This window comes from Sciurus carolinensis, chromosome 17 (assembly GCF_902686445.1).
Source record: "Sciurus carolinensis chromosome 17, mSciCar1.2, whole genome shotgun sequence".
Classification (NCBI taxonomy): Eukaryota; Metazoa; Chordata; class Mammalia; order Rodentia; family Sciuridae; genus Sciurus; species Sciurus carolinensis.
In genome coordinates this window covers 10,086,217-10,158,305 of record NC_062229.1, presented here as the reverse complement: position 1 = coordinate 10,158,305, position 72,089 = coordinate 10,086,217, and the positions used below count along the sequence as shown (strand labels likewise).

At 39.9% G+C, this 72,089-nt stretch overlaps 4 protein-coding genes across 4 annotated transcripts; 1 reads left to right on the top strand and 3 right to left on the bottom strand.

Annotated features, from left to right (window-relative positions):
- The first annotated feature begins 7,915 nt into the window (after window positions 1–7,915).
- LOC124969103 (olfactory receptor 7E24-like) lies at window positions 7,916–8,845 on the top strand. Its single transcript, XM_047531931.1, has one exon. It carries the CDS (start codon window positions 7,916–7,918, stop codon window positions 8,843–8,845), a length of 930 nt encoding a protein of 309 aa, XP_047387887.1.
- A 20,303-nt stretch (window positions 8,846–29,148) lies between these two features.
- Window positions 29,149–30,069, bottom strand: LOC124969469 (olfactory receptor 7E24-like). The gene has a single exon (XM_047532429.1). It carries the CDS (start codon window positions 30,034–30,036, stop codon window positions 29,149–29,151), a length of 888 nt encoding a protein of 295 aa, XP_047388385.1. The 5' UTR covers window positions 30,037–30,069.
- A 4,701-nt stretch (window positions 30,070–34,770) lies between these two features.
- LOC124968007 (putative gustatory receptor clone PTE01) lies at window positions 34,771–35,727 on the bottom strand. The gene has a single exon (XM_047530415.1). It carries the CDS (start codon window positions 35,719–35,721, stop codon window positions 34,771–34,773), a length of 951 nt encoding a protein of 316 aa, XP_047386371.1. The 5' UTR covers window positions 35,722–35,727.
- Window positions 35,728–47,668: 11,941 nt separating this feature from the next.
- LOC124968006 (olfactory receptor 7E24-like) lies at window positions 47,669–61,940 on the bottom strand. Its single transcript, XM_047530414.1, has 4 exons — window positions 61,877–61,940; window positions 60,886–60,954; window positions 49,707–49,785; window positions 47,669–48,653 (listed from the first exon to the last, which is right to left on the bottom strand). The coding sequence occupies exons 1-4, from the start codon at window positions 61,938–61,940 to the stop codon at window positions 47,669–47,671; spliced, it is 1,197 nt and encodes a 398-aa protein (XP_047386370.1).
- Window positions 61,941–72,089: the final 10,149 nt, after the last annotated feature.

The following is a 72,089-nucleotide window of genomic DNA, read 5'->3' as shown; positions in this document are numbered from 1 at the left end:
CCAAGGACTAAGAATAAACACCAGTCCCTCCACCCAGTGCCTAAAGAAAGCTCAGGCTGTGTCCTTAGGACTGAGATGAATACAGTGAAGGTTATGAGATGGAGTCAATCATAGGAGAGGAGACAGATGCATGGTCCTGTGGACTTGAACCACCAGACTGGGCACTGACTATTGTAAGAGCTTGGATGTTCCCTGCACAGAGCTCATAATTAGCCCAAATGTTCCCTGTTATCTCAATTAATGGAGGACAAAGAAAAGACAAGATGACCACAGAGCATTTTGGCTCTTCTAGTAGGAAGCAAGAATCATGTGTACTCTTTACTTCTTTCTTGGTTTATTGGTACACGTGATTTGTATAGAACAGTGGATTTCATACCTTAATGCGTAAAACTTAATTGCCTCAATACTGCTCCCCATCATCTCCCTTTATCCTCATTTGACACACCTCCCCTGATCCTGTTCAACTACCCTAATGCTTTTCCTTCTTCTTTCATGACATCCTTACTTAATCTTTTGCCCTCTTGCTTCCACATATGAGAGAAATCCTACAATGCTGGTCTTTCTGTGTCTGACTGACATTTTTGCTTAACATGATACTATCTAGTTCCATCAATTTTCCTGCAAATGACATAATTTTGTTCTTCTTTATGACTGAATTATACTTCATTGTGTGTGCATATGTATCACTATTTATGTGTACATGAGTTAGTATATCATGTTGTCCATATCCATTCATGCATTGAGGGATATCTAGGCTTCATCCACAACTTGGATATTATGAATTGTGTTACAAATATTCACTTCTGTCATATATTCAATTTTTAAATATCACTTTCATTTGATTTTCATTCCTAATTTTGTTAAAAAAATAATGAATGAAAAAACCTTACCACTTTTACTATTTTTAAGTGCACCTTTCTGTGACAATACATTTGTGTTGTTTTGGAATCATTACCCTCATGCATTTGCATTAAATTTTCCTCTTCCGTATCTGAAATTTTGTGCACATTTAAAAATGTCTTCATTTTTCCATCTCTCATCAGTTTCCAAGCCCACTCTAATACAATGAAGAATGAAAGCACAGAAAATGCAAAAAAACAGGTGGACACAACTCTGTAAGTTTGGTGTGACAGAGTTCTCCAAGGTACCTTTCAAATGGACACTATGGGTACTGAGAACAGGCAGTTCTGCTGTGCAGCCTCCTCAGGGCACATCTCCTGTCCCTGTTCCTCAGGCTATAGATGAAGGGGTTCAGCACAGGGCTGACCACAGTGACCATCACTGAAGCTACTGCACTGTCTCTGGGAGAATGTGACATGGCTGAACCAAAGTACCCTCCAAGGCCTGTTCCTTAAAATAGACAGACACCTGCCAGGTGAGACCCATAGGTGGAGGAGGCTTTGTAATTCCCACTTAAGGATGGGACTTTCAGAATAAGGGAAACAATCTTACAGTAAGAGAAAAGAATCCCTGAGATGGGAAGAATACCAAATATGGCACCAAGAATAAATAACTATGATATTGGTGAAGGTATGAGAAGAGGCAAGGTTAATAAATTGAGAAAGGTAACAAAAGAAATTCAAAACGTCCACATCTTTAAAGTTGGTAAATTGTAACAGAATCAAGTTGTGCATCTGGGAGTTCAAATGCTAAATAAAAAAGACACCAATTCTAAGAAGCCACAGAGATGAGGGCTTGTGATGACTGAGTGATATGGTGGGTGACAGGTGACCATAAACCTTTCATAAGCCATCACAGTCAGAAGCATGCAATCCATACAGACAAAAATGATCAAAAGAGACATCTGAGTCAGGCAGCCCATGTAGGAGATGACTCTGCTGATAGTTTAGATGTTCAGAAGCATCCTTGGGACTGTGGTGGAAATGAAACCCACGTCAGCCAAGGACAGGTTGGAGAGGAAGAAGTACATGGGGCTGTGGAGGTGGGAGTCAGAGCTGACAGCCAGCATGATGAGCAGGTTCCCAAGCTCTGTGACCAGGTACATGGACAGGAACAGTCCAAAGAGGATGGGTTGCAGGTCTGGATCCTCTGAGTGGCCCCTGAGTTGGAATTCTGTGACACCTGTTTGATTGTGTTGTTCAGTATTGCTTGTACACATTTTAGGGAATAAAAGGCTTAGAATAAGGTAACTCAAAATCAGGTACGCAGCACAGTTGAAGGGTTCACACCTGAATTCAATACATTTGCAGCACTTTTTCTTAGTGTGACAAACCCAATCCTAGATCTCTTGAATGATTGGCTTCTGTGTTACTCTCTTCCTTGGAAACACACGTCCTTTAGAGTCACTGAAATGAGCAGTGTTAGACCAAGAACATCACACTAACAAGGCCATGCTCTCGGCAAAGTACAGCACTGTCTTCAAAGGCAGCAGAGAATAAGAAACATCCTTACCATTTAAAAAATACAATATCATTAATGGAAATTAAGGAGTTGTTAAATATACTCAATTTTATTCTCAGACATTGGCACAAACGTTCTTCATTAAAATATTTATAAGTACTGTGCTAGAGCCAGCAATCCATTATTTTGAACACTGTTAAATATGACAATTTATAGAGGCAATGAATTTCTCCTAAAGAGTATTGTCTCTTCTTCTACTAAGTTGTAAACTTATATGTAAAATTTTACTTATTTCACATCATTTTTATTCACATTTTTGGAGCACAGCATAGTATTTCCCTCCATGCACACAGTGCACATTGATCCTCATCCAACCATCATCCTGGTCTCCCTGTGCCCAGGCATCCTCCCCAGTGCCTAGCAATCACTACTGCACATGCAGGTTGACTTTGGTCATCTTCCAAATATGAGAGTGATTATGCAGTACTAGTCTTGCTGTGTCTGATTTTGGTTTTTTTTATTTTTTATTTTTTTATTTTTTGAAATACCCATTTTCATTTTGCTTCTGTTGTTCATTGTGGTAAAATATACCCAAAGTGTGCTTTCCACCATTTTCAGTGAGCACAGTTCCATGACGTTCTTACATTGTGGTACAATCTGCCATGCCACCAGTCCCCAGAAATCTTTCATCCTCTTGCACTGAAAAGTTGCACTGCATTCAAAATCTCCCCATTCCTTTCCCCCCTGACCTGGGTATCTCCCTCCTAGTGTGAAACATGATGAAGAAATTAAAGATATCAGGCTACAAAAATATCCTGAATATAGATATATATGTGTAAATGTGAATGCCTCTGTGTGTGTTACTTTCTATCCTTGTGACAAAATACTCCAGAAGAACAATTCAAAAGTTTGAAAGGAGGAAGTATTTCTTTTGGCTCACAGATTGAGAGATTTCAACGCATGATCAGCAGCCCTGTGGTGAGGCAGAACACCAGGCTGAGGAGGCATGATGAGGAAATCTGCTCCCTCATGACATTCTGAAACTGTGTGTGCTGTGCATATGTGTGTGTGTGTGTGTGTGTGTGTGTGTGTGTATGCATGTATGTTATGAGAGAGAGAGAGAGAGAGGCAGTTAGCTATATTAAGATCTTAAATTTGTACATAAATCAAACCATGATAGAGTGTTACATAAGAAGCATATGCTATTTAATGTTTATTTTTCAATTAAATGTTTATTTTTCAAACTGGTATTTTTATCGACAGTGATAGCAAGTAATATTAGTGCACCATTTTAAATGTCTGGAGGTATCAAAGGCAGAAGTTCTCAACTTGGGTCAAGAAAAGACCACCAAAATGGAACTGGAGACTGTCATGCTAAGTGAAATAAGCCAATCCCACAAACCAAAGGCCAAGTGTTTTCTCTGGTATGCAGAAGCTAACACAAAATAAGGGGATGGGGAGGAAAGAAATCCATTGGATTAGATAAAGGGGAATAAAGGGAGGGAAGGTGGATAGGAATAGGAAGGACAGTAGGTTGAATCAGACACAAACTTCCTATGTTCATATAGGAATAAACGACCAGTCTAACTCCACAACATGTACAACCACAAAAATGGGAACTATCCTCCATGTATATATAATATGTCAAAATACATTCTACTCTCAGGTATAAATGAAAACAGCAACAACAAAGACCACCAAGCATTTCAGTTGCAGATATTCTGATTTTTTTATTTTCCTGAGACCAGGGTATATTTTGAAACATCCACAGATGTTAATAAATGGACAAACTATTCTACTAGATTTAACTATTTTAAAAACTTAAAAAGCTATTATATACAGTAAGTAATTATGTCTCCAAATTATAAATGTCCAAACTGCCTGAGTGTTTTAGACACTATCTCTTGTGCATTATTTCTCTGTGCATTGTTTATCAACTAAATCTTTGTGAGAGTTAATGAAATAATGAATGAGTTTCCTTCATGCAGACATAAGACACTCTTATTGAAATGCATGTATCAGAAAGAATTGACAAGAAAGTCTGTTAATGAAGATTACAAAATTTGGAACTGAAACCCAGGCTTTAGAACTCTCCCCCACTGCTAAAGTCCTTAACTCTAAAATGGAAGTTCTGGGATTAGATAAACAATAAAACGGTCTCAACAATCAACATATAATACAGAATAAAAATCAACAAAGCCAAAGATAGATTTCCTTACCAGATATTTTACTGAGATTGCATGGTTTTGATAGAAATAAACTTATTTAAAACTCTACTATGTATTTATACCACATTTTCTTTATCCATGTATCTGTTGACGGGCACATGGGCTACTTCCATAACTTGGCTATTGTGAACTGCAGTGCTTGATGTACCTGTATCACTTCAGCATATCATTTTAGTTTCTTTCGATAAATACCCAGGAGTAGGAATAATTCCTTTCCTAGTCTTTTGAAGAAGCTCCACATTCAATTCCAGAATGGGTATACTGTTTTGAAGTCCCACCAAAAAGTCTCACTTTTCCCCACATCCTTGCCAGCACTTATTATTTGTATTCTTGAGAATTGCCCTCCTGACTGGAGTAAGGTGAAATCTCAGGTAATTTTGATTTGTGTCTTCCTAATTGTTAGAGGTGTTGAAGATTTTTTCATATACCTCTTGGTCATTTGTATTTCTTCCTTTGAAAAGTATCTGTTTCACTCTCTCATCTATTTATTAACTGGGTTATTTGCTTTATGGTGTTAAGTTTTTGAGTTATACACTAAATATCAATCCCTTTTGGAATATTTTTTGGAAAAGGCAGCAAAACCAAACATCCTGACCTGTCAATCCTTCCTTCTTGACCACTTTGCCTTGGTGATTCAGACTTGAATTCTTCACTTGTCATAGTAAAATGGTGGTTGGAGGGACTTGGGGTGCAGCAAGTAGAGGGTTTTTAAATAGGTGCATATTGAAGGTTTGGGAAGAAGAATTTCTGAAGGTAGACGATGATGGCAGTTACACAACAATGTGAAGAAAATGTCACCGAAATGTGTACTTAAAATAGTTGAAATGATAAGTTCCGTCATAAGCCTGTTACTCCCATGATAGTGTTAATAAATAGGGGATGGATCATTCTGCAAATTATATTCCACAAAAGTGCATTATCATAACATTAACATTGTGTCATGCATGTACAAATATTGAAAGGTAGTCAGTGGAGTGATAACTTCCATGAACATCTATATTTGTTCAAGATAAAATTCCTTGAGATCTTTGCTTTTTAGCTGACTAGATGTGCAATGGTAACCCAGTTTGCTTGTTGATCAGTCTTGTGAAGAGACGCAAGTTGTCTGCCATGGTGTTTCAGATCACCATAGTTATCAAGTGGGCTGCACACAATCACCAACTGTAGTGACATACACCTACACTCTTCAGTTTCACCTCATCTTAGCTGTTGTACTTGAGTCACTGTTATTCCTATACCCGGTTCCTCATGCTTGCAAAATGACTTATGGCCTAGTTTATTGTATAAAGTGATTTATAAAGTGTTTTGTCATGTTTTATGTTTTACAATGTTTCTCACATAAATTCCTTTTAAAATATAGACAAATGTCTTTTAAACAATGGCAGAAAAGACAGAAATGAAAAAAGTGAGCAGGATGCACATATTTCCTACCAAGTTGAAGAACATATTCAAAATGAACTGTGGACATTAATCTTCTCTTTGTCTTCTTCTGTCATTAGTGTTAGGAAGTCCTTAGAGATTGGAGATACATGGAGCAATTTGACAAATTACGAGTCCTATGCATTGGGCTTCCACAGTCATTTAATAGTCAAGAGTCAGCCTGTCCCTCTGGTCACAGCTGGATGACTCCAGTATCGAGGGCTCCACACCTGCGCATTTGCATCAGGAAGCTGGGCTGCATCAGGAAGCTCCTATTTGATGCTGTATGCTTGTCAGATGCTGGATACATATATTTATCCTGGGGATAAAGTCTGAGTCTTTGTTGGACATGGAGCTATCTTCAGATCTGCATTCCTTGGTCATGCCCCTACAGAGAAGCACAGCAATCAGGTAAATACAAAAGGAACTCTCAGTTGTGGGAAAGACCCTTGGAAGTGCTGTTTCCTCATAATGAGTACAAACATCCATTTGTAATTCAAACTCCTTAATCTCACCTGGCCAAATATCTTCAGTATCTTGAAATCTTTGATATCGAGTCAGGTGAGATTATCAATATGTAAAGTTTTTGCTATGAAGACTGTGGAGTTTACATTCTTGGTTGTGGCAGGGGTACCAGAAATCTTATTGAAAATTTGCTTTCCACCCAAACTGCTTCTACTTTCCATAGGTATCTCACCTGAAGTAGCAGAAAATGGGTCCCTTAAGTAGTACAGATGGGCTTGTTTCATCACCTGGCTATTGTGAATTGCACTGCTTTAAACACTGTTGTGGCTGTATCATGACAGTAGGCTGATAAGAACCAAGGAGTGGGATAGCTGGGTCATATGGTGATTTCATTCTTAGTTGTTTTGTTTGTGTGTTTGTTTTGAGGTACTTGGTATTGAACGCTGGACTTAGTGCATGCTATGCAAGCACTCTATCACTAAGCCATTTCCAAGCCTCATGTCTAATCTTTTGAGGAAACTTTCTCCCCACTTTTCATAGTGGTTATACTAATTTGCAGTCCCAACAACAATACATGAGGGAACATTTTCCCCACATCCTTGCCAGCATTTATTAATTTTTGTATTATTGATAACTATCCATTCTAACTGCAGTGAGGTGAGATTTCAATGTACCTTTGTTTGGCATTTCCCTGATTGCTATATCAGGGATGCTGAACATGTTTTCAGATATTTTTGGCCATTTTCATTTTCTCTTTTGAGGGGTGTTGTAGTGCTTCTTAATTTTCTTTATTAAAAAAGAATTTTTAAATGGAAATAGTATGATCGCCCACCGCCCGCAAGGACAATCACAATGCGTATGCTCTTCTTGATCACAGGAGCCAAAAAGGACTTTATTCCACAGTCTCAGACTTATATTGAGAACATCAGCCTATCAGAGAGTAGACTACCAGGAAAGTCAGCCTATCAAGGAACAGTCTCCAGGCAGATACCAGGATTGCCTCATGTACAACAGCCAACCAGAGTTACTTCCTAAAACTTGTTTATGAGTGCAGCTATGTCTGGCAAGCTGCCAGGCGCCATCTTAGAGATCAGGCCACGGTGTGGCTCTGGGGCCCTCAGAGTCCACCCCTGACAAAATAGATATTGTTATCTTTTTCTTAAATGAGTAGGTTTTATTTTACCGAGATGTGTATTTGTTATCTCTAATATTGTTTGTCTTTGAAAACTGTTCAGTTGAGCATCTCTAAAGTAGTTCTGTACAGAAGGAGGTGAATAAAACAGAAACCAATAATGAAAGAGTTCTAAAAAGACTGGGTTCATTACAACTGAGAAATATTACTAAGAGTTTATAAATTTCAAAGTTGAATTGAAAATAGGTAGAGTTCTGAGTAACTTTGTTTTCTCTACAATCATTTTTTTGTTCCAAATGTGTACAAAAATATGGAAGAACGAAATCTAACAGGTGTCTTAGAGTTTCATCTCATGGGACACTTAGAGGACTCAGAAATGCAGCCTGTCCTCTTTGGACTGTTCCTGTCCATGTACCTGGTTGTGGTGATTGGGAATCTGCTCATCATCCTGGCTGTCAGTTCTGACTCCCACCTCCACACCCCTATGTACTTCTTTCTCTCCAACCTGTCTTTGGCTGACACTGGCTTTATTTCTACCACAGTTCCAAAGATGCTTATAAACATCCAAACTCACAGCAGAGTCATCTCTTATGTGGGTTGCCTGACACAGATGTCTCTATTTAGCATTTTTGGATGTATGGATGACATGCTTCTGACTGTGATGGCCTATGACTGGTATGTGGCCATCTGTCATCCCTTGCAATATGCAGTCATCATGAACCCTCGCCTCTGTGGCTTCTTAGTTTCTGTGTGTTTTCTGGTCAGCCTTTTGGACTCCCAGCTGCACAATTTGATTGCTTTACAATTCATCTACTTCAGGAATGTGGAAATAGCTAATTTCTTCTGTGATCCATCTCAGTTACTTGATATTTCCTGTACTAATACATTAACCAATAAGATATTCATGTATTTTACTGGTGCCATCTTTGGATTTTTTCCTATCTCAGGGATCCTTTTCTCTTACTATAAAATTGTTTTCTCCATTCTGAAGATCCCATCCTCAGGTGGGATGTACAAAGCCTTCTCCACCTGTGGGTCTCACCTCTCAGTTGTTTGCTTATTTTATGGAACAGGCCTTGCAGTATACCTTGGTTCGGCTGTGTCATCCTCCCCCAAGAAAGCTATGGTGGCCTCAGTGATGTACACTGTGGTCACCCCCATGCTGAACCCCTTCATCTACAGCATGAGGAACAGGGACATTAAAAGTGCCCTGTGGAGGCTGCACAGCAGGATGGTCTAATCTCATTGTTCTCCATCCTTCTCTTACTGTTGATTAGAAAATCAATCATCTAGAACTTCTGATGCTTCATTTTGGAATCATTATTTTTGTTTTGCCTTCGTTTTTAATCCACGTCATGTTTCATGATTGAACACTGTTTTATGGCAGTGTCTTTAATTCAATCTCATGATTTTTCTGAGATCCCTTTTCATTGTAACATCATCACTGGCAACCTCTCACTTCTCAGCAGTACAGTGGACTCCAGGTGAAATGCTAAACTCTATTTTTATGTAGTTAAAAATCAGTGTCCTTTAAAGTTCTTGTGAATTTTCTTTAAGGATTGCACCTATGATATGTATTGAGGCATGCTACATCTCAGGGCCAGATCACTGGGTCTCCAGTTTAGATTTCATTGTAAGCACCTGAGAAGTTAAAAACATTTTTGACTAGGTCTCATGCCTATGGATGCCCTTTTATATGGATCTGAGTAATTAAATGTTTAGAACCTTCTAAGAAGGTTAATTTGTTGGTTCTTAAAGGGATCAGGCTCAAATGGGTAAGTTAGATCTAAGCCTATCAGAGCACCAGGCAAATCTCCTCTTTCAACACACTGCCCATCAACCCCATGTAGCTTCTTATGCACTGGTTTAAAGTGAATGTCTTCCTCCTGCAGTCTCACCCTTCTGTAGTTATATCCTCATGCTGACTGGGAACTCTTGGAATCACTTCTGCATTTTCCATATTGTTTGGTTGCTACACAAGTTTCACCATGGTCACTACTCTCACTCTCTAGAAAACCCAGTATATTTCACTAGTCCCTTTTCCCTCCCTCTCCATTAAAATATTTAAATTTGTTTTTATTTTTATAGTAGCCTGAATGATAAATTGTAACATGGGGAAAAGTTATGTTGTGGATTGTCTGAAATTGCAATATTTTAAAATGTGATAAAGAAATAAATGAAATTCTTGTTCATGGTGTCCAAGTGAGTGAGATTTCAGGGATGGTGTTGTATTACATATTTTCCTTGAAAGATTAAAATTGGTACTTCCCTTCTCTGTGGCTTCCTGCCTTGCCCTGTGTTCTCTTCCTCTCACATGTGTTAACATCATAGTATACCCATTTGCCATGAGTCCTTCATTGGATTTGGCACCATGTTTTTTTGAATGTCTGACTCCAAAATTACAAGCTAAATAAACATTTTTCTTCACTAGTTTCATAACCACAGGTATTTTGTTATAGCAACAGAAAACATACAAATACAACAGGGCAATCTGCATTAATCAATCCATCTATTCAAATGTTAATCTCAACTAATAAATATTAAACGCTTTCAAACACACATACCCAAATATCTGGGTAGTCATGACTCATCAAGATTCCTCTAAATTCCACACTACCTCACAAGAAATGTTGAAGATATGTTTATGGGTATATATCCAATATTTCCATACTTCACCAGAGTACTTGACTTCTACTCCATAAACTCCTGAGAAAAGACATGTGTAAGTTTTTATTTTTATTATCAAATAATGAGGGAATTATTTTCCCCAAATTTAAGAGTTACAGAATAAAAAATAGATTTTGATCTTTTCTATAAAAATGAAGTTTAAAATAATGAAGACACAATTTTTTAATCAAACATTCAAAGAATGCCAGAATTTCTGGGATCACTTTTTTTTCAGGACAGTCATTAAAGGAAGCAGAATAAAATCAAAACAAAATATATATAACATTTTATTATACCAACAAAGTTACCTTTGTTTTTGTTGTTGTTTTTGTTTTTGTTTTATGCCATACCCTGTAAATGCTTTCTTCTTTGGCAATAGCCTCTGTATGTTATCCCTGCCACCCACAATGTCATGTTTTCAACATAAAAATACTTTTGCTATGACCTAATCACTCCAAATGACTCAGCACTGATTCTTCCATCTCTGTTCATTCTCCATACCTGCCATTTGGTCTCCCTCACACACCTGCATAATTTATCCACTCACAGGTTAGCAAGTACTGCTAACCATATTCTTTCCTCTATATGCAACCAATTATGTATATACCATGATATTCTTCATTTAAGTACAGGATAAATAAATCTCACCTCAATAGCATAGCTCCATGGACAGAATACACATGATTGAAACTGAGCACTATTCACATAAATCTTACTTTATACATGAGAAAAATTTCAACCAGGAAACATCTACATTAAAATGTCCAAGAACTGAAAACACAAAGAAATCTAAATATGTGAAAAGAGTATAGGAAATATCTCAGGAAGTTAAATTAGGAGTGCTGTGGCAATCCATGATTGAATGAGCTAATACAGAGAGTAGAAAAGTGTGGGATTTAAATATCTCTAACTATAAAAAATCAGCTCAGTATTTGAGACCTTTGGTAGTTAAGAGTCATACTATGGTCAAAATGGTCCTATGTTCTCACCTGACAGCCTCATCTCCAGTGAGGGCAACTCGTGTGCAAATACCTGCTCAAATTGGTGTATCTCTGTGGAGTTGGTTCCTGGAGGACCTTGGCTGCCATGTTGTTCTGTCTTCCTGACTTTGCTGCAGGTTCCTCTCTAACACTCAGATCCTACAGGAGCAGGTTAAATGCCACAGTGCTTATTACTGAGGCTTTGTCATTGTCTCATTATTGTAGTTAATTTTGTTGAAGACCAGGCAAAGGGTTTCCTATTGAAAGATATTCCTCTTCTCACTTTAAATAAGTCCATTTTGAAAACTCAGCATTCCAGGAATTTAAAAGTGATCTTATGTAAATATAGTAATTTTTTAGTATGATACAAAATTCATTCTGTTAAACTTCCTCAAGTGTTTATTTGTGGGGGAAAAAAGACTTAATGAAGAGGGTGCTTTAGAGAATGTAGTTAAATGTATTGATCAAGACAGTCTTTAGTGTATTAAAACAAACTGATAATTTTAAACTTTTATTCTCATTTTAATAGATTCAACTAATGACTTGGCAGGCAGAAAATTTGATTTAATATTAGCTTCTGAATTTTTCAGCTGTGTGGGCCAGAACTTGATAACTAACTATGAAATTGTCAGCATTTTAATTTTAATGATATTTGCTTGTAGTCCCCTAGGATTAAACAGGAAGTGTGTGAACATGGTAAGAATCCATAAGGAGATATATCCTTATCCTCTATTCCAAGATTGATGCAATTCCAATAAATCATTTGGACTTCAGTGTGCCTTAACCCTGGATGCTTGATAGGTACAGTTTTATGTTTACAATGATATCTTGACCAGGTTAAGCAAATAGAATGAATACCATTCATCTATATATCAAAACATAGCACAATGATGGTAATTATTGGCACATCTGTACTTGCATAGCATTGAGTAAATTACAACTGTCCAAGAAAGCACAAAGAAACTTTTTCTTTCATAAATCCAGTATTTTCAATTTTTGTTAGAGTCCTGCATCTTCTGTACAAGTCCACTTGTCTAAGAAATCCTGAGAGAAGAATCTCCATCTATTTTTTTTTTTATCACATAAGGGAATTTATTAAGCAAACAGAGTGTCTCCCTGCAGGGAAAGAGAGAAAATGAGAGGAAAAGAGGAAGGAAAGAGAAAGGGCACCTGCAGTTAATTTGCTCCTGAGAAATCCGAGGCTCAGGAGCTGAAAGTTGTCCAAATTCTCTGTTTTATAAGCCAATATTTGAGTGAGGAAATGTCTTTAACTCCAACATTAGAAATAGTAGAAACATACCTCAACATTGTAAAGGCTATCTATGTAAGCCCATGGGCAACATCATTCTTAATGGAGAAAAACTGAAAGCATTTCCTCTAAAAACTGGAACAAGGCAGGGATGACCTCTTTCACCACTTCTATTCAACATAGTCCTTGAAACACTAGCCAGAGCAATTAGACAAACCAAAAAAATTAAAGGGATACAAATAGGAAAAGAAGAACTCAAGTTGTCACTATTTGTCAATGACATGATTCTATATTTAGAGGATCCAAAAAGCTCCACTAGAAAACTTCTAGAACTAATAAATGAATTCAGCAAAGTAGCAGGATATAAAATCAATATGCATAAGTCTAATGAATTTCTATAAATAAGTGATGAATCCTCTGAAAGAGAAATTAGGAAAAACCACTCATTCACAATAGCCTCAAAAAAAAGAAATACTTGGGAATCATTCTAACAAAAGAGATGAAAGACCTCTACAATGAAAACTACAGAACACTAAAGAAAGAAATTGAAGAAAATCTTAGAAGATGGAAATATCTCCCATGTTCCTCGATAGGCAGAAATAACATTGTCAAAATAGCTATTCTACCAAAAGTGCTATACAAATTCAATGCAATTCCAAATCCCAATGACATTCATCAGATTATTTTTAGAACGAATTTTTCAAAATCTTTAGCTTGTGTCCATATCACACAAGTAAGATTTGCACACAATATGTGAATGGGGATAGTTCTTTGCATTTCAATGACTGACATATTTCACTTTAATTATTAATAACCTACATTTTTGGCTTACTTTAAAAAATAATAATCCTAAAAACAACATTTCTTTAAGGATGTATTGTCAAATATATTTCTGAAATATATCTAACAACAATCCTTACATGATTATTTCATATTGAATAGGGAATGATATTTTTGTTGGGATGCAGTATAGGAGATAGTACCCTATGATATGAGTCAGGAAATCCAAATTTTAGTTCCACCTCATTGACCTGTTACTGTACAGAGAATGTATATAAATCTGTCCATCTCCACACTCACAATGTTTTATAGAAATCAGGAGAAAAATGCCCATCTCCCCAGCATGGGTAGCACCTAAAAGAAATTAGTACACATTTCGTCATTTGCTCATTTTATCAAATAAAGAATTCTGTCATTATGGAAATAGCATGTTCCTTCCAAAAACAGTTATCAAATGTCAGTGGAGCTTGGAATGATGTGAAACCCCAAAATGGGTCAGCCCAACCCAGAAGTTTCACCCGCCCCCTTCTCTTTGTGCTTCTTTATTCCCAGGAGAACATCTGCCATGATGTTTGAATCAATATATGATTTAAGTGCAATTAAATGAAAGTTTACAGACTATGTGCCCATGATAGATGAAGGAAAAAAGATCCATTGCTTCTTCAATCTCATTTTATTGGGACATTCCTCAAAGAGAGGACACTGCAAACAGAAGGGTGCCTGGAGCGTTGGGCACATGCTAGTGGCAGACAATTTTCGCAAACCAAACAAGATCTACTCAGTGCTTAAAACAGGTTTTCATTATTAATTCTTCTTGTGGAGCAGGCAGGTTATGGGAAATAGGGGTTCCAAGATAAGATAGGGTTGGGCATTTCTTTCCACAAATCTAGCATCTACTTACATGAGGACAAAAATACCATGTCCTGCTATTGAAATTGGATATGGTAACTTTCAGCAATAGTATCTTCTAGTCAAATTATATGAAGATTAATCTTATCTTTAAGAATAATATTACCTAAATTTTATTTCACTCTCATTTGATATGTACATAATGTTAAATATGGAGCATCTATATGTTATCCATTATTCAATTCATGTTTATCAATGATAAGTCAACTAAAATGATGATAATGTTGTATCATAGAAATTAATAATCTGCTCTATGTCACAGATATTCCAAGAGGACAGATAGATTGTCTCTGAAACTGATGCACTAAGTTGCTAATGTCCCATTAAAATATCGCCAGAAGATTTTAAATAGAGGTTGGTCCTTTATACCAGGTAAATCAGGTATATCTGAAGCACACTTTAAACATCTGATCGGTTTCCTGAGGAGGACTGAAGTGAACACCAAGACTGTGTCTCTCCTTTTAAGAGAGAATGCGGGGGCGTCCGGAATTCCATCCAGTGCTTGACAAAGATCCTCTGGAGGATGATTGCAAAGGCTCATCCTAAAAGGAATTGCCGGATGCTTTGCTCCGAAGCATGGTGTTTTCTCTGATAATATATTACTCATTTCAGTCTGAATGGATTGCTTAAGGGGATGAAGGGAATACAACAAAAATTCCAGAAATTATTACCTACAATCTGAAAAACAATGGGTCTTTACCACTAACAAAATTAAAAATAATTTTGCAACCGTACAATGAGTCCCTGAAAGCCTCTGGAGAAAATAGTTGTAGATCTGCCTTTGTCTCCAACAGGCTGGTTAAATTTTAATGATGGTTTTGTTCATGTGTGGTGGTGAGGTAAGAGAATAAGGTTTCATAACATTCCTTCCTTCCTACTAAGAATATGTCACCCCTATAATAAACGTTGGTACACAATTACAATTGGGACCGCTGTCCCTACTGTACCCCTTAACTCAGCAATTCAGATATTAACCAGATGGACCTAGTAGAGATAGTCACATGAGATTACTTGTCTATTGTTTTAACCATGAGAATAATAAGAATAGTCTTAGGTCACATAGAGTTTAGATATTAAGGAAGTAAATATTGTATTAGTTCACTGAGGTAGTTAGATATTCTTAAAACAATTGTGAATAGGTAAGGATAATCTGTAAGGTTACTGTTTTCTCATAATTTTCTGTTCCTTGTTAAAAACAATTTCTGCCTATGCTTTGAAAACTTCTTTAATATTAACCACAAGATTGTCATTATAGCCTGAAGAAAAATGTATATAAACCCAGCCTTCCCCAGAATAAAGTGGGATTGATTGCACCAGAACTAGAGTCTGTGTCTTTCATTCTCCATCCATCGCCAATGCTGTCTCCCCGCGCCCCGTTTACCGGTGTGGAACCCATGGACTCCTGCTAGGGCTGGACCCCGGCAAGTGGGCACCCTACGTGGGGCCCTCTGGTAAACTCCCCATTTATTATTAATTTCTTTCCTTTTCGAGACAGCTAGGATCCTGCCTGGGGTGCCTGCGGACCCCTCGGTAGAGAAGGCCGAGAAAGGATAGGCAGGGATAGACAGAACAGCTACCATGGGAGGTAGTGAAAGCAAAGAAAGAGCATTATTTATTGATATTGCTAAGCACTTATTAACTAAAAGAGGAATGCATGTAAGAACAGCTCAATTAAAAAGATTTTTTCATTTTGTGCAAGAATGTGCCCCTTGGTTTCCTGAACAAGGTACTTTAGATGTTAAAACCTGGAAAAAGGTAGGTGATGCTATGCATGCACATCATAGATTATATGGCAATGAAAGAGTCCCCATGGATGCTTTTGCATTGTGGAATCTTTTTGGGAACTGTTTAGACCCTAGACATGAAAGTGAGCAGCTAAGTAAAAGGGTAAGATCACCAGACGAAATGTCAGAAAAGGAGCCTTTGCTGACAGCCTCGGTTAAAAAATATACAGAGGAAACTCAGAGTGAAAGTGAAAGTGAATCAGACGATGATGAAGATGACAAAAGGGAGAAAGGTCTACCTGATCAGCTCTCCCCGTCTGATGAGGAGGACTTGGAAGAAGCCGCTTTCAGATATCATAATGAGGATCCACCTTTGGTGGCTCCTGTTGTGCCGGCCCTTCCTAAACCCCCAGATAAAATAAAAAGGAAAGTCCAAAAGATAGGATTTCTAGGTGCTGTTCATGAGGCACAAAAACAGGGAGATTTTAGTATTTGTTGCCCCATAGTATGGGCTATAGATGAGGGAGGAGAGCCTCATTGGGAGCCTCTTTCTTTTAAAATATTAAAAGAACAAAAAACAGCTGTAAAAGATTTAGGACCTACTTCCCCTTATACTCTGCAGCTAGTGGAGAATGTGAGCTCACAGTGGCTGATGCCTTTTGATTGGCAACAAACTGCAAAGTCGTGTTTAACACCAGGGCAATATTTACTTTGGAAAACAGAATATGAAGAATTAGCAAAAGCCTCTGTACAATTACAGATGGACAGAAGAAGAAATAGAATAACCTTAGGACAGTTAACAGGAACAGGGGATTGGCTTACTCCTGCAGAACAAATTAAACTTCCTAGAAAGGTTTTAGAGGAAATTTCTAAATTTGCTCAGTTGGCATGGAGGCGATTGCCTTCTGCTGATGCTCCTACAACCTTTCTTAGTAATATTAAACAAGGTAGCATGGAACCCTATGAAGACTTCTTAGCAAAATTAGAAGAAAATATTTCTAAAATCATTACTAATTCAGAAGCAGCTGAAATATTACTGAAGCAATTGGCTTTTGAAAATGCTAATCCTACTTGCCAGGCTCTATTAAGACCAATTAGAAGAACTGGCTCTCTTTCAGACTATATTAAAACCTGTATGGACAGTAGCCCAGCTCATATTCAAGGAATGGCTATGGCTGCTGCCTTACAAGGAAAAACTTATTCACAATATCTTAAAGGTATTAATCAAAATGTTAATGCTTCTAGGCCTGCCGGTTGTTTTGGCAAGCCTCAAGGTAATTGTTTTTCTTGTGGACAACTTGGGCATTTTGCTAAGGATTGTCCTAATCTTAAGAATCCAATTGTGCCAGCTCCAGTGGCCCCTCAGAATACTGCTGGGGGAACTGGAGCTCCTCCTAAAACAATTTGTCCTAAATGTCAAGAAGGATTTCATTGGGCTCGTGAATGTAGATCCAGATTTCATAAAGATGGTCATTTGCTTAATGGACTAGGACAAGGAGGTTCAAACATGCCTCCTATAAAACAGTCAAGGCAAAATTATCCAGGATTTCAAGCCAATGAATCTTATCCAAAAATGGGATCAAGGGCCTTCCTCAGGCCCCTCTAAACAATTTGGGATCCCCCAATCCATTTGTAGGACAACAATTAATGACCTGGCCAGAGGAACCCCAGGAAGTGCAGGATTAGATCTGCCTTCCTCTCAGCATTTAATTATTACTCCAGAATCAGAGGTTACTTTAATCCCAACAGGCATATTTGGCCCTTTGCCTGAGGGACATATGGGCCTAATAATAGGAAGAAGTTCTATAGCAAAAGCAGGGATCCAGGTAATACCTGGTGTAGTAGATTCAGATTATTTAGGAGAAATAAAAATTATGGTCTATCCCCCATATAAGACAATACAGATTTTTCCTCAACAGAGAATTGCTCAGTTATTGTTAATACCCTATCTTAAACTTCCAAATCAAGTACTAGCCCCAGAAAGCAAAGGGGATTTTGGATCAACTAATACTGTGGCCTGGGTACAAAAAATTACAGAACAAAGACCTATGAAAGCTATAGAAATAAATGGCAAAAGATTTAAAGGACTGCTAGACACAGGAGCGGACGTAACTTGTATTGCAGCTCATGATTGGCCTCCTAGCTGGCCAACTACTAAATTCCCTTCTACTTTGGTGGGGCTAGGATTAGCCTCCAATGTGGCAAAAAGCTCTGTTATGTTACATTGGAGAGACAAAGAGAAAACTGGGACTTTTCAACCGTATGTTATTCCTTCTCTCCCCTTTATATTATGGGGAAGAGATTTAATGGAACAACTCAATATTACTTTAACTGATGAACAGGAGGAAAGTACACATTTTTCATAGGGGCCTCTGTTACCAGGCAGGCTGACCCAATTATCTGGAAGGACAACCAACCAGTATGGGTGGAACAGTGGCCCTTATCAAAAGAAAAACTCGAAGCAGCCACAAAATTAGTACAGGAACAATTACAGTTAGGACATATAGAGCCATCTAATAGTCCATGGAATACACCTATATTTGTTATAAAAAAAAATCAGGAAAATGGAGATTACTGCAGGATCTAAGAGCAGTTAATAATACAATGGAGACTATGGGGGCACTTCAGCCTGGCCTCCCTTCTCCTGTGGCTGTCCCTAAAGGCTATCATAATATAGTCATTGATTTACAAGATTGCTTCTTTACTATCCCTTTAGCTAAACTAGATAGACGGCGTTTTGCTTTTAGCTTACCATCGCCTAACTTACAAAGGCCTTATCAAAGATTTCAATGGAAAGTATTACCTCAAGGAATGAAAAATAGTCCTACATTATGTCAAAAATTTGTAGATCAAGCTTTAATTAATTGTAGACAAAAGTATCCAGACTGCTATATGATTCACTATATGGATGATATATTGATTGCACATTCTCAAAGCCATTTGTTACAAATAATATTACAGGATTTGATTAAAGATTTACAGAGGTGGGGTCTGATAGTGGCTCCTGAAAAAATTCAACAAGAACCTCCTTATAATTATCTAGGAAGAACTATAAAAACAGATTGTGTCAGCTCTCAAAAGTTACAAATTCGAAAAGACAAACTATTAACGTTAAATGATTTTCAAAAATTATTGGGAGATATAAATTGGATTAGACCTTATTTAAAACTCTCAACTAATGATTTAAAACCTTTGTTTGAAATACTAAAGGGTGATTCAGATCCTAACTCAAGTAGAATATTAACTAAAAAGGAGAACAAGCCTTACAAGTTGTTGAAACTGCAATTCAAAAACATTACTTCCAACAAGTTAATTATAACTTGCCTTGGGTTTTTATTGTGCTAAAAACAAAACATACTCCAACAGGTTGTTTATGGCAAAATGATCCACTTGAATGGATACACTTACCAGTATCAGGAAAAAAATATTAATGTCTTATCCTACTATGGTAGCTTCTTTGGTATTAAAGGCTAGATTTAGAAGTAAAGAATTTTGTTTGCTTGTGAAATGCATGAAATAATTATTCCTTACACAAGAGAACAATTTGACCAATTATTACAAATTGATGATCAATGGGCTATTGCATTTCTAAATTTTACAGGAAAAATTTCTTTCCACTTGCCCAATAATCCTTTACTACATTTTTTACTTCAAACAGAAATAATATTTCCTAAATGGTGCTCCTCAACTCCAATTAACAATGCTATGTTAATATTTACAGATGGGTCATCAAATGGAAAAGCAGTTACAGTAATTAATTCTCAACCCACAGTTCTATGGACACAAGAAACTTCTGCACAAAGAACTGAATTAGAAGCAGTCATCTATGCTTTCAAGACTGTTGCTCAACCCTTTAACTTGTACACAGACTCACTATACATTGTTAAACTGTTTCCAACCATAGAAACAGCAATGCTCTCCTTTTCATCTAAAATTATACATAGGTTACAAGAACTTCAATATCTAATTCATAACAGAACTTCACATTTCTTTATAGGTCATATTCGGGGACATTCCGGATTACTTGGTCCCCTTGCTCAGGGGAATACCTATGCTGATCACTTAACTAAAATTTTTATTTTAACAGCTATAGAAGAAGCTATTATATCACACAAAAATCATCATCAAAATTCATCTGCCTTACAAAAACAATTTCATATTTCTAGAGAAGAAGCTAGAACTATTGTTAAAAATTGTCATGTTTGTCCTAAATTTATTCCTTCTCCACAGATGGGAGTTAATCCTCGAGGACTTTTACCTAATGTCTTATGGCAAATGGATGTAACTCATATATCAAAATTTGGTAAATTGTCTTATGTTCATGTTACAGTTGATACCTTTTCTCATGTTATTGTGGCCTCAGCCAGAACTGGGGAAGCCTACAAGGATGTGATTCAACATTTATTCCTTTGTTTTTCTGTTTTAGGAATGCCTAAAAAATTAAAAACTGATAATGCTCCTGCTTATACATCAAAACCATTTAAAGATTTCTGTTCCAGGTTTAATATTTCTCATTCTACAGGAATTCCTTATAACCCACAAGGACAAGCAATAGTAGAAAGGAGCCACCAAAGATTAAAAATACAAATAAATAAGCTAAAGGAGGGAGAGCTTAAATACTCTTCCCCACATCATAGTTTACAACATGCTTTATTTGTTTTAAATCATCTAAATACTGATAAGGAGGGAAATACTGCAATGATGAGACATTGGGAAAGTAAAAGGTCAAAACAAAGTTTAGTAAAATGGAAAGATTTATTATCTGGTAAATGGAGAGGACCTGATGTCTTGCTGACATCCGGTCGAGGCTATGCTTGTGTATTTCCACAGGATGCTGAAACACCTTTGTGGATTACAGACAGATTGATACATCACTACAATGAGTCCTATTCAAGGGAGGAAGAACAAAGAGTATTGGATCCCTTATCAACCCAATCAGACAGACAAAAACGGGCTAGTATTTAAGATGAGATGGTTGCGTCTTGCACAATCATCCGCAACTCGCAACTCAGACCTGCTGACTTGGGGACAAGTGAAATGCCTGACTGCCACTGCTGAACACATGGTGAACAGCTCCGGAAAACCTAAAACCCCAGAGGCTTTGTTTTTTGCATTGATTGCTCTCATTTCGACTCAGGTACTGCCTATTCATGCTTATGATAATGAAGGGAAAGCTTACTGGACCTATTTTCCAAATCCTCCCTTACTGCATCAAACTACTTGGAGCAGATCTAATATTAAAGTATTTACTAATGAGCCTCAACTACTTGGAGGGATTTCAGATTCTTTAATACCACATAAAATAGCATTTACAATTACATTTCATAGAATTACTGAAGAGACACCAATGTGCTTTAGTACAGATAATCTACATGTGCCATTGGGATGTCTCCCTTTAAGTTATAGGACTTACATTACTGATTCTCCAGGAGAAGAAGACAACGAAAGAGATATATGGTCCCTAGAGATAACCTCACTTGGATATGCTAATTATAATGATACAAATATTTCAGTGGCTTTACCGCCTCCTTTTAAACCGTGTGACGACTTTAACAGTCGTAAAGACAGCTCTTGGAATCTACTTAATTTAGAAACAGATTTCCCAAAATGGTTTGAATGTGGCTTTCATCATACTGCATTACAGTTTAAGCTACAAGGCTCTGCTACTACTATTACAGATTATTCTGTGTCTTCTCCTGATTATGATTATAAACTTTGGTTAAAGATAAGACGGAATAAAACAGTACATTTTAATTTTAACCCTTTTCATACCCATGAGCCTATTCATAGATGGTTTACTCCTGGATGGGTAACACCCATCTATCGGAGTGACCTTATAAATGGTAAATTCTCTTACTTTCCTGACTTGTATAAACTATTAGCAGCTACTAATATAGTATTACTACAAAGACCTAAGTAAACCTAATGACTTTGCAGTACATGCTTGTATAAATGCTCCTCATGCTATTCTTATGTCTACCATAAATAATTTCAATATCACTAAAAATAAGGAAGCTTATAACATTTATTGTCATGATTGTGTTCTTACTAATTGTATTAATTCAATCATGTCTAAATATTTAAAGGTGTTTTTAATTGTACATCAGCCTAATTATGTTATATTGCCAGTCAATCTTACAGAATCTTGGTATGATGACCCAGGTGTTGAAATTTTAAAAACAGTTAATGAACTTTTAAGACCAAAAAGATTTGTTGCAGCTTTGATCCTAGGAATAACAGCTTTAATCAGTATAATCACTTCCTTAGCTCTTTCGACCACAGCACTTGTACAGGAAATTCATACCACTTCACATGTAAATGATTTATCTCATAATATCTCTGTGGCTTTAGCGGCACAAGAACAAATTGATAAAAAATTAGAAACTAGAATTAATGCTCTTGAAGAAGCTATTCTCTTTATGGGAAATGAGATTCAAAATATTCAAACTAGAATGACCACTAGATGTCATGCTAACTATAAATGGATTTGTATTACTCCTTTAAAGGTTGATAATAATACTAATTGGGAACAAGTTAAAACTCACCTTAGAGGAGTTTGGAATAATACTAATATAGCACCAGATATCAATGCTTTACAACTACAAATAAGAATGTTGAGTCAGGCTCATCTCTCGGTTGTTCCAGCAGATAATTTGGCCTCCCAAATGTTTCATAATATAAAAACAACTATATTTAATAGTACATTCCTAAATACAATATTATTGGGGTATGTATTTTAATTTTAATTCTTTGTCTTCCAGTCGTCCTCCGAGTAATCCTCAGACTAGTCAAGAAAATAAAAATTCAAGAAGGCCTCTTCACTTTACAAAATAAGAAAGGGGGAGCTGCAGGGGCATCTGGAATTCCATCCAGTGCTTGACAAAGATCCTCTGGAGGATGATTGCAAAGGCTCATCCTAAAAGGAATTGCTGGATGTTTTGCTCCGAAGCATGGTGTTTTCTCTGATAATATATTACTCATTTCAGTCTGAACGGATTGCTTAAGGGGATGAAGGGAATACAACAAAAATTCCAGAAAATATTACCTACAATCTGAAAAACAATGGGTCTTTACTACTAACAAAATTAAAAATAATTTTGCAACCGTACAATGAGTCCCTGAAAGCCTCTAGAGAAAACAGTTGTAGATCTGCCTTCGTCTCCAACAGGCTGGTTAAATTTTAACTGATGGTTTTGTTCATGTGTGGTGGTGAGGTATAAGAATAAGGTTTCATAACATTCCTTCCTTCCTACAAGAATATGTCACCCCTATAATAAACGTTGGTACACAATTACAATTGGGACCGCTGCCCTACTGTACCCCTTAACTCAGCAATTCAGATATTAACCAGATGGACCTAGTAGAGATAGTCACATGAGATTACTTGTCTATTGTTTTAACCAAGAGAATATTAAGAATAGTTTTAGGTCACATAGGGTTTAGATATTAAGGAAGTAAATATTGTATTAGTTCACCGAGGTAGTTAGATAGGTAGTTGTTCTTAAAACAATTGTGAATAGGTAAGGATAATCTGTAAGGTTACTGTTTTCTCATAATTTTCTGTTCCTTGTTAAAAACCTATGCTTTGAAAACTTCTTTAATATTAACCACAAGATTGTCATTATAGCCTGAAGAAAAATGTATATAAACCCAGCCTTCCCCAGAATACAGTGGGATTGATTGCACCAGAACTAGAGTCTGTGTCTTTCATTCTCCATCCATCGCCAACGCTGTCTCCCCGCGCCCCATTTACCGGTGTGGAACCCATGAATTTCTGCTAGGGCTGGACACCGGCAAGAGAACAGCTGGATGGATACCCTGCTGTCGGGAAAGAGGGATCTGTGTTGGAGATGGTGTGCCTTCTCTTCCTGTGATCTTTGCTTCCTGTGATCTCAGCTGTCCTATAATGACTCAGGGGGCACCACCCACTGCTCCCCTGTGTGACCCCTCTGGAACCCCCAACTAGAAGAGCTCAGTGAACCTGGGGTCTTTTCCTGGAATGACGTGGGGGGAGTGTCTGGGTGGGGTGTGAAAGGGGGATCCTGCCAGGATCCTGATGGCAAGATGCCCTGATTCTGTAATCAGACAGCTCACTCCAACCACTGCCTCACTTTTTCTACCTCACAACTTAGTTCAAGTTACATAAAAATACTGTCCTCTTTCAGTAAAAGAATAATATTGTGGGGGCCCATAACTAGGGAAGACTATGAACATTAAATACAAGATGACACATGAAACATAGATTAGCACCTCCCATTTAGGAAGCCCTCAGTATTGGTTCAGGACTTATGATTACTGTTCTTATCATCATCAACTTCACAAACCTTATTGAATAGCTATCAGGGACCCATTTTCCAACAACATGGATAAGATGCGTACAGTAAAGTAGAACCAGGGTGGGAAGAAATAAAAGCTTTGAACAAACCATTTGGCACGTCCACCAACACAAAGTACCTACACTTCAAAGTCACAGCAGATGGTATTCAGCATGTTTATATCCACCCTTATGATCAATGCATCCTTAACTGTGCATCCTGCTGATGACTGCTTCCACTTGTCCTTCCATTATCTCTCCTCTCCCTCAGCACTTACTGGGAAAAGTTGCCTCTTTCCTGGGTCATGAACAAGAGCTGAAGATCCAATGCCCCTCCTCTGCCTGGTGCCCAGTGAGGTCTCAGGCTCTGCACTCAGGGTTGATATGAGTAAGGTGATAGACAGGAGAGCTTCCTGAGGCAGAAATGTACATGAGAGGCAGCTGAAAGTATGGGGTTGACTGGACTGGAGGCATTGACCAAGACCAGAGTTCATAATTAGCCAAACTGGTCCATGTCATCCAAACCTCCAAGAACTTCCTGATGTTAGTGGAAGAAGTAGGAAAAGAGAAAAAGAATGTCCACAAAGTTTTGGGACTGTCTTTTTCTCAGGATGAAGTTTGTGAGTTCTCTTCAAATGTTTAATTTTTTAAAAAAGATTCATCTCCTTTTAATTTCAATCACATACTGGGGTAAAATACACATAACAAAAATTGACCAGTGTTAAATGCACAGACCAATGGCATTATGGAGACCCTTGGGGAGGAGAAGTCTTTATACTTTCAACCTGATGATGGGATTCTCAGAATGGGAAAAACAATTTTAGAGTAAGACAAAAGGGACTTCAAGAGAGGGAGAAACCTGAAATTGAATCAACAAAATATACTTTCTATACTTTTAGAAAATAAGACCTGACAAGATTAAGGAGTTGAGAAGGTTCATACAGTAGAAAATTGCACATCCTTGAAGTATGTTAATTGCAAAGCAATTGAACTGTGCATCTGGGAGTTCACAAACTGATCATAAAGTTCATCAAGCCAAGAAGACATAGAGTTGAAGGTTCATGATGACAGACAAAGGCAGTCATGAACCATCATAGTCAGAAGCATACCAACCATAAGAACAAAGGGCATCTGTATCAGGCATCCCACTTAGAAAATGATTCTTCTGTGAGTTTGGATGTCCACAATCATCTTTGGGGCTGTGGAGGAGATGTGACAGATGTCAACTTAGGGCAGGTTGGAGAGGAAGAAACTTATAGGGATTGATATTGGCAGTTGAGCTGATGGTCAGGATGCTGAGCAGGTAGGTTACAAATCTCTGTGGTTAGGTACAAGGATAGAACAAAAAGGTAGAAAAGGGATGGGCTGCAGGTCTGGGTCTTCATACTGACCCAGGAGATGAAATTCTGAGATGTTAGTTAGACTTCATGATTCTCTATAACTTGGACAATTTTTAAAACAGAAAAGCGGGTTGGAAAAAATGAAACCAAAAAATAACACCCAGCATGGTGAACATTTGAACTGAGTTCAAGTGTTCCCAAGTGGAATGCTCACAGCTGAGGTCCACCCTCTTCAAGAATTCTTCTCACATTGACAAACTTGGCCTTCTTAGATCTTGGTTCTTATTGATTTTTTGTTTTGTTCACCTGAGAATGTGTTCTGGCATTTGGGTAATTACCCATTAGTATTATCTCTTAGTACTACAAATAATACCCATTTCTTATATTAATATATAAACATTAATGATGTGTGTTTATGTCTAATAGTTTGTACAGATTTGATTTATTATCTATGAACTTTAAGTTCTGGGCATCTCTGCCTGATTCCATTCAGATGCATTTCTGTTCCTGAAAGACAACCAATATCAGAATATTGGCAAGTATATTTCCTTGCTGAACGTTTCCATATCAGTATTGACTTACTGATCCAGAAATTAGATTCTTAAAACTTACCTAAAACTGCCAAAGTTCATCTAAGCAGTCTACAACACAACACCTATTACCTCTGAAATGTACTACTTCTCTTAGACACGCAGCTTTGTCCCTTGGAGGGGTATGTAGAACTACTTCAAATGGCATTACCTGAGGGAGAGTCCAATTTTTTTTTAGTTTTTTTTTTCATTTTTTGTCTAACTAGTTAATTTTTCTAAATAAGCAAAAGTCAATTTTTTGAGTGTATTATCATAAAAATTATCTTGCAATACTGCTGTATCTTCCACATCACATAAGTTATATATGCAACTCAAACAACTTCACACCAGAAAACCCAATCTAAAAATGAGCAAATGAACTAAACAGATATTCATCAAATCAAGAAATGCAAATGGCCAATAAATATATGAAAAATAAATTTCATGATTCTTAGTTATCCAGAAAATTCAAATGAAAACTATACTGAAATTTCATCTAACCCTTGACAGAATTTTAATCAACAAAATAAATAATAATAAATGCAGAGAAAAATGTGAGGATAAAGGAACATTTATAATACCTAAATTTTATTTTGCCCTAATTTCATACATACATCAATTTCTAGTCACATAGGAAACACACATGAATTTAATCTTACTTAAAGCAGCTGTATCAACCATAAATCCACTCAGCGAATGGATCAAATGCACCTAGCTTTTCATTGATTCATAACATCATAAAATTTTAAGCAGAGGTTCAAATTTCTAAATCACAGGTACAGATTCAAACTTGGGCCATTTCCGAGTAGATATGGTATAAAACCCTGGCTTGAATGTCTTCTTTTGAGATTGAGTAGGCTGGTATAAGGTCAGGGCAGGCTGTGGACAGCTGGGGGACACCCTGGATTGGGGGAAAATGAGGCCAGAGCTGCTCATTGTTGGTCTGCTCTGACTGTGACCTTAGCCTGTCATCTAGAATGGTCCACCCTTCATTGACCCAGGGGGTTTCAACCAAGCCTCTCCCTGTGGTTTGTCAGTAACTGCACGAAGGACTAGCACAGGGGGAAAGGCATCCCCTTCTGGAGAGACAGGCCAGTGAAAGTTCTGGTCATGTTGCTAAGTAGGCAGCGTTCAGGGGTTCCGTCATGAGGCCCTACACCTAGACCGAGACCAACATAAAAATACAACGTTCCTCCCTTTTCTAAACAAGAATAATAATAATATAGGAGTTTACACTGTGGAAAGATAATGAAGATGCAATGAAATGAGTTATACAGAGCAGAGCACAGAAGTCAGATCCTGGCAATTAGGAATCCATCAAGATCAGTTCATGACATTATGGATACTGCCATCCTTCTCTTCATCATCTTTTTGGAGTACACAGGAAATGGTTTTCATCAACATTGTGCTCTTATGGATGAAATATCTGAGGTAACCAGAATCAATGCAGGAGGAAATCATAATCTCATATGAGTTTCCTGGCACCCCCGTAATAACCAGAAACATGAATTCCACATAGAGTTCATAGCTGAACTTTTGATATCGATATCCTCCTGTCTTGACACCCAGACTTTCATGTCTGTTCTCTTGAAGGGAAATGAAGATTCTGACAGGCCTTTCTCCATCCACCAGTGTCCTCACACTTAGTGGGTCTTGCTCCTTCTCTGCTGGGTTATGAATAAGGAATGGAGTTACAACATCCCAGTGTGGAAGAGTGGAGACCCCTTATGGAAAGAAAAGGTAGAGACCCTCTGATATAAAACAAATACATCTAGTTAAGATTGACAAACCAAAATGAGTGTGAATAAAATCTTTGAGTCGTGCTGACTGCAGTAAATACAAGGACAGTACCCTAGAGAAAATAATGTGGCCATGAGTTAAGGACATTGTGACCATTTGTGTGAAGCAACCCATCCCTTCAGAGGCCCCAGAAGCTGCTGGTTTCAGATATGGGTGGTCTGCTCCCCACCACCTAGCTCGCCCTGCTAACCCACAAGGTGCAACCTGAAATAGATAAGCTGGACCTGGCTGCTTGCACTCCTTGGGAAAAAAGAAAAAAAAAAAAAAAAAGGAAAAAGGCACCTATTGTAAACCTGCCAGGATTATTTTATGGTTGTCACGTTCAAAACCAGCTTGCTGAATTCCCTCCCCCTACCGCTTCCCTTACTTGGAGTAGTGGTCCTGACGCATCAGTGTTTTTTTATCTTTGCCCCAAATAAATTTTTTTCCTACTTTAGTCTCTGGTGGTCTCACTATGCATTGATAACCGGACCCCACAACACAAGGACTGGTGCCCAGTGAAGGCTCAGCCTGTGTCCTAAAGATTAACATAAAACTAGGGTCATATAGGAGTTTCCCAGTGAGGAAAACCATGGGAGGGGTAGACATAGGTATGGAGCACACAGGACTGGAGGCTTGAAACGGAAGGGATGGAGGAGTCAGAGTCTTATTTACTCTCACAAGACTTTGGAGGTCCAAGTATAGTGCTCATACTTGGCCAAATTTATCCACAACATCCCAGTCACTAAGGATATCCTCATGTCAGAGGAGAAGAAGAGGAGAAAGTGAATGTCTCCTGTAGCTTCACAACTCTTCTTAGAGAGGAGAAAACTTGTACGTACTCTTTATTTCTCTTTTGTTTTTTCCCTAAAATTCCACTGGTTTTTCTGACTCATAGGTAATATTGTCAAAATACAGATGACAATGCAGTCATTTTTGCCATGATCAAGTGCACAGCTCAGTAGCAGTAGTTACAGTCAACTCCTTGTGCAACCATCACCATCTTTGATCTCCAGGAATATTTCATCTTCCCAAACATTATTATACCCATTAAGACACTTCCAACTCCTCCTTTTCTGGCCTCTGCAAGTCACTATTCCACTATGAAGCAAGATGTGGACATAAAGACATCAAACTCAAATAATGTGATCAAGGAAGCAAATTTAATGTCTAAATGTTTAGTTTTGCTGAGTTTCTGGCATATATTCCAAATGGATGCCACACACCTGAGATCACACTGTTCTCCTGTGCAGCCTCCTCAGGGCACTTCTAATGTCCCTGTTACTCAGGCTGTAGATGGAGGGGTTAAGCATGGGGGTGACCACAGTGTACATCACTGAGGACACAACACCCTTTCTGGTGAATGATAACTGATCTGAAGAAAGGTACACTCCAATGGCTGTTCCATAAAATAAGCAAACAACTGAGAGGTGAGACCCACAGGTGGAGAAGGCTTTGTACTTGCTGCCTAATGATGGGATTCGCAGAATAGAAGAAACAATTTTATAATAAGAGAAAAATGTCCCCGAGAGAGGAAGAAAACCATAGACCACACCAACAAAGTACATGACTATACCTTTGGTAAGGATATCAGAACAAGAAAGACTAAGGATCTGAGAAGGGTCACAGAAGAAATTAGAAATGTCCATGTCCTCAAAGTATATAGACTGTAAGGCAATCAAATTGTGCAACTGGGATTCCAAAAGGCTAAAACCAAAAGACACCAAAACTAAGAAGCCACAGAGGCGAGGATTCATGATAACTGAGTAATGCAGGGGGTGACAGATGGCCACAAAGCGGTCATAGGCCATCACAGTCAGCAGCATTTCATCCATACATCCAAAAATAATAAAAAGGGACATCTGACTCAGGCAGCCCACATAGGAAATGGCTCTGCTGTGAGTTTGGATGTCCACAATCATCTTTGGGACTGTGGTGGAGATGAAACCAATGTCAGCCAAGGAAAGAATGGAGAGGAAGAAGTACATGGGGGTGTGGAGGTGGGAGTCAGAGCTGAGAGCCAGAATAATGAGCAGGTTCCCAAGCACTATGACCAGGTACAGGGACAGGAATAGTCCAAAGAGGACGGGCTGAAGGTCTGGGTCCTCTGGGAGTCCCATGAGATGGAATTCTTAGACGTGTGTTATATTTTCTGGTTCACTTTTGTTTGGACACCTTTTGAAACAGAAAAGAGGTTTAGAAAAAATACCCAATAATTAATTACCACATAAACAACAGTATGCATTATTTTGACTTAGAATACCCAAACACTGTGTAAAATTAGGACTGCATTATTTGAATACTACAGAGTCCATATCAGAGAACATTATGTGCTACTTATCTTCCAGAATATTTTCAGCTTCTTATGTTTATCTGATTACCCTCTTCTGCAAATGAAGTTCTCCCTCAATTTTTGTTTGTATTCTAAAATTGTATAGTATAGAACTTCTCTTTTTTTGGACAAATTGTGATATTTATATTTACTTTAGAGGCACATAACCATTGTTATCACTAACCATAAATGTGTTCTTTTTTGGACTGCACCTGTCAATGTGTCAATGATGAAACAATAACGAAATGTTAACATGTACATTGAATGCACATTGAAATTGTACATTTCATTAGGGTTCATGTGTATCAATCTAATATAATCTCAGTAAAACATCTAGTGAAGAAGAGGGTTCCTTGCCCCCCTCCAATGTTTTTCATTTCTTATTTTCTAATGGCTTTGGAATAATCTTCATTGCTTTTTTGATAATAAACTCTTCTGTATGTTGTTGAGGATTTTAGAACCAGCAAAGCCACACCCTTCTTGTGCTACTTAACAGAACTTCACATAAATACTTTCTCAGCACTTAAAGGTCATTCTTGGTTATTATTTGGTGAGGTCACACCATGATGTAATTTGGAAAATGTGCAAAAGAAAATATTTAGGTGTTTACCTTAGTAAACACATCTGTACCATTTATGTTTAAAATTGAGACAATAATTACCTAGCTTATAGTGTTATTGTAAGATTTTTTAAAAATTCAACTGGTGGTTTTAGTTTCATTTACCAATATACTTCTCATAATGTTATCAGCATATGTGATTTGTTTAGCACATATATTTACTCAAATATATGTGAATATTTTAAAATATCAACACACCATGCTTAGGACAAAACCCAACTTAATTAAAATATCCTCATGTGAAGTTCTGGTCCTTTCCTGCACCAGGATTGAGAACCACCAGGATTGGCTACCACCCTTAATGTTATCTACTATTACTGGCAATAATACCCACCACTCATATTAAAAGCAAACTTTAAGCAAAATATGCTTCAGAAACTAATATTTTAGAGGGATTTCATTTTAAATCTATGAAATTTGAGTTCTTGGTATCTCTGCATAATTCCATTCTGCATACCTGCTCCCCTAAAAAATGCTGTCATGATTCTGTGGCAGAATCTTGTGTGTTGATACAGACATTTCAGGATTGATTTGTGTATTCATGATCAGGTTTCTTTGAGGTTTAGCTAAAACGTATGTAAACTAGTCTAGTCCACAACACTCTTATTGGGCCTGAAATTACTAATATGGAAAGTCTTGGATTTAAGTCTCTATGCAGTACCTGCAGCTAGGTCAAATGGTTCAGATGACACAGAACATATGCCAAGCAAGGAGCATCATTTCCTTATTGAGTTTATTATTACCCTAATCTTTTCAAAATCCTGTCTCTCTCCATATTGCACAAGTGAAAATTTCTAGATAATATATACATGTGTGAGATAGTTATTTGAATTTCAATAATTGAAACGTGTTCCATTTTACTATCAGTCATCTATATTTGGTATCACAATAAAAATTATTTCTATTCAAAAAATCTACATCTGTTACTTTATACTGCCACAAAATATTACTGATCCATATGTGGTAGGTGTTCCTGCAGGATTAAGAATAACTGTCATCTCATATAGGGAATTTAATAGTTCCATTTGACACAGTCCCCTGAGATGGGACTCAGGAAATCAACAGAACTGTCCTGGTTCATTAACCCATAAAGTCATACACACCCATGACTTCCACATATAAGAAATGTAAGGCAAGTTTGGAAAACAACAAACATTTTAAACAATAAACACGTTTTCAAGAACTCATTCTTTATAGTGATAGTGAGTTTATTGATGTAAACCATTTCCAAAAGCCAGTGAAGCCTGAAATGATGTAATCAAAACACAAATGAGCTCAATTAGGAGGAATGCTTGCCCACGTCTCTTTCTTCCTCTTTTGTCTTTAATACTCATAAATACCTGTGCTATCACCTTTGAATAACAGAACCATATAAAGCTGTGAAATTAAATTTTAAGATCCATGTGTCCATTGTGTAGGCACAATTAAGAGGTGATTTTTTTTGTGTGTCCTGTTCTTTCTGACTCCTGAAAAATATAAAAGTGTAGACCTGAAAGCACTAAGTGTATTGAAGCCACATGGGTTTTGTGAACCAAGCTATTCTAGGTTTTAAGCAGATTCCTTTTATATTTGATGCCTCCTTTGTATAAAATAAGGTATGGAATCTGAGGAATCATAGATGAACAAGGATTAGATTGTTTTCCAAATACACAATACATTATTTACATAGGCACAAAAAATCAATTTCCCCACTGTAGAAACAGGAACACAGTAACTACAAATAACATGATATTTTAATTGAATTGTACAAAGATTAACATCATCCTTATAATATTAATAATACACAAATTGCATCACATAATTGTTTGATATGCTCCTCACAGGTTAGTCACATGGGGAGCCTTTATATGTATTTAATCTTTACTCAACACATTTGTTATCAATTACAAATCAACTCAGATGACAATGCTGAGGCTCACAGGTTCCAATAACCTGCCTGTACTGACATAACAAGTGTGAGGGTTGGATTCAAAATTAAATCATCAGTCTCTGTGTCTGAAACCCTACATTTTTTCATTATTTTCCAAATATCAGAAGGTTTTAAGCAGAAAACCAGAGGTCCCAATGACAGGGTCACATGAGGAATTTTAAAAAAACTCTTTCCAGTTTCTTGTGTAGAAATGAAACCAAGACCAGAATTTCAGTCTCCTTTAGAAACTGGCTTTTCAGATAACAAGAATGCAGGTGGCTGCTGACAGTTGCCATGACATCTGCATTGGGGCAAGAGGTGATCTGTGCTGACCTGTGAGGAGTCTACCTTTCCTGGGATCCTTGCCTGGGATCCTAGCTATCCCTCTTATACTTGGTACAGCAGGTGCCAACCATTGCTCTGCCCTATGGGCTAACAGAGATCCAGGAAGGATGCAGTGAGCAAGGGGTCTCTTCCTGGAGTGACAGGGAATTGCAGCTGACAGTTGGGTTATCGGAGAAACCCAGCAGGATTCTCCTGGCAGATGCCCTGTGTCTGTATTCAGACAGACCAACTCAAAATCCCTTCAGTCCTTTCTACCTAACAACTGATAGCTGTTACCTTAAAATCCAGTTCTCCCTCCCTTTTGGGAAAAGAACTAGCAGTGATTTGCAGAAAACCATGCAGATTAAATGGAATAAAACAAGCTGCTCATAGCTCAGAGTCTGAACTCGAGCATCCCTCAAATATAGTTCAGGATGTAATTGTTACTCTCCTCCCCTTCCCCCTCCTCCTCATCCCTTCCTTATACTTTGGGTGTGCTTAGCGGTCAGTGTGGGGATGCAGTAACGCTTTCATGCATGGGTGAGATGTATTGACAAGTGGGGGAAGAAAACAAACCTCACACAAGTCACAGGACCACAGCTCTGCACAGAGCAAGAGCGTCCCATAGAGCAGCTGAAGACTTGCATGCTGCTCTCCCACCACTGCCTGCCTCACCTCTCATGTTCATCCTTAGGGTGAGCAGACAGTGCTTCTGTCAGCTTCCCCCACCCATCTCCTCCCTCAGCACTTACTGGCTTAAGCTGCTTCTCTTCTGGGTCATGACCCAGCAGTGAGGGTCCAGTGCAAATCCCACAAAGGTTTCAGCATCCCACCCTGGCTCAGAATGAATGGACTGGATGAGACAAAGATCCTGGGACAGGCAGCCAGGGGGAGAGCAGATGCAGGTGTGCAGCACACGGGGCTGAAGCCCTCACTCTGAAGCCTGTATATTTATTATAAAACAACCACAAAGGTTCAGTTCACAGAGCCCACAATTAGCTAAATTGGCCCATGCAATCCCATTCTCTGAGGACTGCTTCATTAGTAGAAGAACAAGAAAGAGGAAGTGAATGTCCACCAAAGTTCTTGGCTCTTCCTCTCTGGGAGAAGTCCCAGATACTGCTCACTTAATTTGTTTCCTGTCTTTCCTTGCCTATTTTTAAAGATCCATTTGTAGTTTTCCTCAATTACTGTTGTAAAATATATGACAAAATTACAATTTTATGTGTACCATTCAGTGGCATTAATTACATTCACTTTTTTATATGGTTACCACCAACACCTGTTTCCAGAAATATTTTCTCTCCACAAACTTAAATTTTGTAACCAGTTTAAAAATTTATTCCTCCCTCTTTTTTGTGTGTTTTTCCTTGATACTGGGTATTTAACCCAGGGGTCCTTAATCACTGAACCACAACCCCAGCCCTGTTATATTCTTTATTTAGAGACAGGGTCTCACTGAGTTGCTTAGGGCCTCACTGAGTTGCTGAGGATGACCTGGAACTTGCCATCCTCCTGCCTCAGCCTCCCACATTGCTGAGGTTACAGGCCTGCCTCACCATGCCCGGCTTCCTCCCTCTCTCAAACATGGTAATGACCATTCCTTCATGAAACATGATGAGTAATTAAATCCACAAAAATAATGTGAGCAAGACACACTGCTTACAGGTCTACAGGTTTAGTTTTGCTGGCAAATCTAGCCTCCCTTGAAAAGAGATGCCTCGGGCTCTGGGATTGTATGCATTGCTGTGCATCCTTCTCAGGGCAGTTTTAATGTCCCGGTTCCTCAGGCTGTAGATGAAGGGGTTCAGCATAGGGATGACCACTGTGTACATTACAGAGAACACTGCACTTGTTCTGGGAGAAAGTGATACAGTGGAACCAAGATACACTGCAAGACCTGTCCCATAAAATAAGCAAACAACTGCCAGGTGAGACCCACAGGTGGAGAAGGCTTTGTACCTCCCCCCTGAGGATGGGATCCTCAGAATGGAGGAAACAATTTTATAGTAAGAAAAAAGAATCCCAGAGATGGGAAGAAAGCCAGACAGAGTAACAACAAAATACATGACGATGTTATTTGTTAAAGTATCGGAACAGGGAAGATTAAGTAGTTGAGAAGGGACACAGAAGAAATTAGCAATTTCCACATCCTTGAAGTACCTAAAGTTTAAGACAATCAAGTTATGCAGCTGAGAATCAAAAAGGCTGATCAAAAAGGACATCAAAACTAAGAATCCACAGAGGCGAGAGTTCATGATAACTGAGTAATTCAGTGGGTGGCAGATGGCCACAAACCGGTCATAGGCCATCACGGTCAGAAGCATGTCATCCATACATCCAGAAAGGATAAAAAGGGACATCTGCATCAGGCAGTCCACATAGGAGATGACTCTGCTGTGACTTTGGGTGTTCATAATCAGTTTTGGGACCATGGTGGAGATGAAGCAGATGTCAGCCAAGGACAGGTTGGCGAGGAAGAAGTACATGGGCGTGTGGAGGTGGGCATCAGAGCTGACAGCCAGAATGATGAGCAGGTTCCCCAGCACTGTGACCAGGCACATGGACAGGAACAGTCCCACAAGCACAGGCTGTAGTTCTGGATCCTCTGTGAGTTCCATGAGATGGAATTCTGATACAGATGTCAGATTTTGTGATACTGAATTGGTGACCATCTTTTAAAAAAGAGATGAAGGTTAGAAAAAGACAATTCCAGGCATTGAGCTGTCTCCATATATTTTGAATTTAAGTATACAGAGTATTTGTTCACATTTCAACATCAAGGTGCTTTTCTAATACTTCTCAGTTGTGATCCACTTAGTCATCATAAACCTCCTTCAGTGCTGACTTCTGTATTGGCTTCATTCTATGTGTATCTATTTTAGAGACATTCAAAGGAACAATGTTAGAAGACCAAGGAAATTAAAGATAGCCAGTCCATTATTACTGTAAAACAAATCCAACACTTTTGAGAAAAAAAAATAAGTAGGAATAGACTTCTACCTTTATAAATAAAGTCATTCTACTTATGAATGTTAAGAAGCAGTCAAACAATTCTTATTTTATTCTAAGGCAATTGCCTAAAGTCCTTTTACTTGGAGTATTTCAAACTCCATGTAAGAACAAGCAAATGACCTGCACACTACATTTAATTGTTTATATGCACAAGCATTGTTATTTACTAGTTATTTTCCAGGGTTTTTACTGTCACTGAATTTTATTATATTCCTCTTTTGTAGCTATAAGGTTTCATTCAATAGTGGGGTTTAGAAAACATATAACAGAATAACTCCTATTCTAAGCATACTAAAACTCAAATTTTGGTAAATACAGTTTAGTTAAATCCATTTAGTCATATGATATCCTTTACCATAAATGTGTCATGGATCAAAGTAGCAGTCAATGATTAAAAACTAATGACTTTTTTTTGGCACCTTTGTCAAAGATCGGATGACTCTATCTATACTGATTTGCCTCTGTGTCTTCTGTTCTATTCCATTTGTCTTAAAGTCTGTTTTATGTCAATACCACACCGTTGTTTTTACTCTAGCTGGATAGTATAATTTGAGGTCAGGCATAATAATGCCTCCAGGATTGCTTTGGTTATTTTTATTTTTTCATATGAATTTTAGGACTCTTTTTTCTCTATGAAGCATGCCACTGATATTTTGAGAGTGATTGTATTGAATCTGTATAATGCTTTTGGTAATATTGCCATTTTGACAATATTTATTCTGCCTAATCAAGAACACGGATGTCTCTCCATCTTCTAAGGTCTTCTCCAATTTCTTTCTTCAGTGTTCTATAATTTAGTTGTAGAGGCCTTTCACTTCCTTGGTCAGATTTATAGGTAGCCTTCTTTATCAAACGGTGCTGGGAATATGGTATCCACATGTAGAAGAATGAAACTCTATTCCTATCTCTTGTCCCACAAAAGCAATCCATTCAGGTGAATTAAAAATTTTTAAAAACCTGAGAATTGGACTAGAAACTTGCAACTCCTAGAAGAAAACAGACTCAACACTCCAACCTAGGATGCAAGCAATGGTTTTCATAACAAGACCCCTGGCATTCAGAAATAAGACCAGGAACCAGGTGGGATGGCATAAAACTAGAAAGCTTCTGCACAATAAAGGAAACAATGAAGAGCATGAAAAGAGAATCCACAAAGTAGGAGAAGATCTTCGCTACAAAAGAGGGATATTTAATTTTGTATATCAATGTTTACATTCTTCACATTTGTGACATGATCTTGAAGGCTTATGGAAAATAATATTCCTACAAGACAGCACCCCAAGAAAAATGGAGGGATGGTGTGGCCAAGGAGGAGGGAGGTAAATTAGCCAAACATTAAACCTCTTCTGGTAGTCATTTCCCAGTAACAATGGGCCCTGAGGGGAGAGAGCAATCTTCCATCCCTTCCTGGGTTCATCCCCAGCATCTCCACCAAAAGCAAACATTTACCCCTTTCCAACCTCAGTGGATCTTGAAGGAAGGAGGCAAATACTGAGAAGCTGGGCCCTGGAATTTGACCCTTCCCCATTGCAGATGAGTCCTGGAAGGAGAAAAGCAAATAGTGAAGCTCTAGGTAACAATGGGTCCCAGAGGAAGAAGATAAGCAGGGAACTCCAAGTTGTGAGCTTTTCCCAGTGACAATGAGTTTTGAACTTTTTACAACTACCTTCCTAAATTAAAATTTTAACTAGCCCCTGACTGTCCAAACTGAATGCCCGCAGTCTCCAATGAAACTATGAAACCCAGACTCCTGTTACCCAGCCGGGCCATCTCCATGCCTGGAATATGGGTCTTCCTGAGCCTGATTGATTGACTTCACTGCAGAATAAAGGTGTAAGCTCAGGGGCATGGCTAGTGGCCAAATAAAATCAGACAGAAAGCAGCTGAAACAAGATTTATTGGAATTTGGCTCTCAGGCAAAATTCCCAGCCCCTCGGGGTACAGGTAAGTGTAGGGAGCCTGAGAAAATTGAACGTGGCTCCAGCTGCCCATGGTCTTTATAGGCTGGAGTGGGCAGGGGTCCTGCTGAGTGACAGGTGGAGGTAAGGGTTAGTGGAGTTTTCCTGCCAGTTTGATTGGTCGCCATGTGGCATGCTGCCCTTTGCCTCAGTTGCTCTGCTCTCCCTCATATAGTCACCCAAATTCCGACCTAACAAAAGGAAAACTTGCTGATCTGAGGTTTTCTTCACATCTCCTGTCTCCGTCATCTGTGAGCTATGAGCTTACAGATTTACCTGTGCAATCCTTACTCAGTGTCCCCTGGAAATCAACTCACATGACAGTGCTCAGACTCAGAGACACTAACCACCTGCCCGATGTCACAGAAATAATACATGGAGCCAACAACATTCAAAATTAAATTGCCAGTCTCTGGGGCTAGGACAATAAACTGTCTTATTGTTTCCAAACCACCAGGAAATTTAAGAAAAGTTCCAGAGGTCCTAACCACAGGACCACCTGAGTTACATGCTTAAATTTCCTCCAGATTTCTGAGAAGAAATGATACCAGAACCTGACTTTTGTTTTTCTGTTTGAGATCAAGTGGGCTCATTACAACATTGGAGGGAGATGTGGACAGCTTTCAAGGGTAACCTAGACCTGGGGAAAGAGAAAGATTTGAGTGGAATTATTTTGTGCTTACTCTTTTCTTTTTCTTTTATTTTTTTAATCCCTGCTTATTTTGCAAGCTATCCTACCTATAGGTAGACACCAGGTGCCAATCATGGATCTACACCACTGTGATCTACCTGGGATCTCACAAAAGTAAAGAACAGGATACTGAAGAAAACTCTCCTGGTGTGAAAAGAAAGTGAAATGGTTGAGTGTGTTGTCAACAGCCCCAGCTGCCAGGCTCCTACTGGCAGGAGTGCCCTGTGTCATTATCATGCAGATCAACTCAAGCCAGGCTTCACTCTGACCACCTTTTCCTTCCCTTTGTTACACAAAAGTGCTGGGCTGCTTCCTTCCTGGAAGTGGGTAATAGGGTGGGAACACACAACCTGGAATATACTGTGCACAGGAAATGAAACAGGCTACATAGAACCCAGAACTTAGAGCCTGGCACCTAGGAAGCCCTCAGCACTGGTGCATGACATCAGGGCCACCATCATTATCCTCCCCCACCCCCACATCAGTGCCTTGGAGTACTTATGAAACAGGACCCACAGACCCTTCTTCTGCTCTTATAGGTGTGATGTCCCTGGCAAGTAGAACCACTGTGGGCAGAAAGTGAAATTTTGAATAAGATTATTGGGACTTCCATCACAACCAAGGACATAAAATTCACAGTCCACATACCTGAAACTTTACACTCTTATTCTCCCATCTGACTGCCCCAACTGTCATATTTTTCCCAATGATAACAAGTAATCCTTCTGTCAGTTCTTCCTCCATCCCTGTCTCCCTCAGCACTTACTCAGGTGTGCCCAGTGTCTGCTTGGTCATGACCACGGACGGCAGATATGATGAATCTCCCCTTCCTGTTGGGTAAGTAAGGCTCAACCTTGCTCCTTAAGACCCATCTGAACCATGCCACAGACAGGAGCTGCCTTGTGCAGAGAAGCAGGGCAGGAGCAGACACAAGTGTGGTGCCACCTGACAGAAGACACCAGATGAAAGGCTGGTGGCACGGGCTGGGTATTTACTACATCAAGACCTTGGAGGCTCAGGGCACAGAGCCAAAATTTACTCAAATTTGTCCTCAGCACACAAATCTCTAAGGGTCTCCTAACAATAATGGAGGAAAAAAAATGGAAAACGAATGCCCTCAATAAGGTCTGGGGTTGTCCTTTCCTCAGAGGAAATATCATGTAATATCTTTCAATTTTTGTAAGCTGTATCTGCTTTTTATTTCCATACTTTATTATGCTAGCACACATAAAATGATTTAGCATTTTAGCCATTTTTAAGAACAGTTTGGTGACATTGATTACATTAACTTGTTGTGCTGTGGATGTTTCATGTTCTAACATTGCCCTGTTTTCCTGTTCACCTCTTTAAGGTGTTTTTAATTTTCCTGTTCCTCAGGCTGTGGATTTAGGGATTCAGCACTAGGGTCACACAGTGTACATGACTGAAGCCAACTCATATTTGAGGGCAAATGTGATACAGCTAAACTGAGCGGAAGTTCCTTGCATGACCCACAAAATAAACAAACAACTGAAAATTAAGGCCCACAGGTGCTGAAGGCTTTCTATTTCCCACCTGATGCTGGGTTTCTAAGAATGAAGGAAACAATTTTATACCAAGGTGAAAAGATCCCTGAGGGAGGAAGAAATCCAAATATGGCACCCATAAAGTTTATTGGTGCATTATTAGTAAAAATGTCAGAACACACAAGATCAAGAATTGAAAGTGTCACAGGAGAAATCAGTGGTCCCCTTTTATTTGAAGTGTTTAAAGTGCAAGACAATCAGATTGAAGATGGGAAACCAAAGGACTGGAAAAAAAGAAAAGAAAGAAAAGATAACAGAATTAAGAAGACATGTTGGGGATAGTGGTGAGGGGTAATGCTGAAATGGTGGCTGGGTAATAAGGCATGGGTGACAGATGGCCACAGACTAGATAGGACATCACAGCAGAAGCAGACCATCCATACTTCCAGAAATGACAGAGGTAGCTGTGTTAGGTAGTCCACATAGGAGAGGCCTCTTGTGAAACTGGATGTCCACAATCATCTTGGGGACTCAGTGGAGATGAAGCAGATGACAGCTAAGCACATGTTGGAGAAAAAGAAGCACATGGGGGTGTGGAGGTGGGAGTCAGGGCTGACAGCCAGGATGACGAGCAGGTTCCCAAACACCAAGAGAAGATACAATCCAAAGAGGTCATCCAACAGTCCCACCTCACCCTAGGGATCCATGAGATAGAATTCTGAAAAACAAGTTATATTTTTTAGCTCTGTATTGTTGGGACACCTACTCAAATTTAAAAAAAAAAAATTTAAAAAAGAGGTTTTTAAGCAGGGAAACAAGTATATCAGCATTCAGGAATTATCTACATTTTAAACTGAAGCAATTCACTAGGAAATCCTCACATTTGAGGAAGAAACACTTATTACAATATTTCTCATCTGTGAAAAACCCATTCCTCTTAGATTTCCTGCTTCATTAATTTTGGAGTTATTCACCTGTTTCTAAACACATATATTAGAGACTGCTATCATTGGGATGTTGCATGTCCCCAGAACACCCATGTGATAATAGCTCAATCCCCAAGTTCATCATTGGAAGGACTCGAACCCTCAAGGGGTGGAATCTAGTGGGTGGGCTTTGGGTCATTCCACATGTGTTCTGGTAGGTGACAGAGGGACCCCAGCCCCTCCTCTCCCTCTCCTTTCCCCTTGGTAATTGAGTGAGCAGTTTGGCTCTTTTATGTGCTCCACCATCATATCCAGCCTCACTACAAACCCAAAACAATGGGGCCAGGTAAACCTGGAAAGAATGCTCCCAGATTGTGAGACAAAGCAAATGTTCTCTGTTTATAAGTCGATTCAGGCATTTGCTATAGTAATAGGAAGCTGGCTAATGCAGAGAAGTAAAAGTACAAAATGTGTCACAGCCCAAGTTTCATCTCCCTGACCCACAACTTTCTACTTCTTTATGCCTTTTTCTACTTGTGAAAATCTCTGCAATGGTTTTAGAATAATTAGAGGTCGTAGATAATACTAAAGGACATTGCAGGACCCAAAAGTCTATGACACAGACTCAACAGAGAGCAATTGTATCTTCACTCTAATTTTGAAGACATTCCTTAAAGGAGTAAGAGTATATCCACAGAATGCTAAAACACAAAAACAACAAAAACAAAACTAAAAGTAAATAGCAGAAATATCAGTAGAGTGGAGGGAAAGGTATTAGGTCCAAGGTTTAGCATCTACGCAGCCATTTTAAATTCTTACCAAAAGTTGCTTTCTGCCCTAGAGGGGTACTTACAGAGAAAACAAGAGTTAAAATGTAACTTCCCCTTCCCGCCTCTCATTAGCCACCCCGCTGGAACATCCCTTGCTTGTCCCATCATCCCATCATAAGTTCTTTCCAGGCAGCTCATAGGAGCTCATGTGATTGTACACAAGCCGTCCAAACTGCTCCATAAAACACCCCAGAGCTGGGCTGGGGCAGTGGATGAGTGGTAGAGCAGTTGCCTAGCATGTGTGAGGCACTGGGTTCGATTCTCAGCACCACAAATAAATTAATTAAATAAAGGTACATTGACAACTAGAAAAAACATTAAAAAAAAAAAAAAACCCTAGAGCTAAGTTCTTCCTGCCTCTCTGGCTTTTCCCGAGTGACAGCCTTTGTCCGACCCTGACTGGCAAATAAACCTTTCTATGTGCGGATCTCCTCGCCTGGTGTCTGTGTTGTTCATCTGCATCGCATTTTCCTTTCAAAGGGAACAGGCTGAGGGCAGAGAGGAGGAAAAGGGACTGAATTAGAACAAATTTTATTCCATGCCTTAATGTCAAAATGAATCCTAAGATTATGTGTAAATAAAAAAAAAACAATAAAAAGTGAAAAAACAGTGCAGACAGAAAAGTGCCAAGAGTGGAGGAGCCATGCTAAGCGTGCCCAGTGTCTGTGAGTCGAGGAGAAGCTTATTCAAGGATCAAAATAAGTTTTATTGTTGATGTTGACTCTATTCCCAGGATAGGATAAGTTCTGGGCAATCAGAAATGAAAGTCTTCCTTGGTAAAGTCTTAAAAGTGTGTTCATGGGGGAAAATAAGATGCACCACGACAGAAGCAGGGAAGAGGTAGCTTCAGATCCCAGGATGATCATGTGGAACGGCATGAAGAGTAACCTAAGTATTGGAAGGTTATCAAAATTGTATTTTATTCATTTTATGCATTTTTCACATTTTATAAGGAGCATGGTTTCTCTGTGTAAACCTTACCCAGTGCACATGAATCAAGCAGAAATGAACTCATAGGGCAGTGAGTGTGGAAGACACTGAAACCTGCCCACCTGCACAGAAACTGCAAGCGGAGGCCACAGCACTACCACCTGAACAGCATTCTGTGCACGCTTCCCCAAAGCGGCCTTGTGACCACAAGACTGTATTTGGGTCTCGTGGCAAAGTATGTATATCTCTTTCAAGTGTTTTGACTGGTGCACAGTATCACCTGCAGGGAGTACATGATTTTCCAGTTGGTGATTTTATAATTCTGTTTCAATATGTATCTAATAAATTTAGAACAGTTTCTAAATGTTTGCCTAAAAGGCAGCCAAGTCTTGTTTAAGTGGTATATAATGCCTATTGTTCCTGAAGAAAACTGATTTACTTCAACATTTTAGGTCTTTCAGTGAACATCTACTTCAAACTCTTTTACAGATATAAGTCATTATGCAACAAAGGAACATCACCTAATTATTCAGTTTATTTTGCAACATTATCTTCAAAATCCTATGTGTCTCCATTTTTGACTCAACTCCTAATAGTTAAGATAGGAAATCAGTCAAGGTTTCCTCAATGGATGGATGAATAAAGAAAAATTGGTTCATATACTCAATAAACTATTATTCAGTTGTAAAAAGATGAATAATTTTGGCACATAATACATTCTTCATCTTTTAGATTTGACTAGTGGATATCATATAAATGAAATTAATCACAGAAAGGAATATCCATGTATTCTCACACATGGAAGATGTGAAGATAAAAATGGGAATGCCAAAGAAGCAGAGAATAGCATAATTATTGTCAAGGCTGGGAAGCATAGGGGAGTAGGGGCATAGAGATAGCTTGTTTAATAAGTGTGAAAATATCTTTATAGAGAATTGTGAGTCATGGTGGTGCAAGTCTTTAATCCCAGCTACATAGGAGGCTAAGACAGGAGAATCACAAGTTCAAGGTCAGCCTCAACAAATTAATGAAACACTCTCTCAGTAGAAAAAAGTAAAAAGGGATGTGAATGTAACTCAGTGGCAGAGTTCCTCTGGGATTAATCCCGAGTATGAAAGGAAAGTAAAAAAGGAAGGAAGAAAAGAAGGAAGGGAGGGAGGGATGAAGGAAGGAAGGAAGGAAGAAAGGAAATAAGGAAAGAAGGAAGGAAGAACAGGAAAAGGAGAAGGAAGAGAAGAAAGAAAGGACAGAGAAAATTTAAAGGAAAGGTATTAAATCTGGTGTTTATAGCACAGATGGGGGACTATAGTTCACAATAATTTCTTGTGTACTTCAAAACAGTTGGAATAATGAATTTTCACCATTTCTAAAACAAAGAAATGATGAATGTTTAAGGTGATAGGTACCAAATTTTTCTTACTTGATAATCCATGTTGTATACATGTTTTGCAATGTCACACCATACAACATAAATCTGCCAATTAAAAGTCATTACAAAAAGCTTTAAAAAGAGACATTCTCCATGACATGTACATCATAGTTACCTGAATTTGACAGTTTGTGTATGTTCAATGTATCCATCAATTACCTGCACTTGTGGTGAAATACAAAAATTTGTTACTATAAAACATTCTCTCATTATTAAGGTATGTAATCCACAATCATGGTAGAGCACAAAGAAATTTTATTTTCTGTATAAGGAACGATAAGTCCATTTGGCTCCTCTGGAGAGAACAGGCCCCTGATACTGGGATCAGGAGATCATTAGCGAGCCCTGATCTTTCTTCTCTCCACCTCTCTGTGTTCAAGTTCCCTACTGGAAATAGGCATTAAAAACACCCACATCGAGAACATGGAGTCTTAATAATTAAGTGGTCATTTTAATGAAGAAATCATCATTGTGGGAATAGCCAGTTTAGTCATGAATGCAGTCACAGTCTCTTGGTGAACTTCCTAAGAGCATGGGATGACTTGAAGTCCTCCAGTGACTCTGAGCCCGAGCAATAAGGTTTACCTGTCTTTTCTCTTTCCACCTCTACTTTTTACATTTATGAAATTTTCATCCATGAATTTTGAATAATTCAATGTTGCTGATTTTTTTTTTTAAATGAGTCTCCTGTTTCCATGACATAGACAAAAGCATTATTTGACCTCATCTCTGGTCCTGTGAGACTCCCCTGGAAGGAGGAGAGCACAGACATGAATGCCCCAGGGGGGGCAGCCACACCCCAGCTCGGTTCCTCAGAACCAAGGAAGGGTTAACAGTATGGAGCAGGATTTTAACCCTTGATGCCTGTCCTGTGCAAAGTAAGGTATAGGCTCCAGGAAACCAGAATGACAAACTCGGTAATTTCTCCCCAAAAATGCAGCATTTATTCCCAGGAGGACAAAAATGCAAGTCCTACAGGGAACTGGGAAAGCCTTAACTAGAGGTCAGAGGATACATAAGTCAAAATACACTGATTAGCACATGTCTTCATGGCAATAATAACGATATCTCCTATTTTCCCTTTTTTTATGAGTCCATCACCTATCAATCACATAGGGAGCATCCAGTATCTTTTTAATCTACACGCAATGCAGTTGTATCATGTGGAAATCCAGACAAATGACAATGCTGAGTCTTAGACATATTAACAAACTTCCAGACATCTCAGAAATAGGTGGAGATATAGGGACTCAGACTTAGATGATTTCTCTCTGGATCCAATGTAGGGAACATTTTAATTGTTTCTCAACCATACAAAGATTTTAGTAGAGGTCCTGAGGACTTTACCCCAGGGACATCCCGGGTAGACTATCTGACTATTTCCATGTTCTCAAGCACAAATAAAATCATGGCCTGATTTTCTATCTCCTTTTGATTTTTTTTTTTAATACTGGAAACTAAAACAGGTTCTCTTTGCCACTGAGCCAAATCCACAGTCTCCCTTTTCTTTTATTTATTTATTTATTTTTTTATTTTGAGACAGGGTTTCACTAAGTTTCTTAGTGCTCACTAAGTAGCTAGGGTTGGCCTTGAACTTGTGATCCTCCTGCCTCAGCCTCCCAAGCCACTGGAATTACAGGTGTGATCCACCACCACAACCGGCTTCTGACTCCTCTTGATATTCAGTGCACAGTTTACAAAGAGGAGGATGCAGAGACCTGCTTAGGGTTTCTGAACTAGAGACAAAAGAGAAACTTAAATTGTCAGGAAGAATTATTATGCACCTACACCGTCTGTGACCTCTGCCCACCACCCCTAGTCATCCTTTCCACAGCAGAGACAGCAAGTGCCAAGAACCATTCTCCCCTGAGAGCCACAGGAAACTCAGAAGGGAAAAGCACAGTGAATAAGGGTGTGACCTAGGTTGACCTGGCAGAAAAACAGCTGGCTTCTTTGTCAAAAGTCAGCCTGCCAGCATTTTTCTGATATGACACTCAGTTTCCCTAATCCAACAGCAAAATTCAAACATGGCTTTATAGTCTCTACCTAACTATGTAGTATGTTTAACAAAAAAATTGTTGCCCTTTCTTTTTCTGTATAACGATTACAATTTACTGATTGTATCTGAGGTAAAAATACAGATGAAGTGAAACAGACTCCACAGGACACACAGGTCAGAGGGTTAAGGGCTAGCATTAGATGCCCTTAATAACAGGCGTGGTGTTTGGACACAGGTGTCCCTCTTCTGTGTCAGCACCTTCATTATCCTTTTGGAGTGCTTAGGAGGCAGGTTGGAGGACACATCTTCTGTGATCACAAGTGAGATGTCCCCAGACAGGACAGTCAGCATGGAAGGAAAGCAGATATTTGCATGGCATTACAGGACTTGCCCCATGGCCAGGCACAAAAACTCGACATTCCTCATAGCTTCAGTTTTGAGTATTTCCATCCTACCACCAGGCTGCCCAAAATGCTAGGTATGTCCTGAGGATGAGGAAACAACACCCGGTGATCCTTTTCCCATACATCTTGGCCCTCAGCACTTCCTGAGTGGAGCTGTGCCTCTGCTGCATCATGTAGGAGAGTAAGGACGCATGTCCACCATGTCCTGTGTCCAGTGACAACTTGGGCTCTGTCCTCAGGACTGATATGAGTGCAGTGTGAGGTGGGCTTCCCAGTGCAGACAACCATGGGAGGAGGACATGGGGTTGGAGCCCAGTGGCCCAGGGCCATTGCACAAAGCCTGGAAGTTCGGGCTGATGAGTGACTATAAGACGAAATTGGAGTCTCCACGCACAGAGCTCACACTTAGCCAAAATGGATCCATGATATGCAAGTCTCTAGGGGCTTCCTAATAGCAGTGGAGCAAGAAGAAGAGTAAGTGAATGTCCACACAGATTTTAGACTCTTCTATTACCGAGCAGGAAGTGTCTGAATTGATTTTTTTTTCTTTATTTTTAAAGAGTCAACTTCATTATATTCCATTGATAAAGGTAAAAAAGGGTAAAAAAAATAACACATAAAATAATTACCACTTTTACTGTACATTCCAGGGGCATTAACCACAAACACAGCTGCACAATCACCACCATCATGAAGCTCCAGAAGATTTTTCATTTCCAAAACTAAAATTTTGAACACATTTTTTAAAAGCACACTTTGTGCCTCTTTCATAAGTCTGAAAACCATTCTACTAAGAAAACCGCTGAGGACTTAAAGCACACAGACTAAAACATAATGTGACCCAGGACCCTAGACGCAGGAGTCTTTAAGTGTGCTTTTGTTTATTTCCCACCTTGTGTTCTACGTTGATGCCACGGCTCCTGAGTTAAGACTGCTCTGCTGTGCAGCCTCCGCAGGGCACTTTTAATATCCCTGTTCCTCAGGCTGTAGATGAAGGGGTTCAGCATGGGGCTGACCACAGTGTACATCACTGAGGCCACCACACTGTTTTTCGGAGAATGTGACACAACTGAACCAAGGTACTCTACAAGAGCTGCTCCATAAAATAGACAAACCACTGACAGGTGAGACCCACAGGTGGAGAAGGCTTTGTGCTTCCCACCTGAGGATGGAATTTTCAGAATTGATGAAAATATCTGAAAGTAAGAGAAAAGGATTCCTGAGACAGGAAGGAAACCAAATACAGCACTAATAAAATAAATGACTATGTTCCTATTAAAGTAATCAAAACAGACCAGATTAAGAACTCGAGAAGGGTGACAGAAGTAACTGGAAATTCCCATGTCCTTGAAATAGGTAAACTGTAATGCAATTAAATTATGTATCTGGGAGTCCAAAAGACTAATTAACAGTGACATCAAAATCAAGGTGGCACAGAGGCGGGGGTTCATGATAACTGGGTAGTGCAGAGGGTGACAGATTGCCACATACCGGTCATAGACCATCACAGTCAGAAGCATGTCATCCATACAACCAAAAAGCATAAAAATAGACATCTGTGACAGGCAGCCCACATAGGAGATGATTCTGCTGTGGGTTTGGATGTTCGTTAGCATCTTTGGGACCACGGTGGAGATGAAACCAATGTCAGTCAAGGACAGGTTGGAGAGGAAGAAGTACATGGGGGTGTGGAGGTGGGAGTCAGAGCTGACAGCCAAGATGATGAGCAGGTTCCCAAGCACTGTGACCAGGTACATGGACAGGAACAGTCCAAAGAGGATGGGCTGCAGTTCTGGGTCCTCTGAGAGGCCCAGGAGGAGGAATTCTGATACAGATGTTAGGTTTTGGACACCTTTGCTTGGACACCTTTTGAATTGGAAAATAAAGCATCAGAATAATGGTAGATTAGATTAAGGAAACAAAAGAGTCAGCACCCAGCACTCTCTACTGGTTTTTAATTTCAGAATTCACAACTGAAATATTCACATAGATTTCCATATACATTCAGAAATACTTCTGAGTTTTAACAAACCCAGCATTCTCAGAACTCTCCCATTATTGGTGGCTATTATTCACTACATTATATATATACCTACTTTAGTGATACTGAGCAAAGCAGCATTAGAAGATCAAGAGCATTACAGATAACAAGTCCATGTTCCCAGAAATGTACAAACTTTTAAGAAAAGTAGAACATAAGAATTACTTGGCCATTGTAGGAAAAAAAAGTCATTGTCATTTAAGAAATTATCAAATATACCTTTTTATTTTAAGAGAATAGGATAATTTTCCTTCCTTAAAATATTTATACATCCTCTATTGTAGCTACAACTGTTATTTGAACAGTTGATTATCAGAAAACATTGTTATTTACCAGTCATTTCCCAGGAATTTTTTGTTTGTTTGTTTTAATCATTCTTTTGCTTTCTGATTGTCCTCTTTTGTGAATAGATAGACCTTATCAAGTTTTGGCTTTTAAAAAATATGTGATTTAAAAAAAATATATTAACCCTGGCTTTGGTAATCATCACATGGTGAAGGCTTGGTTAAGTGACGTAATAACAGGACATAATAATCACAAATGTGTCATTAGTATACAGTTCAGCTGTCAGTCAATAAAGATAATGCAATGTTAAGAAACTCTTTTTTTATTTTTAAATATTTGGCAGGGTTTCTTTTTTTTTGCTTTTGTTTTTTGCACAGTTTTATACTATTTCAGCATGATACCTCAAAGGAACACAGATGTTTTTCTCTTGATTCTTATTCTACAATGACCTATTAACACTGCTACATTATTTTCATGATCAGGAACCTTTAATTTTTATTTGAAAACTTTAGAGCCAAAAATAGGTCCCCAAATCATAAATGTTAGTGGGAAGTTGGTACCTCCTTGGGCCTAGTTAATAGGTTTTCACTCACTGTTCTGCATAATTAATATGCACAATGAAGACCTTATACATGGAGTCCTGATCCGTGGACTGCAGCTCCCCGACTGCAGCTACATAAAGACAACTTCAGTATATTATTTCTGTCAGTTCACACTATGATTTCATTGTGGAAAACACAGGAGAAAAGTACCAGAATTTATGTGCAAGCAATGATACTATTTTCTCATCTTTAAAATAGGGATATTAATTATCCATTTAATAGGATTTTGGTTTGAATGAAATTTAGTAGGGACAAAATTAACTCAATGTGTCAAACATGCACAAGTAGATAAATGATCATATCAAAAGGGAACTGTCAGTGACCATTATAAAGGCAATAGAACCAAACGGTTTCACAGTTGAGTTCTAGCTTAGATCTTCATGGTGCATATTAATTATGCAGAATGGTGAACTTCTCTGTTGCACATTGGTGCATGTACATAGCATAATTTGATTAATTTTAGTCCTTGGTGCCTCCCCTACCCTTCCCTCTTTGCTTCCACTGACCCCCTTTTACCCTCTTCTTATTTCTACTTTATAAGAGAGATGTTCATAAATCTTTTAAGTTGATTGGATCTCAAGTTTCATTGATCAATATATGTACCTGTGAATATTTAATTATATATTGATTCTATAGTTTTACTTCAAACCAATTGTATGAAAATATCTGCATGTAAAGGTCTTGGTGGTCCTCTTTCATATCAACTTTGAGCACTGCTTTGAAATTACCAGGCACTTAGCAAATGTTCCATTAGCACTACCTGCTATTACTGGTAATAGTACCCACTGCATATATTAAATACAATCATTTCATAAAGTGCACTTCAGATCTGACAGATATAAATAACTGACATTTATCTATGGGCTATGGAACCACTGTGGGTAGAAGAAAAACACCAAATGAGATTTCTGAGACTCTGAGCACAGCCAAAAAGTTTCACAGTCCTCATAGCCTAATTGATTCACACTGGTGTCCGCTCCTCTGGCTGCACCATCTGCATGCTTGTCCTGATGCTTAGGAAACCATGCTTCCAGTACTGGCACCTCATCCCTCATCTCCCTCAACACTTACCCCATAGTGCTGGGTCTCTGCTGGCTCATGGCCCTGGGCTGAGGATCCAATGTCCCTTCTCTGCCAAATCACTAGCTGACACTTGGTTTCTGTCCTCAGGACAGATATGAAGACAGTGACTGACAGGAACTTCCTGATGCAGACTAACATTGGAGGAGACACAGGAGTGGACCATCCAGACTGGCCTTATAAAGTTGAAGGACTGGAAACAGGCCAATTATGGAATATTATATGACCTTGGAGGCTCAAGGCACAGGGCTCACAGTCAGGCTAATTGGTTCACGTTTTCCAAACCTCTCAGGACTTCCTAATATTAGTGGAGGAAGAAAAGTGAGACAAAATGGATGAGCCCTTAAGGCAACAGCCCCTTCCTCTACTCAGCAGGAAACTGAGGCGCAGTGCTCATGTCCCCAGTGACTGTCATTAACACCTCCTGGGTGCACACTAGATGGGATTCTGTGCCACATTTCCATACAGCACACAGGGCCCCTGGGTCCCTGCCATTCATCTTTCTTCCTTCTGACTCTGGCAGTTTCTCTTGATACTTATCAGGCACATTTGCTTAAGAATCTCTTTTGTAGCTTTTAGTCTTTATTCTAGTGGGCTAACACAAGTGTACATCTTAAGTTACATTTAAGTATTATTTCTTTTAAATGCCCAAGAGTGGCTATATTTTGGCCTTAACTGTTTTGCTAGGTGTTTAAGATCAAGTTGGTCAAAGTGACCTGTGCTTGTCTGTTAAAGAGTCAGCTGAGTTCCCACAGGGGTCACTCATAGAGAACTTAAGAGCAGCTTCTTAGCTCCATTAGTGCCATTGGTTAGGAAGGGTCTCCTCGATGAGGTGGCTTCCCTTGAAAGCACCAGGGATGTCTCCCTTTTTCCATGACCCTCCTCTGCAGCAGGTGCACTGAGTGACTTTTCCTCTAGTGGCCTCATCAATCTCCATGCTCAGGAGGTTGTGTGACCCAGAGTTGCAAATCTCCTTAGAGAAGTCCTCTTGTTCCCTGGGTTCAGGCTGACTTTGAGGGCAAGACCCAAATATGGACTTTTCTTGACCTCTGTATTTAACCTCAATCTCTAAGTTTGATCTTAACCATCAAGCAAGTCAGTCTCACCAGTCATAAAGCAAGAGTACTGGGCTTTAGCTTCAATGTCTATAACTTTACAGTTATTTACCCCCTTTTATCTAATTGGGGTTTACATTATCTGTCCTCTATGTGATGGCTTACTATTCCAAGTTAATTTACAGTGTTTGCTCTTGAAGTAGTACTTCTGCAAAATATTGATCAGGCAACAATTAGAGTTTACAAGGAAAATACAAAATGGAATCACCAACAGTAAAACATTCAGTTTGTGTAATAGCTATCTTGAATTTTGGCTGAGTTCCTTTTTGAGATCACAGTAATCTTTACAACAAACATCAAATTTTTGAACACAACTTTAAATGAGTTAAAGTCAGGCTTACTTTGGAGCCATTCTAATGTGTAGCAGAGTTGTAAGGCAGAGCCTTATCTCAGGTAACGTGGGGCTTTTCAGTGAGGGGCAAAGGAGTATTAGAAAATAAATGGTTATAAACACAGATTTTGAAGATTAACCTGAGATCAGATGGAGCTCTGTTCTCTAATGGAAATGTGGATATAAAGAGTTATGTCAGCAATCTTTATATATGTGCAGTGTTAGGTTCCAAAGTTACTGTAAGGTGGGCAGGAACCAGAGAAGGGAGCTGATGAAACACTGGTTATCTAGCAAAAGAATTCCTTCCTGCCCAAGAGCTGTGTGCCTGAGATCAATGTACTGCCACAGCAGTTAGGCATCTTGTGCCCCTGCATAGGAGCACTCCCAGGCACCAGGCATGCCACAGCCATGAGGTCATCAGAGACCCCAATTTTAGTTACTGTTGTCCCATTTTTGCTACTGCCCATTACACTCTTTCTTAAATGTCATTTAAATGATAGGTTTACCATTACAGACAAGTTTAATTTGGAGAATAGCAGCTTGATAAATTTTCTGCTTTAAAGGCTTGTATACCTGGAAAATATGAACACATTTAATATGTAAAGAATAATGGTTTTAAGTATGTTACTCCATGGAATAACTTTGTAAATTAATTAGATGTCTCTAACAAACACATTTGAGTAATCCCATACATGTCGACTCTCATTCACTCATCTTATTGTAAAAAAAACAAGATATCAGACAAGTGTACCAACAGTATTTGCCATCTCTTTCCTGTTGAAGAAAAGTCCTAGAAAAATTGATGTTAGACATTTTACAAACATCAACATTTTATTAGTTTGACCACCTAGAGACTTGTGAGTTAATTCTATGGATATTTTACTTCTATTAGTTTACCCAATTTAAATCGAACCTCTTTAAATCACGTGAATTAAAAATATTTGGATCCATTTTTAAAATTTTAATTTTTATGCACGCTTATATTTAACACAAAAGCAAAGGCCTTGTAATATTTATCTCCATTGCAATGTAACGGATGTTCAAAAATAACTCTAGAGTTGGATAAAAAGAACTGATCAAAAATCATTAACATAGGTATGTAGGATCAAAATTGTGAGCTCAAAATATAGCATTTAAGAAAAACAAAAGTCCTAGAAGAAAAGTGATAATGGTTATCAATTAAAGCATGAGAAAATGAGAAGGAGAGAAAAGGTGAAAGGGAGAAAAGTATTCTGAGTTGTAGCTCAGGAGAAATTTAAAATGGACACTTTTTTTTCCTTGGGCTTGAGACTGGTCTCCCACAGTGCCTTCCTCCATTTACATTTCAATGTAAGCCTTGACTGAGATCTGAATACATGGGGGAGCAGGGGAAGACTGAGAAGCAGGGTCTGGAGGTGCTTGAGCCTGCAGGAAGAGCTAAGAAGCAAGAAAGAAGAGACTTGAAGATAAGGAATCCCTTTCCATCTGCCCGCTCGCTCACGGAAGCCATGTGCCATTACACAAATGGATTTTGATGGCTTTAAGTACCAGGGGTTGGGTGAAGGGTTCCCAGGGTGGAATCTGCCAGATTGGAGGACCCAGATTCCATGGTGGGGACTGATACAGCCAAGTCTGTGGCCAGGGCTTCCTGAGGCCAGAGTACTGGGCTGGAGATGAGGGGCAGCACATTGATTGTGTCATCATACAAGCACCAATGTGTGTGCTGGGCAAAAGCCGAGAAGGGTTTGAGGACCTGATATCAGGGTTTTCGAGTACAAGAGCACAAGCGCGAGATGAGCCTCAACCCTGAGAATCTCCACCATAAAATCAGGAATCCACCCGGCAGATAAGTCCGACTATAGGGGCCTGCCGTAACTATAAAAGTTGTGGCTGGGGGTACTCCCACCCCTCAACCGCCTCAAGGATCCAGGATAAATTGACCTACGGGAACCAGCCCAGAGGACTCACCAACCTGAAGTCCAGTGATGAATGCAGAGCAGAGAGTCTGGGCAGAATGGAAGGTGGGGCCATGACCGGGGGCACTGGGGCTTAGATGGGGTTCCATTCGTTTAAGAGACAGTGGAAGATCCCATCCCAAGTCATGGCACCAATGTAAGGAAATCCCACGAAACCACGCCAGACACATGGGAAATCACATAAGGGAATTTATTAAGCAAACAGAGTGTCTCTCTGCAGGTAAGAGAGAAAATGAGAGGAAAAGAGAAAGGAAAGAGAAAGGGCACGCGATAGAGAGTGGAAAGTGAGGAGGAGGAAAAGCAAGTGTGTAGGAGAGAGAAGCAAGAGAGGAAAGATGGCGGTTGAATTCCGCCAGGCTAACAGGGACCAATAATGGAGAAGGATACTTGCAAGCTGACTGATGAACCAATAGCTAGCTAGGATGTTCACAGATTGACAAGTGGTTGGGAGCAGGGGAAAATGGCTGCACCAGAAAGGGCGGGGGAGCAGCTTTATACATTACAATGATAAGCACAAAATGACCAAGACGGGTGCAGAGCTCACAAATTCAGCCAAGCCTTTATTCAGCAGCGGAGTCAGGCATCGGATGGGAACACTTTCTGGGTAGAAAATGGTCCCTGATTACAGGAGGGGTCTGGGTTTATACAGGTTACACACCGGGAGGTGACAGCTACCTAAGATTTTAGCAGGATGTGAGCATTCAGGAATAAGGTTGCAAAAACTAGAAATTTGTTTTTACTGAGCTGTGTTTTTACCAGGCAAGGATGGAGGGTCCAGATTTAGCATCCCTTGCTTAACTCTTCCCCCAGGGTCCATTGTACTGTCACTGAGAAAGGACATATTGGGAAAGGATCAAAGCTTATCCTCTTTCCAGGGATTGTCTTGTCACTGGGAAAGGAAGAGCTGGTAAAGGATCAATGTCGCCAATATTTTCCTTTTTCCTCCCCGCTCTTCCCAGGCCACACTGTTTTGGGGGTTATCATTTCCATATCCTTCAGTGATGGGTACAGAGTTTTTGATGTGATTATTCCACATTGTTACATGTTTGAAATGTCCCAGTGTTATCATTGGGGTGTCCAGTCGTGTTGCAGGAAACAGATGGTTGATAAGCAGCAAGCAGCGCTTTGAGAACTCCAAACTTCATTTTACACCAGCGGGCACACAGGAAAACAAATTCTGAGCCCTGATCCACAGTTTCTCTCAACATTTATAGGTTATTTGGTGTCATCTTAGACCCATCCTACCACTGGGACTTTCGCTTCTTTTAAAAAACAAATCCTAATCTACCCTGCAGCCGAAGGCCTTATGCAGGGTTGCTAACATAAAGCATGCTCAAGGAAACAGATAAGAAGAAAGGGCTCTTTCCACAGTAATCTGTTACGGTTCAAGGAGTAGTCAGACTCCTAGGGCAGCCATTTACAATCCAAAGGATAGGGACCCAAGGTGAATTAGGCTTCCTGGAGAAAGGTTGAGAGAGGGGAAGGGAACTGACCCTTTCCCCAGGCATTGATTTCTTACCATAACCTTTTTATAATTTCATTTCACAACCAGGTCTGTTTTTGCCATCACAGTTCGGTTCCAGGTTCTTGATGTCCCACACAAAGAATTGAGCAAGACCCACACACATAACAGGCAAAGTCCAGATTCACTGAAAGCAAAGGTGAGAGTAGGTGGGACTCACTAGGACAGAGCAGAGCGGGCTGAGTGAGAGACATGCTCCTGGTCAGAATGTCTGGAAATCAGTGTCTTATGTGCTGAGCTCTAAGATGTTCTCTTTCCCATACGGCTTGGGTGGAAGCCCTTACTCCATTTGCTCCCACTGGTTGCCTTATGATACCTGATTAGGATAGTGTCTAATTTCCCCCCATCAGTTACTTTTAGGAAACTAATTAGAATACTACCCTCTTTACTGGCATTGATTATTTAAAACTACCTAACCTGTGGCGTGAATTGTCATGGTGATAAGTCTTTAGTGACAGGAGTTGTCATGGTAATGGGACTTCTGGTCAACAGACACAATCATCTCCCCATCTTGTCCTCCTGTGGAACATTTCTTATGTCCTGTCTCCGCCATCTTGGCATCCATGACCTCTTACCTAAGAACACTGTGCAGCATACATATGTCAATTTTTTAAAAAATTGTAACAACTTATAAAGATAAATTTTTAATGACATGTACATTATAGTTGTTTGAATTTAGCAGTTGATACATGTTCAGGTTTTCTATTTATCATCTACACTTGTGGAGAAATACAAAAATCAGTTACTATAAGCCATATTCTCATTATGAAGATATGCACTTAAGTGCATATCCTTGAAGTACATCTTGTCATTCCATGATAGCTCAAAAAGAAATTTCACCACCTTATAAAAAGACTAATATGCCCAATTGGCTCCACTGGACAGAACAGACCCTGAACTTTCATCTCTCCACCTCTTTGTGTTCATGTTTCCTACAGGAAATAGGGATAATAACACCCATATCAAGGACATGTGTAGCATCTAATGCAACTTTGAACCTTAATAATGAAGTGTTCATTTTTTAATGCACAATTCAATCATTGTGGAAATAGGCAGTTTATCAATGAACAGTCATAATCTCTTATCTAAGATCAAGAGAATGTGGAATACTTGGGAAACTTCGAATGGATCTGACCCCAAGCAATGCAGTTTTTTCTCTGTCCTTTACATTTTATGTTCATAAAATTCTCCTTCATGACTTTTGAATAATTTAATATTGTTGAATTTTAAAAATAATAATGAGTTTCTTGTTTCCATGGCATAGAAACAATTAATACTATTTTCTCTCATCTCTGGTCCTCTGAGACATGCCTACATAGAGGAAAGTACAGGCATGAATGGCCCCAGGGTGGGTAGCCATACCCCATGCTCTGTTTTTCTCTGAAGGAAGGAAGGCTCTAACAGTATTTAACAGAGATTTTAATTCTTATTGTCTGTAGTGTGCTAAATAAGGCATAGGCTTTGGGAAAACAAAATAACAAACTGTAATTTCTCCCCAAACATTCAGCACTACTCTCAGAAGGACAAAAATGCAATGTCCTATAGGGAACTGGGAAAGCTTTAACTTGAGATGGGAGGATATTTAAGTCAAGAAACAGTGATTAGCCTAAGTCTTGATGGCAATAATAATGATATGTCATATTTCCCTATTATGTGAAATATTCATCATGTATTAATCACAGGGAGCATCTAGTACCTTTTTAATCTATATTCAATGCAATTATATCAAGTGGAAATCCAGACACATGGCAATGCTGAGTCTAAGACATATTTACAAACTTCTATAGTCTCAGAAATAGGTGGGGACATAGGTACTCAACTTAGATGGTTGCTCTCTGGATTCAGTGCAGGGAACATTTTAACTGTTTCTTAACCATCACAAAGATTTAATAGAGGTCCTGGAGTCTTTATCCCAGGAACATCCTGGGCATACTATACAACTATTTCTAAGAAGGGCTGAAAATCACCTTTTGATTTTCAATCTCCTTTTGAGATTCAAGGAGAAGAATGGAGAGGACTCCTAAGGTGTTCTGAACTTGGGACAAAAGAGAGATTTGCATTGTCAGGATGAATTACTATGCACTTACACTGTCTGTGATCTTTGCCCGCCACCTGCAGTCATTCATTCTCCATCGGAGGCAGCAAGTGTTAACTACCATGCTGTCCTGTTATCTACAGGAACAGCAAAAGGAAAGAAGAGAGTGAACAAGTGGTCTCCTCCAAGAGTGAAATGGAAAAAGAAAAACTGCTTTGGTCACCAAAGGTAAGTCTGCCAAGATTTTTTAATATGATGTTCAGTCTCTCTAATCAAACAGCAAAATTCAAGCATGGCTTCAGTCTTGTCTACCTGGTCATGTAGTATATTTAATTTTAAAAACTTTGCTCTTTTTTTCTGTATAATAATCATAATTTACCACTTATATCTGAAGGAACACTTTGTAGATGTAATAAAACAAGCTCCATAGAATACATAGCTTGGAGTCTGGCATTAGAAGCCCTGAATAACGCTGCATGATGTTTTGATGCAGTCATCCCACTTCATCTGTGTGTTGTCTCTTTAATCCTTTTGGAGTGCTTAGGAAGCATGTTGAGGGACCCATCTTCTGCTCTCATGAATTAGATGTCTACAAGAAGGAGAATCAACATGGTAGGCAGAAATTTGCATGGTATTCCTGCACTCCCACCACAACCAAGAACAAATTCTTGACAATCCATATAGCTTAGATTGAGTTTTTCATCCTACCACTAGGCTACCCAAAATGTTCCTTTTATTCTGAGGATGAGGAAACAACACTACTGATGGTCCTTTTCCCTTGTATCTTCACCCTCAGCACTTCCTCAGTTATGGAGCAGGAGTTGTCATGGTAATGGGACTTCTGGTCCGTGTCTCTGCTGGGTCATGCAGGAGGATGATGGATGCCCTCCCCTCCATTCCCCTTGCCTAATGAAAGCTTGGGCTCTGTCCTCAGACTGATATGAATGCAGTGTGAGATAGGGGCTTCCCAATATGGACAACCAGGGGAAGGGGACACAGGGATTGCAGGGCATATCCAAGATGATTACAGTTAGATGCCCACTTGAGGTTTATGGTGGGCTATCTTTTCAGCATGGTCAAGGTCATAAACCCTCTGATTCGGCAAAGGTACTCAAGATCATAAACATCCACTGAGAACTTGGCCAAGGTGCCCACCCTGCTGGTGTTACAGAGTTGAGACATTCTGGGAAACTGAGTCAGCACAAAGACCCCCCCCCATTCCTCAAAGTCCATTCTTGTGATCAAGTCAGAAAGATTTCAGACAGGTTGCTCAGAATAACAGACACTGAGTTTATCAAAGGAAGAAGAAAAGTGAAAGGGGACACTCTCAAGGGAGAGAGAGTCCCTCAGAGAGAAGAGGGACTGCATGCTTCTCCTGCATTCCAGTTTAATTGGGGATCCCAGAGAAATCTCCAGGAAGTCCTGCCCAGGTTTACCTCTTGAATTTTTACCAACACCAAGATGATATCAGACTTTCAAGTACCTACTGCTATGACAACTCTAAGTCACTTTGGTCCATGCAGGCTGATTCTAATTGGATTCTTAAGCACAAATTCTTACAGAGTTTATGGTTCGAGAATTATCCTTATCTTCCTGAGTCTCAGGATTGGTCTCTGAAAAGGCTCCCAGAGTCTCCCGCTTCCAGGTAACTTGGGTTCCTCTTAATGACATTATTTCAGGCTTGCATTTCTCCTGCAGATAACAGATAGTTTGCTGAGGAATGTGACATATTCTGTCCATTTAAACCAGGCAGGTGTGAAGGTAGATTGCTTCTTGGAAAAGAAAACATGGGGGGTCAGTTCAGTGGGCCCATTTTATAAATTTATTCCCTTTACTTTTTTTTGCACCACTTGTTTCTCTCTGTCCCTATCAAAGTGAGAAGCAGGTAGGGACCTGAGGCCACATGTGGAACTCACTATTCATTGATCCCTGGAAAATATGCAGAGGCTGTTAGCCACAGTATACTGGAGCTGAATGCAAATTGGTAAGTTCCCAGGTTCATATGCCCACATTGGTGGCTACTGGGGACAATCAAAATAATGACAGTGTCCTTATCACTGGGTATCACTCTAGTGTACATGGCGCACATGTCTCCTATCCCAGAGTGCATCTTGGGTATAGACGTGCTTCAGGGACTGTGACTGCAGACCATAATGGGGGAGTTCCATCTCCACATGCAAGCTGTGAAGGAGGTTTTGATAGGACATGACAAACACCCACCCCAGTTCTTGCCACAACCTGGCAGGACAATGGTGGTGAAGGATGACTGCCTTCCAAGGAGACACACAGAAATTGAAGATACTATACTGGAACTAAAGAAAATGGGCATAATATGACCCCTGAAGGGCCTCTAACTCTCTGGTGTGGCCAGTGAAGAAATCTGCTAGTCCTTGGAGGATGACTCTGGATTCTTGAGAACTCAATAAAGTGGTTCCTTCTCTGAATGCAGGGGTTCCCTCAGTGCATGATCTCATGGGCCAATTGACTTTTCAATTGCAGAGATATTGTTATGTGCTGGATATGGCTAATGCTTTCTTTGCTATTGCTCTGGACTCATAAAGTCAGGGGCAGTTTGCCTTCACATGGGAAGGCCAACAATGTACACTCAAGTGTTGCCACAAGGTTATTGATAAACCTGACTGCTGGCATGGTCTGGTGGCCCGTGACCTGGCCTGGTGGAGTCAGCTGTTTACTGTACACGTTTCATTGTATTGATGACATGTGTTGTTGACTTCTGACTCTTTTGCAGATTAAGAGCTGGTCCAACTTTAGTGACCCATTTGGAGATGTTTGGGCAGTAAACATTGCCAAGGTGCAGGAATCTGACTTGTCAATCAAGGTCTTGGGTGTGACTTGGTCAGGTAAGATGAAAGTTGTGCTAGAAACCATTATTGATAAAATCCAGGCATGTCCACAACCAACAATAGTTAGGTGATTGCAGACCTATGTGGGTTTATTGGGGTATCAGTGAGTTTTTATTCCCCATTTGGCCCACTTGGTTCATCCCATCTCTGCTCTAGTGAACAAAGGGCCACAGTGGGACTGGAATGATGCAGCTGAACAGGTCTTTCGGATCACTAAGAGGGCCACTCATCAAGTTCAGTTCCTGTAGGTAGTAGAGTCAGCTCGCACCTTTGGGCTGGAGATCCATGGAACCTAGGAGGGTTTTGGTGGTGGGGCCTGTGGCAGTGGTATAAGCAGCTGTGAAGACCAGCAGGCATCTGGTCACAGTTATGGATGAGTGCAGAGGTTCACTATGCCATGATAGAGAAACAGCTTGCAGTTCTGGAGGAGCCTTGTATACACCACAGATCCCATGGCAGGATGGGTGTGGAATTGGGCTGTCACCCCAAGGATGGGTATAACCCAGATGCCTTAACCTAGGAAAGTGAGGTTTGTATTTGGAATAAAGGAGTGCTTTTGTCTACTAGTTCTTTATCCTATGAGTTCCAACATATTTTAGGGCTAGTGCATTATGCAACTGAGGAAATACTTGACAGGCAGGCAGAGGGACTTGGTTCTATAAAATGTTACTGCCACCATGTGTGGGTCTCTGGTGGCCCAATGGAACTCATGGGTGTCTGTGCCTCCCATGGAATTGCTAATACAGTGATGTTAGCAAGGATACACCTACAGATGAAAGGACAAAGTAGTTATAGGTACTAACACAGGCAAATCACATCCATCTGGGAGAATACATGCCAGCTTTGGTTCCAGAAACCTCAGTGACTCCGTGTGGTGATTCCCCTGTGTGGTGATACCACACTGGTACAACTTGATTTTGAATTTCAGCAGGTTTTGTATGCACCAGCATTGAGGAACTCATACTGGGCCAAAGAGAAAAACAAATGTACCTCTTAACATCTGTGTCCTATCTGCAGGACCTGGCCAAGTCACATGTACCTAGGGGGCAGGGGACTTCAGTAGTCCTCATTATGTCACAAGGAGATCACACTTCAAACTTTTCCTCCATGGGGCCAACAGGGCTACTCAATAAATTTGGGGGGCCATTATTGTCCAGGGCCACACCAATGCACAGTTTGCCCCCAATTCAATCCAGTGGGAACAGGCAAGAGAACATTCCCTGCCCAAATCCAGGCTTAAGTACAACATCCTTCCTTACCTGAACCTGTACTGAAGGTGTTGTGTCGTGCAGCAAAGCCCCCACAGGAGTTGGTCCCCCTCATCAGGGATGCTTATTCAGAACTCTCACAACTCCCAACAGGTCCTGCACCCACCCCTTCATGCATGATGTGTCCTAAGTGGGAGCAGACCATTATCTCTCTCTGCCTGCAGCCTGTGGGTGGTGTGGGACTTGCAGCTCCCACTGAACCTGTAGCTGAATTGCCCATGGCTGCACATCCTGACATGTCAAATGGGTGTCTTAATCACTCTCTATTGTGATGGACCAGCTGTACAAGGCTGTTAACACTATGAATTGTGGTGCATGACTTTCCTGGTGAATCCAGACTATCTCTCTGGACCATTGGATATAGCTGGGAAAGACTTTTATTGCCACCTCAATATGGGATGAAACTAAAGCAGCCATTGTGATAGCAGTCTAGGCATGACTCAGAGCTTCTTGCCCATGGTTGGGGTACTCTGTCTATGATGGAATGGTTTGGCTCCCACATGAAACTCTAGAACTAATGGATCTGGTTTCCCAATGTTTGGAGAAAATGGAAGGTACAGAAACTGTGTGTTGGGTACCTAGAGGCTCCTGTTGGACTATCCAACCAGATATCATAGAACAGGTATGATGGTTATTCCAGTGTCACATGGCATTCTGTGGAACTCATGGGTGGCTGTACCTCCCATGGAACTGGACAGAGGATTGCACTTGGAGTCAACATACCTCCCTGCTACAATATGACAAATCTTGCTCTAGAGACTTGTCAATCGGGAGACTGTATGAGCCCAATATAGAGTATGCCAGACACCCTGGCTTTTTACCACAGGTGCTTCTTGGTGACTGAAATGCAGATAAATGCCTTGGCTGAGCACATAGCCTGAGCCTTAAATCATACAAAGGAGGCCCTATCTCTAGTCAATGAAGAAGCTGATGTGAAGTTATATTACCATTTCACATGGCACTTAATTTTTTAATAGCAACACAAGTAGGGGTATGCTTATGTTTGGTACTGAGTGTTGTCTATATATTCCAGATCACTCAAAGAACTTTTAGTATGACTTTAGCACATATGACTTCTGAAGTGGCAGCTATACAGAAGTTGATTATGGCCAAGGTTTGTGAACCAAGAAAGTGTCTCTTCAATATTTAAAGAGATTTTTATTTTTTAGTCCTCTTCTGTGTCTTACAAGATATAGGCTCTGGGGAATTAGAAATGAATTATTTATTCCTCTCCAAACACACAACTAATCTTTATAAAAGGGGAAAAACAAAATGTCTTGTTACAGAAATAGGAGAAAGTTCACTTCAGACTAAAGAACACTCCACTTGTGTGGTACGAAGATTGAATTTATAGTACTGATATCTAGATTTTCCCTTCCTTGTGTCTGCACCGCCGACTGATCACATTAGGAGCACCTGCTTAATCCATTGTCATTGCAGTTTTATGGACTAGACATCTCCTCAGATGATGAGGCTGAGTTTGAGATAATAACAATCTGCCTCAGGTTTAAGAAATAAATGGGTGCCAGGAGGAGAGAAAATAATTTTTTAGCCTCTCAGTCTCAGGCACTAAATTTTTCATTATTTTCTAACTATCAGAAGTTTGAAGCAGAGATGTAGACCTTTAACTAAACATATATCTGAGGAGCATTTTTTTTAGCTGTTTCTAGTTTCCTAAGAATGAAATCAAGTACTGACTTCATGTCGGGGTTGGGTGGGCTGAGTAGAAGTTCCCAGGAGAGCGTGAACAGCTGCAAGGATCTCCTGGACCAGGGCAAGAGTCAGTTCTGTGCTGAACCACCACTGTCCGCTCTGTGATCTTTGCCCATGGTCTGTACCTGTGCTTCCCATGGTAGATGGCTGGTGTCACCCACTGCTCTGCCCTGTGATCTAGCAGGTAAACAAAAAAGGAAGAGTGTAGTGAGCAAAGGGTCTCTCCCTGGAGTGACAGGAAGTGAAAAGGACCTTTGGCTTGTCAAGGGGACACCCTGCCTGTTTTGCATAGCAAGATGCCCGTGTCTGTAATCAGACAGGCTGGTGAAAACAGAACTCACTCTTTACTACCCAAAATCATTGTGCAAGTTACTAAAACTGCTGTCTCTTTCTTTGTATGTAAAATCATAATGTGGGCATTTATAACAATGGAAAAGCTCTGCAGATGAAATGTAAACAAGCTACATAACTAGTACCTGGGATTTGAAGAGCTCTCAGGAATGCTTCATGGTGTTGTGGTTGGTGTCTTCCTCCTCCTCGGTCCTATGGTCCCCTTCCTAATCTTTTGGAGTGCTTACAGAACAGTGTGGAAAGACCCAGTTTCTCCTAGACAGTGAGTGAGCCATCTATGGGATGTAGAACCACTGTGGGAAGAAAGAAAAGCATTAAATAAGATTTCTGACCATGACCAAGAGCACAAACTTCACCACCCCCATAGTTAAAACCTTGCACATTGGTGCCTCTTCTTTGGCTACAACATTTCCTGTTGGTCCTGATGAGGACCCATAATCCCTCCTTCACCCGTCATTTTCCTCAGCACTTACTGGGTAATGCTGGGTCTCTGCTGGGTCATGACCAAGGGCTGAGGATCCAACATGTCTCGTTTGCCCAATCTCTGCCTGAGGCTTGAACTCTGTTCTCAGGATCGATATGAATACAGTGTAAGATAGCTACTTCCCAGTTCAGAAAACCACAGTAGGACAAATCAGATGTGTGGAACCCACTGGACTGGAGCCATCGGGCTCAAGGGCTGACTCAGAGTTTTACCTATTATATAACATTGGAGGCTCCATGCTTAGAGTTCATGATGAGCTACATTGGTTCATTTTCTCCTAATCTCTAAGGACTTCCCAGTATTAGTGGAGGAAAAAGAAGAAGAGTAACGAATGCCCAAGAGGTTATGGATGTTTCCTACATTCAGCAGAAAGCTTGTGTGTAATATTCCCTTCTCTCAGATCCTGTTATTAAGACCTGTGAATTCCACATGTTAAAGGGATTCTGTGTGATACATATGAACATGCATAAAGCTTACATTGTTCATATTCAACCATCAATTTTCAACTCTCAGCCCCACCCCCAACACTCTTCCCAGTCCTTAATAATCACTAACCTAATTTCAGGTTAACTTTGTTTATTTTGCCCATATGAGAGAATATGCAGTACTAGTCTTTCTGTTCCTGACTTATTTTCTGAAAGATCCATTGGTATTTTATTGCATCACTAATTGTGGTTAAGCAGACATGAAAAAGCACCATTTTCACCATTTTTATGTTGAAAATTCTGTGGCATCAAGGGTTGTGCAGCAATCAAGACCACCCATCTCCTCTCAGGCTTCCTCTTCTGAAAGTGAACATTTCTACCCATTTAAAAATCTTTCTATTCCTTCTTCCCCCAATCCCAGCTGCCTCTCATTCTGCAGTTTGATACCTGTAAATCCCATTGTGTACATTCCCGAAGCTGCAGCTCTGTTCTGAGGTGAATGTGATACAGCTAAACAAAGGTACACTCCAAGCCTTTGCCATACAAATCATCATCACAAGCAAAAAGTCAGACCCGCAGGTGATAAAGGCTTTATACTTCCCACCTGATGGAGAAAATAATTTTATAGCAAACAAAACAGATCTCTGAGGTAGGAAGAAACCCAGAGATTGCATAAAGAAAATGCACGCCTACTTTATTGGCAAATGTATCAGAAGAGGAAAGATTAAGAAATTGAGAAGAGTCACAGAAGAAAATGGCAATTTCCACAACCTTAAAGGAGGGAGATTGTAAGACAATTATGCAGCAGTGGTCCAAAAGGCTAGCCTAGAAATTCATTCCTTCACTAGGAACAATGAGGGTTCATAAAGACTGTAATGCAGGGATACTTCCATTTTCTTCTACTGTGGTTTAGAAACAAAACAATCATCTAGATCTGTAGATCCTGCTTCTTAGAATCATTATTTTTGTGGTTTCTTGGCTTTTATTTCCTTTCATGTTTCAAATCTGAGTATGACTTCCTTGGGTTTATCTTTAATTCAATTGCATGAATATTCTACATTTTTTATATTCCCTTTAAGTTTTAAACATAATAGCTAAATGCATATGCCCAGGCAGCCTCTGTCATTTCTGAGTAGTTACCCTGGACTCCAGGTGAAATAGTAAGTTCTCTTTTTACACAGGCAAAACTCACATTCTTTAAAATTCACTTATAATTTCTTTAAAAACTGCATCTAATATATTTCTGTAGGTATGTTATGTCTCGGGGCCACATCCCTGGTCCTCCAGTTTGGCTTCTACTGCAGTCATCTGGAGAAGTTCAGCTTACTGCTGACTGGGCCTCATCCCCACAAACTCTGTTTTATCTGGATGTGACTAATTACAAGATTTAAAAAACTCTTCCAGGAAGGTTTAGTTTCTGGTTCCTAAAGGATCAAACTCAAATGGGTTGGGCAGGAGGTTATAATAGCTGCAGACAAGGTGGTTTTCTTTAAAGATCTTTAAAAATGTCTTGACCTTCAACAGCAGACGGCCTGTCATTAAGCTCCTTTTTAAATGACTGTCATTCTTCTTCGATCTCACCCTTCTGTATGATTCCGTTATCCAACACACCTGTCCCCCCAAATCAGGAATTTGGTGGACAGTTTTCCTGTCAGTGTTTCCAAGCCCAAATTCTGCATGGCTCCAGTAGAGGAGACAGTGCCTTGGGATGGGAGTCAGGAAATCGACCAGTGAGTCCCGAGCCATTGACCAGCTGCAGAATGTGCGTCACTCTCTGCCCCTCTGAACTTATCCTCCTCACTGAAGGGTAGAATAGCACCCTTCCCCACAATGGGTATGGTCAAGGGTGAAGTTTGAGTATATAAATATTTGGTATCGAGGTTAATTTTTAAAAATCCCTGATGCTGAATTCAGTGTTGTAGAAACAGTGACTTCTTGACAGATGCGGTGGGTAAAGAGCTCTGGAGACTGTCATGGTCGAAGGTCTATCAAGTGTCTCCTTCCAGGCCATGAGCTTTGCCTGCCCCTTCTTTTGGTGCTTTTTTTTTTTTTTTTTGATACCCTTGAAAATCTCTCCTGTTTTGATTAATTGACTATGTAGATGTGATTAAATGGAGTTCAGGCCCATGTGTCCATGACATAGACAGAAACAAGAGCTTTATTATCCTGTCCCCAGATCTATGGGACACTGCTAAAAGGGAGGAGAGTGCAGACAGGGAAACAGCAAGTACGTCAAAGTCATGCTGCTCACACACATTTATCATGAAACTGGTCTGGGACAGATAGATGAGAACAGTGGGACACCAGGCTAAGAGAATGAGTCCATGAAATGGCCCACTGTGCTGACCACCACACGCTCTCCTTACCGAAAAGCAATTTGCCTGCAGCACCTCCTGGCCTGAGTGGCAGCTCACATTCCTCAGCAAACCGAGGCAGGAAGGAAGGTCCAGCAGTGTAGGTAATGAAGGACGGGGTCAGAGAGGATGAGGACTGGTCAACACTGGTTATCACAGAGAGGACACTGGGGCTCACCTCCACACCCTACTCTTGGTCAGAGATAGAGAAGGCAATAATTAAAGAGGGGGTCCTGGGATCCACAAGAAAGCAAGTTGTACCACTCCCACGGGCTCTGGCTCTGAGGCCCCACTTCTCTTAGGAGAAGTCTGTCTCTATGACTTTCTTAAATAAAACCTGCTCTCCAGGCTTGCCTGTCCATCTTGGTGCTTAATCTTCAACACCAGGGAACAAGAATTGTTCCCTGTCTGCAGCGCACCTGTGTCAAAACAAGAACAGGTCTCTCAATACTCAGAGGGATTTTTATTGTTGAGTCCTCTTCTGTTCCTAACAAAGTATAGCCTCTGGGTAATTAGAATAGTTAGTCATTCCTCTTCAAATACACAACATGTACCGATATCAGGAGAAAAATGAAATGCACCGTTACACAAATAGAGAGAATGTCACTTTATTTTTTTCAAGAGTAACAGGTTTATTTGGGACAAACCTGCAGAGGGGGCCCAGTGGAGACTGAGACCTGTCTTCCACATACAACCTGGGGTGGATACAGGGGAGAGAAGGAGGAGGAAGTGTTTGTGGTTAGGACATTGCTAGGTGGTCCTCAGGGAAAGGTCCCCATGGTGTCACCTTCTTAAGGAGCCAGGTGTTTTTCAGTATTTCAGTCCCGGATAACAATCAGGGTCCTTTCTTATGAAGATGGAGGTGTGGGGTTTCTTTGCATGGTACTGGAGCGCCATCTGGCGTTTAAGTCAGGTCAAGTCAGAGTCCTTGATGTGACTCTTGTTCTAAGGAGGAGGACATGTTTCAAAATGCATCGAGTTCTACCTAGCATTCCTGTCTTTTTCTGTTTATTTGATAAGAAAAGGGTGATGGCAGAATGGCTGGAAACCATCTTAAATGTCCTCCCACTGAGAGGGGGCAGGTGGAGACCTCCTGTAGGTGCTGGTACTGAGCAGCTCCCGTGGAGCTCAGCAGGAGGATGTTCTGGGCTCTGATCAGCAGGGTCATTGATGGTCCTCTGCGAAGAGGAGGTGAGTAGCCAAGATGGGGAGGGGCCAGTGGCAAGGCCAATAATTATGCAGAGAATTGGGAAGAGAAAGGGGGCTAGGCAAATTCCTGTCCAGTTAGTGGGCAAATGGAGGTAAGTATTATTTCTGCACAGAGGTGATAGGAGACAACTTGCTTTAGCTGGAGGCAGGTCTTGTAGAGAAGTTTTAACATGGTGGGCTTGGGGCATCCCACACTGTGGTTGACACCTCAGGAAGAAGCATTGACTAGCACATTAGAGGGGAGGGGAAAGCTTCTGGTCAGCAGAAGAAGATAAAGAAGGCAGGGAAATGCAGGGAGCTATGGTGGGAATTAAAATGAATGGAAGCCTGCTGATTTGGCAAAAACACTGCTCTCAGGGGAAGGGGGCCATGACTGTTCTGGCTTCTTGAAGCTGATGATGGTTGACAGCTGTGACATCAGGCAAACCCTCCAGAGGGTCTACCTAGGGGGCCTTGGTTGAAGTTGGGAGACAGCTCCATGGAGGATCATATTTCCATGACTATCTGGAGCTTAATGAACTCTGGGCATCTCATGCATTGGATGTCCCTGCCAAGGACAGGAGTTGGGCATCCAAGGATGAGTGGGTCCTTCCAGTCAGGCAGCCAAAAACACACTAAAAAGCTCTAACCTAGGTTTTAATCTGGGGTGGTGGAATCCCATTCTCTGAGGTCCCCATTTCTATCTGCCTACAGATAATCTATTTCCTGCCTCAATCCTACCTCTGAAGAGATCCTTGACTGCTCTCAGGGGAAGGGGGCAATGACTGTTCTGGCTTCTTGAAGCTGATGATGGTTGACAGCTGTGACATCAGGCAAACCCTCCAGAGGGTCTACCTAGGGGGCCTTGGTTGAAGTTGGGAGGCAGCTCCATGGAGGATCGTATTTCCATGACCATCTGGAGCTTAATGGACTCTGGGCATCTCATGCATTGGGTCAGTCCACAGTTCCATGATGGTGGCTGGCAGGTGACTGGACAAGGTGTACACAGGGGAGGGATCATGCTAGGACAACCATGAATGGTGCAACAAGACTTATTTTCTGCAATTCACACACACACACACACACACACACACACACACACACATGCACACATGCACACACACCAGTGTTGTCAGCCTCTGGAGACCACAAAGGTAGTAACCTAGAGTTAGGGTTTGGTCTGACATGTCGTCTATTTATGAGTTGCTAGAAACACAACATTTGGTTTTTATAGTGGCACAGGTGTCCCCTTGAGCTATGAAATGGCATCTGCTTTCTGTAAAGTAGCTTTTTATTGGCATTACCTCTGTGTTAGCTGAAGGATCCCTTTAGCTGTGTCACTAAGGACTCTCTTGGTGAAGTCATAGCTTTTATATGCCACGTCACATCTTTTAGATTGATCTGAGGAATAGATATTAGATATTATAATCATACAAGTGAAAAACAGATTGAGTTTGCCTATGCAGAAGGTTAAGAAAATGTGTAGGTTTCAAATTGACTTAGAACAAATTTGTGACCCTGGAGGTATCCTCTGATCAAAGAATATTTTAATTGAATAATACAAAGATGCTCCTTATCATTTTTATTGACAAAATCATGCATAAAATTTGTTTTTACTTAACTTTATGTGTTCACATAGGGAGCACCCATTTCCTGCTTTATCCTTCTCACTACAGTTGTGTCAACCACAAATCACCTTAGTAAAATACTGAACTTCAGAGACACTAGCAATCTGCTGTCTGTTTAAGAAATTAATAGGTACAAAGAGGAATTTAAATTAAATTTTCAGTCCTTGGATCTAGTACACTAGATTTTTCACTGTCTCAGCTATCAAAAACTTGAAGCAGAGATATAGAGATCTTAACCACACATATATCTGAGGAACATATTTCTGTTGTTTCCAGTTTCCTGAGTCTGAATGGAAATAAGACATGGATACCAATGAGCTCTTTACAAGAATGGAGGATGTGGACAACTTCAGGGATATCCCAGAGTGGGGAAAGAGAGTTCTGTGCTGAATTACCTTCTGCCCACTCTTTGTGTGACCACTGACTGTGAAATTCTCCTCTCCTACCTCTAGTTCATGCAGCAGGTGTCAATCACAGCTCCCCTCTGTGATTTACCTGGAACACCCAAGAGAAAAGGTTGAAATAAGCAAGAAATCTCCCCCTGAGTGGAAGGGAAGCAAAATGGCTGGTTGTATTGTCAACAGCCCAACATACCAGGATTCTACTGACAGGATAGCCCTGTGTCATCTTCAGACAGATCAATTCAAAGAAGGTGTCACTCTTTTCCACCTAACCACCTAGTTCATGCTACACAAGAGTATGTACCTTTCTTCCTGTAAAAGAATAGCAATGAGGGAGCATATTACTTCAGGAAGACTGTGCACAGGAAATGAAATATGCTACACAGAGACGTAACTCAGAGATTACCACTTAGGAAGCCCTCAGTAATGGCCCATCATATTGCAGCTATTGTCCTCCTCTTCATCACCATCACCAGCATGATGATATTTTGGAGTGCTCATGAAACAGTTTACAGGGACCTATTTTAACCATGTGGGGGAGATGCCTACAGGAAGGACAACCATGTGGGTAGAAAGCACCTCCTCTATAAATAAGAACATAGAATTTACAGTTTACATATCCAAATGTTTAATTTTGTTATGCTTCCATCTGCCTTACACGTCTGTCACGTTCATTCCAATGATAAAGAAATAGTGCTTCTGTTTATCCTTCCTGCATCTCTGTCTCCCTCAGCACTCACTTGGATAAGCTCCCTGTCTGCTGCCTCATAACCAAGGATGGTGGATCCAATGCCTTTCCCCTGCCAGGCAACCAATAAAGGCTCAGTCTCTGTCCTCAGGATCAATATGAATATAGTGGCACATAGGAGCATCCAGATGCAGAAAACCTGTGGGAGATGCACACAGATATGTCACCCACTGGACCAGAGTCATCACACCAAAGGACTGGAGACACAAGAGGAATGCTGGCAGCATATGCCCTTGGAGTCTCCATGCACAGTACTTACAATATGACAAATTCATCCCTGTTATTCCAATGTTTAAGGAATTCAAATATGAGTGAAGGAAGAAGAGGAAAAGAATACTCACAGATGGTTTTGGAAGCTGCCTGTACTGAGGAGGAAGTTCATGAGTACTGTTCATTTTGATTATAATTTTTTAAAGAGTCATCTTCATTTTCTCCATTTTATTATGTTAAAATACACCTAATAGGCATATACCATTTAAGCTGTTTTAAGTACAATCTTCAATGATGTTATTATAATATACTTTGTTGTGAAACATTCTGCAAACAAATTTTTACCCATATTAAAAAGTTCACATTCCTAACTGCCCCCAACCCAGTCACACACCATTCTACTATAATGCATGAGGAATATGAAATAACAAGAAATAATGTGACCAAGCAGGCATTAAACAGGTATAGATCATTAGGTCTGTTTCCTTTTCCTACCTACATTTCAAATGGGTGCCAGAGGTTCTGAGATTTGACAATTCTGCTGTGCAGCCTCCTCAGGGCACTTTTAATATCCTCATTCTTCAGGCTGTAGATGAAGGGATTCAGCATTGGAATGACCACTGTGTACATCATGGAGGACACAGCAACCTTACTAGGAGATTGTGACACAGCTGAAGCCAGGTACACTCCAACGCCTGTTCC

Bases quoted from the DNA above. Each gene is read 5' to 3' on its own strand.
- LOC124969103 (XM_047531931.1), top strand. From the start codon at position 7,916: ATGGAAGAACGAAATCTAACAGGTGTCTTAGAGTTTCATCTCATGGGA.
- LOC124969469 (XM_047532429.1), bottom strand. From the start codon at position 30,036: ATGGGACTCCCAGAGGACCCAGACCTTCAGCCCGTCCTCTTTGGACTA.
- LOC124968006 (XM_047530414.1), bottom strand. From the start codon at position 61,940: ATGAGGGGGACCAACTCCTGTGGGGGCTTTGCTGCACGACACAACACC. The intron at 49,786-60,885 runs GTGCGAGCTGAC...GTCTTTATGTAG, and splicing joins CATGGATCTCCAGCCCAAAG to CTGCAGTCGGGGAGCTGCAG. The intron at 48,654-49,706 runs GTGAGTGAAAAC...CCAATTCAAAAG, and splicing joins CATATTAATTATGCAGAACA to GTGTCCAAGCAAAGGTGTCC.
- LOC124968007 (XM_047530415.1), bottom strand. From the start codon at position 35,721: ATGGAACTCACAGAGGATCCAGAACTACAGCCTGTGCTTGTGGGACTG.